The sequence below is a fragment of the Cyclopterus lumpus genome, chromosome 5 (genome assembly GCF_009769545.1).
Source record: "Cyclopterus lumpus isolate fCycLum1 chromosome 5, fCycLum1.pri, whole genome shotgun sequence".
Taxonomy (NCBI): domain Eukaryota; kingdom Metazoa; phylum Chordata; class Actinopteri; order Perciformes; family Cyclopteridae; genus Cyclopterus; species Cyclopterus lumpus.
Genome location: NC_046970.1, coordinates 8097870 through 8169958, shown reverse-complemented (window position 1 = coordinate 8169958; position 72089 = coordinate 8097870). Strand labels below are relative to the sequence as shown.

At 41.5% G+C, this 72089-nt stretch overlaps 1 protein-coding gene across 1 annotated transcript; it reads right to left on the bottom strand.

Annotated features, from left to right (window-relative positions):
- Positions 1-16850: 16850 nt before the first annotated feature.
- On the bottom strand, positions 16851-70463 carry fbln2 (fibulin 2). The gene is made up of 16 exons (XM_034533224.1): positions 68663-70463; positions 46472-46595; positions 45690-45816; positions 44584-44800; positions 40252-40461; positions 38986-39099; positions 36554-36655; positions 30443-30577; positions 28111-28248; positions 25724-25867; positions 25055-25183; positions 22873-22998; positions 21524-21640; positions 20828-20956; positions 20180-20303; positions 16851-17778 (listed from the first exon to the last, which is right to left on the bottom strand). Exons 1-16 carry the CDS (start codon positions 70461-70463, stop codon positions 17418-17420), a joined length of 4098 nt encoding a protein of 1365 aa, XP_034389115.1. The 3' UTR covers positions 16851-17417.
- Between the last annotated feature and the right edge of the window lie 1626 nt (positions 70464-72089).

Sequence of the window (72089 nt, the reverse complement as noted above, 5' to 3'; positions counted from 1 at the left end):
TGAAGAAACCATCTTTAAGAAATGTGTGAATGCTCACAACTTAGAATAATAGGAGTTTTATGTTCTTCCCATTCTGCACTTTGTAGACTATGAGAATATCATCATGGTACCACCCCCATTAATCACCATGTAATACAGCCAGCATGGTAATATGCTGACAATTTGCCAACATGATAGTGTAATATGATAGCATGTTATTTTAGCACCTACAGTACATTCATTATGTATCAAACATGAATTCTAACATTAATGCTAATGTTGATGGTAGCATTTATTGTTATTCTAACATTAGCATCTGGGCCTAGATAGGCAACAATCTCCGGTTCTGCCGAGTTAAGCCAATGCGTGACATAAAGCAGAGTATGCTTTAGGGCGGACTTACAGGGATTGCCATGTTGCTGCTGCTACCAGAGCCGTATACGATTACTACGTCCATGTATTATATAGAATCTATGGTACAGTTGCGGCTGACAAAGTTTGACTTTGACAAATCAAAGTACCTATGGTGACAATATAGACCTGAGCCGGACAAGTTTACAAGTGTCATAGTACAGGATTAAACCTTTTCAATTTAGATAGAAACGTCTTTCCTCCGGTGCCATCCACAGACCAAACATTTTTCTAAGTACAGTCAACTAACAAGCGGGTGACTTTATTGATGCAACCCTCCAGACATTTGAGGTTATATATTTTAAAATCAAATTAAGTTTATTTGCAACACATAACAGTTCCAAATTGCTTTTCCATGATAAATAGTTCCAAATCCTAGCGAGATCCTATTTCATACTGACACCAACATGCACAAGCACGAGTGCAGGCTGACATAAATCATCTTTCCTGAACCTTAAGATAGCGATCTACAGCAGTGAGTGCTTCACATCAACGCAACCATGAGCGCCGGGAATTCCCTTATGCTTCAGCACTGTGCCAAGCTTAGTATAAGAATCAACATCAAGCAAAGTTTCTCTTTGGTCTGCCGCTCAAAAACTGTTTATCACACAGCAGAGTTACTTTCACGATCTTGGTGTCTCAAGGCGACTCTCTTGTACAGTATTTCACAACCACTTAAGAATGCAGAATGATAACAAATCAGTCAGTTGGACGGAATCACCGACCTGATGAATTACCATTTTATTGGCTTTAACTGTTTGCACAAACTTGTGTTACAACGAAGGACATAACCATCCACCTTTCATCTCTTTGCTTGACATCTTTCAGACACAATGAACTGCTAGTACCAAACCTTTTTACTACCTGTAATTTATTCCTGCCTCACAAAAAAAGTGTGCCTTGCCAGAGTAAATCAATGCTTAAGCAGGGCTATTTGAGTGCTAGGGGAGAGTTCTGAGGGAAAGCATTACATTAAATAACATTCAAATCTGAACGTGAAATCAATGACTCAAGCTCTCAAATTGATGGCAAAAAAGCCCCATGCAAATTACTTTCTTTTTTTTTACAGGTTTGACTATGAACTCAAATACAGCAGGTTTCTTGCAAATGAAGTCTTTTTCCACATATTATAGATGGAGAAAAGGTGAGAGCTGGGACCCATATGTGCACACACTAATGCACACTCACACACATTCATGCCTGTTACACAACTCTATTCCAGACAAGTGAGAGAGATAAGATGTAATCGGCTGATACGAATGAGTGCACAACAAAAGCCAGAGGTAAAGTATCTGGATGTAATGTGTGCATTCCATGTATTTATTTTCAGTGTAAGGTAAATTGGCAACACACACCAGAATATCCTACGAACCTGTCTCCTGAGTTATGTTCAATGACAATGTATTTTCTAGTGCAGGAATTGTTTCAAATGCGCTGACATTTTAAATATCTCTGGCAAAAATCTCTCAAACTTTGAGATCTGGTATTTTAATGAGCTTCTTTCAGGTCTTGGTTTTGGTTTCCTGGCATACAGTACTGTTTTGGTTCAGTCTCACTCACATCAACTCGTTCCAGCCTAAGCACGCACACGGTTTCAGCAGTCGACCGCTGATAAATCCACAGTACACTTCCAAACAGCGGACATATACAGTCAGCTGGTGAACATAGTGAAGCATTTAGCAGCTGGATAGCCATCTATTGTTCTAAGAAGTTGGTGGAGACCAAAACAAAGAGACTGAATATTGGACTTATATTCATCTTGTGGACACAAACATGACTCCAAATTAATGATGATTATAGACCGTGTAGTCAATATGGCCGTCATCCATTTTTGAAGCCTCGAATTTGTCATTTTGGCCGTTGTCATCTTGTGTTTTTGGAACAGACGAAGACACGAGAGGGTGGAGTTAAGTACAATTGAACGCTGACCAAGTAATTTTTAGGCGGCTACAATGAAACTTTTATAAACTGGAAACACACTGTGAACAAGTTTAAAAACAAAGACAAATATTAAGACCGGACAACGCCGTGATAGCGACCTGTCAATCCCAAGGTAGCCAAGCCCTACTGCATACCCTGCTTTATGGTCTATTTAACTAAAAATAGAACCATCATTTATTAAATGAACATCATGTTGTATTAAAGAAGACTTGAAACTAAACTATTTTCCACCAGCGATAACCAACACATTTGCATCACAAATGCCAGCCTCTTTGAGGTGTCTCAATGCCAAGAACCAGGGAAACTCTATTATTAATCTGCCAACTAGATCAACTGAATAAACAATTCATCAGGCCTGGTCTGCACATAAAGCACTGTGGCATGACCGATAGAAAGCTGTCACTTTACTAAGCAGTATGTTAATGACCTGTCATTCTCAATTCTGTCAGGCATGCACCACATATTTACATACTGCTGCTCTGTTATTGATGGACATTTCTTGATATTTACACACCATAAGGACACAGACTAAATGGGTTCCTCAGCAAGAAAGAAAATAGTCTTGTGTCACAATCCAGTTTCTCCAACTGCTATGATGAATGATCTGTTAGTAGCATGCATGTTGTATTTGTAATCACTAACATCTGCACAGAACTTTTTTTGCATGCAACTTGTTGAAATTTGTTGCATGCAACTTGTTGACATTTGTTCCATGCAACTTGTTGTAATTTGTTGCATGCATCCGAAGTGTCGAATTTTTGGGTTTGGTTTTACCTCATGGACATTGTATAATTGTATTTTCATTGTAAGGTTTTGCATCTGTCCCAAGTAAGCGCCACCGGTGATAATCACGCGGAAACCTTGAAGGACTGACAAAGAGGTACAGATAAAGAAAATCCCTGCAGTTTTCGTCATGGCAAACTCATCATGTGCACGTCCTGTAAACTAAGAGCTTTTGGAAGGAGAGCAGAAGGAATTACCACAGAGCCTCGGGGGGCTGAGACAGAGCTGATAATAGCTGCACTGCACTCATCATGGCATGCAGTGAGTAATTAAAAAGCTACCTGTAGTTTCTTGCTGCCATGTCAAAAAAATGTGGCTGGCTCTGAAGGTCAAGGGAGGAACTATTTTTCCACCTTCCATCATAAAATCGAGCGCTGTAGATCGGTTACCTCATAACAGATAAATAAATGGAAAACTGCTATTTACAGAGGGGTTGCACAGCTCAGGCTTTGCAACTGAGATTAAAAGCCTTAAAGCAATGGATCAAATGACTTAGTGTAATTGTCATTCACAGGGACAAACCCCGGATATTTAACAGGCAACATTTCAGCTTTTGATAGCTCATTGTTTTGGTTGTACTTGAAATGAGTTGTTTCTCTGGAGAAGGCATAAATCATAAATCATCTTTATTTGGCAATAATATGTCCGAGGTGTGTTTTTCAGCTTATTATGGAATCCTTCTGCCCCCTCGTGGCCAGTAAACACAAATCCATGTGGAGTGAATGAATCGGTTAGGGACATCAAAAACGCTTTTCATACACAATTTTGCATAGTCATACATTTCAGATTTTGAAGGAGTAATATATTTTTACAGCCACCATGAATGAACTAAGGCATCCTCACATAAGAAAGCAGGGCGTTTTGCTTCTCTACGAGGCTTTGTATTGCCTGTATGTGTCACCCCTGAAATTTGTAGTGATCCTTATTCACCAGAACTCAAATGTATGAAATCTTGCAGGCTGTTCTCATACAGCGTTCGTAGATACGATGATGTATGCGGCGTAATTTACAGATTTCCCACAAAATCAATTTGAAGTATAAGGGCTAAAAAAAATGGGTTGAATAAAAAAAATATAGTAGTAGTAGTTTTGTTGCCTAAACTAAAGTTGTTTTAATACTTTACGCATGTAACGAGCATAACTTGACACAAGTTTCTGGACTCAAGTAGAAACCTTTTTCGTAAGATGTCATACAAACTGTTATATGAGGGTGAATAAAAAAAAAAAAGACAACTTCTTAGCAGATGTAGCGCCTCTGTTGTTCTACTGCGTCTTCGAGCTTCATAATCACAGCTCTGGATGTGACCCGCGGGGTGATTCAGCTGACCCGAGGATCAAAGCGGCGCTGCCTACCTGTGCGAGCATCCCTTGTGAAAGTACAAAGGCCCGTGCTGTCAGGCTGACCCTCAGTGTGGCTGACCTGCAGCACCCGAGCCGACTGAGACGTGAACCCACCCGGCCTCGACAGGACACACTGCTGGACAACTTCAAACGCTGGCACTTGACTCTGAACTTCATTACCTCACATGAAAGAGAGAGGTCCGTCTTCTCTTCTGAGGCAGACTCTTTTCCGTTTGATGCAATTCATTGACCTGTATGGGCACAGTGCAGGTTTGATTCTTGGCGGTCCGGCTCCGGTCTGTCACATTACATCACTACAGCGTGTGTACATTACGATAAAATCCAATAAGATCTGTATAAAAAGGCATTTCTCTTTCCAAGGGGATCTCTTTGGCTCTTACAATGATGTAGCTCTTTACAAAGTAATTTGACAAAGAAAATATCCTCATCGCAAACCACTGTCGACAGAAATCGGGGAGCTCACTTCCTAATGCTTCTTCTGCAGCAGCTCGTACGAGGCGGTTACTCTTCATTGAGCCTGGGAAGCAAAACATTTTAGAGTTGGAGGAAGGTGATTTTTCTCACTTAACCAAGGGGAGCAGCACAGGGCTGTGGAGGCTGCATGGGGGTTTGAATATCCCCGGTCAAGCCACTAAAATCAGTTTATTTTATATAGCCCAATATCACAAATTACAAATTTGCCTCAGAGGGCTTTACAATCTGTACACATACGACATCCCTGTCCCAGGACCTCACATCGGATCAGGAAAAACTCCCCAAAAATAACCTTTCAATTCATTGTTTATTTCTTTGGTATTTTTTATTTATGTGGTTAAAAGTCCCCCTTTTCTACTTTGTTTGTGTTTTATTTGAATTTCTGAATGTTTCAATACATTTGGATAACGTGTCATCAACTGTAAAATCCATTGAAGGAATATTTTACATTTTTAATTGTTTTTTCATTCATTATTTTTATTATTTTCCCCTACTGGACTCAAGAGGTAGTGTCTGACTTTGATGCCTAATGTGAATGTGCCTATCTGTAAATACTGGAAGTGAGTGGTTGTGAGTCTAATGCTTGTGTGTGGTCTGACCTAATGATACGGTCATTTTAAATGTATGATTTCATTTTCTAACCATTCTCTTCAATGATGCTGTTTTCTTGTGTGTTTAACTGCCTCTAGGTGTGTTGAGCCGTGACCTTGACTTCCATGTGCGGAAATGGAGAGAACATCTTAAAGTGTTACTGCTAATAGTTCCTTAAAAGTTAAGGAATTAAGCTTAATCCGACTCAAAACGTATTTAAAGCGCTGCAAATTAATGAGGCTAATGTTTGTGTTGTCATGAGGTGAAAATACACAATGTGGACAATAACGCATTAGAGGCAACGAATAAAGCACAGCTATAAAATTAAGAATTCAACCAGCCAACAACACAGAGATGTCAAACAGTTGAGTTCACTTGAGTTTAATAAGGGCCACTTAAATCACTTAAAAAAATGGTTTGAACCAATCTTAGTCTGGACTCTCTCCCAAGACCTGTTGCCATGGAAGACCCTACCAGGGGCAGATGCCCCGGACAACATAGCTCTCAGGATCACTGAGCCACTCAAACTCCTCCACCACGTTATGGTGGCGGTTCGCGGAGGAGAACATTCAGTAATTGAGTCCACTAAGCTAACAACTTGATTAAAAATGGCACTCCTTCGATGGGAAGCACCCCCATCTCTGCCGAGCTCTGACCGCTGGTCCCCTGGAGCTGTGAAACCAGGACATACAGCAGCACCGTGTCAGCTAGAAGCCCTTCACAGACACCCCATTTTGTGACATATGTATATGTAGCCAACAGTTGTATTAACGTCTGTATGTAGTCAACAACTGACTGTCAAATTAAATAAAGAAAGTTCAATTGAATAACATCTAAACAATATTTATTATTACAGATTTAAAATTTAACTAGATTAATTATAAATAATACATACTTTATCTTCTCTTATTTAAAGCAAAATAAAGGCTGGATTTAAAACAGAAAGCTTTTGAAAAATGTGACTTAAAATAAAGGTCTTCATTTTAGAAAAGATTATTTAACTGAATTGTCCTGCAGCTTTAAATTCTGTTTATTCAGGCGTCAAAGAGCCAAGATATTGTGTTCTTGTCATATAACTTTATCTGTGGTTATTAAACCACTTTCAGCTAATTTCTCTCTGTTAACATCATTGCTGGGCAGTTAATTCATGTGTTAGGATTCTGATCATTTTGGGATGCCAGTCAATACGTTTGCCCAAAAGATCTGAGCTTTGTCTCGTAGTGACGCTTCACATCGCTGCTTTTAATATCGCTGAACGTATCACTGGAACTGGTTGTGGGAATAATAAACATAAGAGTATTTCCATTCTTGGTTAAAGGCTCTGGTTAAACTGTCCACAGTTCTCTTTTTGGAGTGCCAAGTGAAATAACTTCTCTGACTCTTTTCCATCTATCAGGTCTCTCTCCTGTCGCTCCCGTGTGTGGGAATATTGCACTTGAGTCTTATTGGAATACACTTAACGGCCGAGTAGGATCTTGTGAGATGATTTACAATGCGTCTAATTGGTCGGTGTGTTTGCTTGACCGCTGAACGAGAGCCGTAAAGGCTATAAAAGCTGCAACGGTTAAATAGAAGAATGTAATAATTCTCAATTAGATTAGAAGCTGCTTTTCAAGAAAAATAAAACTACAAGCTTTCTAGTTGAGCTAAAGTAAGCCTCTGTTAATAAGCCTTAATAATCAAATGAAGCCCTGAATGAAACATTGGAATCATAATTAGGATTAAGATGTATATTCTACCTATTTAGAAGTTGTATTTGTTTCTCTTTTACAACACTGTATGAATCTATAGTTTTATGATAGACAGTCCCTTTCAACATGTACAGAAAAAAAGAAGAACCAAACTGCGTGTGTCAGTCAGGTTCCCTGAAGGCCGGAAACAAGAATGTTAAGGAATGATGAAGTGATCTTTCAAGTCTTTTGCCCTGTTTTTACTGTCAGTGCCGTAGGGAGAGTGAGGGCTTGGTATGTCAGAGAAAGTCTCCCTCTTCCTCTGGTCATATATCCATGTACATAACGTACTGGCACTCAGATCCTTTGAGTTTCACATGATAGCAAATCAGTTCACAGATAGAGTTTCACATGTTCGTCTTGTTTCAGCATGGGAAGTTCATGGAGCACAAAGCCTTAAAAAAATATGAATTTGGAAGCATTCTGTTACACTTTGTTGGCAAAAAGACTATCATTTGTAGGATTGCAGGACTTTTCAAGTGTTGCTGCTCTTTTCTCAATTTCTGCCATGATTCCAATCTTTGTGAACAGAATCTGTCACACCTTGGTGTCTGGAATCCAGTTGTACTAATAGGACAAATGATGATGCTAATGTTAGCGTGAAAGAAAACTGCCTAAACAATGACAAAATTGACTTTTTTATTTATTTAATTTTTTTATGTTTACCCAACAAGAACTCCTGTCATCTGTGTGAGTTATGACGGATTATAAACCAAGCTGCGCTTATCCCACGTGAAACCAAGAGACAACGGACATCACAAAAGAACATATACATTTACCTTTCTTACTTTTTTACATTTTTTAGCGAACGCTCCGAACTTCAGATAACTGTGTAAATGACCAGGGTAAACATGCTAAATGCTACCTGTGGGTTAACGAGCTCAAGGCAATTATAAATTAGCATAATTACGCCAGAGGGATTGTAATCATCTGTAAACTCATATATATATAAGCTACTATATTGTCTTTGTACAAGCCCTAAAGAAACAAGTCAAGTATCACATGTATTGTAAAGAAACAAAGGTTGAATAATCTGTAAACTATTTGATTTGTCTGCAAAATATTTACTCAAATGTAGATTTTTAAGACCTCCTGTTTCTAAAGCATCTACAAAAAGAATTGGTCTATGATCTCTAGCCATGTAAATAGTGTTTTTATCAGTGACCTTCTTGTGACAGTTACGTGATTGCGCATGCCAAGTTAAAAGAAATCAGGATTTCAACCTAAACCTAACCAAGTAGATTAACCTCAGTGATGCCAAAAGTTTTTGGTTTCAATGTATAACATTGAAGACGTGTTAGAAACTGCGACCACAATACACCAGAAAATAAGTTTCCTTTGGAATGTGACTGAGAATGCGGTTTAGTTGTATGGGCCCGTCATTTTGTAATAGACAGGGTTGCTCATTATACCTTTTCTTCACTTGTTAAAGAATATACCGTAACTTTAGCGTTCCATGCTGAAGCATGAATCAGCGTCCTATATTCAACCCGATGAATCTTCTCATCAGATTTTCTAACAAGTGAATATTCCACATGCAGCAGTTTGGTGTTTGCTTTTCAAACAGAAATGCAACTCTTATCTTCCGTGTTATTCTTTTTGTACTACTGCATTTTTCCGATCTGTGTACCTTTCCACACATACTGTATAATAAAGACAAGCAGTCAGAGCAATTATGAGAAATGTTCCATAATGGCGTCCAGCCAAGAAAAATATTCTATTGCCTGAAATAGCATTTCATCATGATTGTAGTTATGACAAAGACAAATGAATCAAAATGAGACACTGCATGTTACACCAAGGAAAAACACATTAAACCCGGGAAGATTCAGGTAAGTATGACTAATGGTGAGTGTACCGGCATTAGCAACGTCCTCAGGGTGGTGAACAAAACGAGGATCTCAAGCAAGTTTTTTGTTCGGTACACACAAGCCTCACAGGCTGGTACAGCACAGCAAAACAGGACTTGTGTGTCTCTGTGCTTTGGAAGAAACCCATCAATCCTATCCATGGAAAAGCTGACTAGTGATTTCACGCAGAGCCTGCACGATAACCACCCACCAATAGCTTGGACGGACCCATTATTGCGGTGGGAATGTGATCGAACACACAGCAGTGACATGGAATCAGTGGCGTGTTGGTGAGGAAGCCACCCCGCGAGAGAGGGATGGGAATGTGTCTGTGCTCACATGTGCTGGAATGGAAAATGTAGGCATGCATTTGATGTGCTGACGCTCAGACAGGTTACGCAAGCGTGTTGTGCAAGTGAACATTCTTTCAACAACATAGTGTGGCTGTTGGATTGGTACAGTCTGCTGCCCTCTGTTGTCAACCTGCGGCTCACTGAGGTTACCACAAGTGTATGAGGGTACCGATATTACCTGATTCCAGTCCAGGACTCTATTATTGTGCATGACGGCTACTGGTATGACACTTGGATGGAACAGTGCATCATTAAAGTGACAAAAGACAATTTTGTTGTAAATATTGAGTGCACCAATGTAATGGCCATATAATAATGATAACATCAGGGTTTAGAATGGTTCCCTATAAGCATGGCTTTCGCTATGCCATTCGGTCTGCCAACAGACAGGATCTCTTGGGGAAATGAAGGCTCTATTTACGGCACAAAGGAAGTGGACAGCGCTTAATAACATGAAGGCTCTATAGTCTGAACCAAGACGGCAAACTCCTTATTGATCCCACATTGTCAACAGTAATGGATGATTACATTATTTTTGTTCTTACATATACGTTGCGTCACTGCTTACCAGAGAGCCTTTCGCAAAGAGGTTTAGTAGCTCACACTAGCGATCCGCAGAGTAATGTTAATATTAACGTTAACTGTGGTGACTCTACCCGGCAGCTGTTCTTTCTTCGAAGCTAGATCAAAGCCTTCTTATTATTACTTACTAACGCATGTACACCTCTGCCCTTATCATACCACTGAAATCCGGGTTTCTAGTTCTCTTGCTTTGGAAAGTAGCCATGCTGCTAGCGGTATTCATGTTGCTAACCAAGTCAATCACTCTTCTTGTTCAGAAAGAAATCAACGGGCACGGATATTCAATATCTGCGTTGCGCAGTTTATTTGAAAATGAGGGTCCTGTTTTGTTGGTAACTCTGAGGGTAACGGAGAGCGATGCAGTTGAAATGCCGGGAGGGGAAAAGTTGAAAAGTCACTTGCCACTTTGCCTGCGTTATTTGCTTTTTGTTTAATTACCAATGAGGCAACCCTTTTCCTACGTAAAACCTTTGAACTCCCCAGTGGAACAGTCATTACAAACATATGCAGTGCATCCAAACATGGTTTCAAACCACAGAACGTTATAGGCTTATTTCAATTCTAGTGGAGATGGCAAAGTTTCTAAATATCTCAGGCTAATTTATGAAATGGATATAGAGTCATGCTCAGAGAGTTTGAATATATCACTGTACATCATATCGTATGATGTCAATGAACAAGCTACTATAATGCCCTCAGTTATATATCAGCCAACAGCAGTGTGGCTCGAGCTCTAGTCTTGTGAGAGGATTCAGTCTTACAGAACCAGCAAATGGGGAACACAGTTAGCACGTTGTCAGCAGCTCTGCACCGAGCCATGGAGGCACCAGACTGTGAAAGAGCATGATAACAACATGCTTCATTTAACATATAACCTTTTGTAACTAACATACTACCTTTTGAGGGCCATCCCATTATGTAGGACCAACTCCAGCAGGTATTGGTTAGCATACAGCCTGAAGAAGTGAAGCGTCTAGTTTGAGTGCATTTGGTTCTCGCAACCTGAAGCTTTTTGGAGTAAAGCCCGCCGAATATCTCCACAACACAGCGCTCAAGCCACAAACCTCTTCACCGACTAGTACTACTAGTAGGGGCCGGGCTCCACTTTCTTCATATCTCTATTTAAGATCAAAGCCGGTCAGCCTGAGTACTCAACGTCTGGGTCACTGATCACTTTCATTTCATTGTCTTGGCTCTGATGTGCCCAGATTGGAGTTTTACTGATTTACGCTTTTTTTAAGGCTGTCTTGATGAGTTTGCAATAAATAAACCAAATTAAATGTTTTTGCTTGTTATTCATGTGGAACTAATCTCTGTAAGCAGAATCTGTAGGCAACAGGACAATTTGAGCAATTCAAGAACGTAAAAAACGTGAGAATTCCACATTCAATGGTGGTAAATGGGGAATAGACCTCTTTCACAGGTCTATTTCCACTAGCAGGAGAAGCATAGTTAAAACAGATTTTGTTATCAAAGACTCAGTTCCATTAATTGTCCCAGTAACAGTGACAGGGATCCAGCACGAACAGTTCCAGAACCAAGGAAGTGTATGTGGTCCATTTGTAATTTATCCATATGAAATGTTGGCACACATGGAACCCCACATTTGACCAGTGGTCTAGAAGGCTTCTACAAAATGCAAGTAGCTTACATGATGTTGAAAGTATTGGCTGTTGAAGGTATGTGTCGATCTTACGAACAGATAAGCAATCAGCTGGCACGCCTGGTATTCATTACCCGTCGTTACCTGATACCTCTTTACTTGCTCCTGATGACAGTTACACCAAAAGCTTGAAACTGCAAGTGTGCCTCTTTCATTTTGGAGAAACTCTGCTCTTATACATTCATTATATACAGTATATCACTCCGGTGGCAAGAGTTTGTACTTCCCTGTACTTGCTAGTAATATCAGATGTGGTAAAAACCTGTTCACATTTAGGCGTGAGCACAATGATGTGAAGAGAGGTCTGGTTGTTGTCATGTTTTAGTAACATGGTGGGACCTCATCTCATGTATTTAGTTGTCTTGATAACCCTTTGAAGTTGAGACAGATAAGCAGAGATCACGCCCTAACATGTGTGGGATGCCATCTCAATAGCCGGATGTGTTTGGACTTCAGCAGAGAGGAAAGAGGCCACCCAGTGCAGACCAGTGTCACTTCTATACTGGCTTAGCGGTTTCCTGAACAAACTATGCAATCACATAAAACACAGTGGACCATTTTATTACATCTTGGGAGACCACATTAGAGCTAAAAGGAGAGTGGATGTTGAACCTACGTCTCCTACAAAATGTTGTCATAATACTAAACTGCATTCTCAATGACCACATATCAAGAGAAATGTATATTTTTATGTGGTTAACTTTGTAAATTTGAACAAAAAACTAATTGCAATACTTGGTTAGATTTTGTGAAACATTGTGTGTTGGTTGTAAATAAAAATTGACACGAACAGCAGTCTCCATCGTGAAAGTCTTGTGTTTGTTTCAGACTTTCTATAACAAGCATATTTCCTGAGTTGTTTGACTCTTGCTACTGTAATTTATTCTTAGTTAATGCACCACCATTGTTAGGGTCTACTCAAGCTGTTGGTTCTTACAGGTGCTGCACAGGTCACTGCTCAAGTCTGGGTCGGTGTTTAGTGCGCAGCTCAACTCTCTTAAGAATTGTTCTTTAACCTCCCTACGCAAATATGAAACTGCATGTGCTAAACCATCAGATGAGGAAAATCACAACTTTATTTTCATTAACTCATTTTATGTTCCCCACGGAACATTTCCCTTGTGCTTATATTACAACGTCCAGGCCAAGGACTGGTCCTGAGTGGGAGTCGGTGCGTATTCGTGCAAGGTAAAGTTTTTAGGTTTTAATTGGTCATTTTCTCAAAAATAGCACAAATCAAACTCTAGAGTGTCAGGGTCACATCAGTTTGTTTTCCGCCAATGCGGTTCACTGGTGCTGTGCTATCGTTTCCACTGTGTGTGATCAGCGAGCCAACATCTCCATCTATTGGTGAAAGTGTCACCAGAACAAGGCAATTTTATTTCCTTAGCACCTTTCAACAAAAAGCCAATTATATGTGCTTTAAATTAGACTAAAAGCGTGTATATATTGAGAATATATAAATATTAAAATCTATGAATACCCATTTATATTACTCTAGCATCATTTTATACATTGTTTTTCCTTCACAGTAAGAATGAGCGGTCCTTATCTTAACTGTTTTTATCACCTATTCTATTGCTACATTTAGTGTTACACCCTCCCAACATTCCCTCCCGGAAAGTGTGTGTGTGCTTCTCTACTTTCCAACAGATAGCCTTTCAAATGGAAAGTAGGGTGGATCTCTCACAGGTCATCAAATAAATAAACAATACAGTCTGACCGATACAAAGGGTTACAGATAAGAATAATCATACATATATTTAGGTTGGAAGTATTGGGTGGTGCTCCGTAAATTATTAGACAAACCAACACAAAGTGTTGTTTCATCACCATGAGCTTCCTGAGCAGCTTCAATACTTCTTAGATGCCTCATTTAGCATTTTGATGATGATGGTGGGGAGAGCTGATCGTGATCCTGATGTTTTTTTCTGACCTCAACCAAGCAGCTTTGTTGCTTAAACCTGACCAACTGTTTCACAACATGGCATTTCTGCAAGAGTGATTTTTTCACTCTGCATGACTTATTACTAAGAAACGTATGAGCACATAGTAACAACATCTTCTTTAAACACAATATTTAAAGTAGTGTTGCGGTGTGATTTTTTTGGGAAGAAACTTCGTTTTATAGATCTGTTGATTAAATTAATAAATTTGGTCGATTAGTCGATAAAATTGTACGAGTGTTAGTCGACTTTCTTTGGTCGAGGACGGATATCATGTAGCAATACCGCGCTACTCCCTACTGTGAGGTTTCAATAAAAATAGAAGTGGGCAAAGAACAGCACAGTGGCCCTTTCAGGGCTTTCTCAATATGTATTCTGATGCTCCGTAACTGCTGATCCATCACACATCAGAATTTACAGCCTAGAGTCAGAGCTTGATGTAGTATGCTGCTAAATTAGCACAGCTCAAGTCAAACAAAGGATGTGATGAAAACCTGCTCCAATAAATCACAGGGTGGCAGTAAAGACATACCAAAGAGACATTTTAATCTTGTGTGTCCATGGCTACCAATCCACTCGGGAACAAATGGTGTCTCACCAATGCTAAGCCAGGCCACATCCCGCCAAGTTAATAAGGCGTCTCTAGATAACATTGATAAGGCTCCTCCTGTAGGCTGAGTGGAGGGAGTGTGTGTGTGTGTGTGTGTGTGTCGTTTCTGTCCACTGGAGCGCAGAGCGGGGAGAAGCTGCAGAGACGGCCCCGGGAAGCACTGAGCTCATGAGAGCCATCTGACTCAGACTGAGTCATGTTCGGTTACCAGTGCAGCCTCCACAGCTGCCACAGGTTCCACAGCTAACGAGGCCCTTCTGTGGAGCAAAGTGCATTGCGAGGACACGGATGTACAGCGCTTCTCATTAGAGGTGCACGGGCAGAGAGGAACCAAGGGAGAACCTGGAGAGAAGTCACACTGGTACGAGTCTTAAAGAGGCAGCATGTCTGCTTTTAAAAGCCAAGGATGTTAATTTAACCTTAATACAGTTTATCTGTAAGCACGGACTATGTAAAGCAAAAGGCAACATTGGAGCAAAACCTCCAAAGGTGCCTTCAAATATTCAAAGCAATGCAAAACAAACAACATCCGAGCCACTAACCTGGGTGAAGCTGAAGTACACCAAGGCCGTCACTGTTGTTTGGACTCGCTGCTTTTCTGAACTTTGTTGAGTAGGTTTTAAAAGGGCAGTTTGGTCTGGTGAAGAGCTCCAATACGATTATACAATCAACACTTTATTTAACATATTCAATCATTGCTTTGCAAGCGCTGGGAGTCAGGACACTGCTCGTTGTCATGGTTATGAAGGCAGGTGGACCCACATGCAGAAGCAACAGAAAGGAGCACAACAGCAAAACAATCTGATACATTGACCACAAACTGAGAAGGAATAATGAGGAGAAACACAGGTATATAAATATATATTTATATATGTATAATCACAAGAACTATACCCAGCTTGAGTAGGGAGGGACTGGCATGGGGGGGGGGGGAAAACACCATGATTGGCTAACTGGAGACAACGTGGGTGTGGTATACACCAGGGCAGAGCCAGCGAGACTAACACAAGACATGTGTGCAGGGGGAAAATAAGGGAGACTCATACACAAGAGACTGTCTGGAATAAAAGCAGAGAAAACAAAGCACCCACAACTGATGCTTAGCTAAATTACGTTGTGAATAAGGTTTTAAATCTTTCCAGACATTACCTGCAAAGTGACTGCAGAAGGGCCGTTACCCGAAACACTTTCTAAAATGCAGTATCTTCTGGAAGAATACTGATCATCCCTCCAGTAGAAGTATCTACACCTCGCCGAGGTGTATTGCAGCTGCTCAGGAGGTAGAACAGGACACGTTGTGTGGTTTTGTCTGTTCATTTGTCAGCCAATAGCTTCAGCCCAAAAGCATCTGTGATTTATATTAACTTTTAAAACCTTTGTATCGGTGTTCACCCTCCCTACTTTCCATTTGAAAGGCTATCTGTTGGGTGTTAGCAAAGAGCACACACACTTTCCGGGTGGGAATGTTGGGAGGGTGTGACACTAAATGTTACTTGTGGAGCAGTGGAATCGGTGACAGAAACCGTGAAGGTATTATCTTTGTATTGCCTCGTAGTTGAGAGGCGCTTGAGTAAGAAACTTTCCTCTGTCCACTGACACTTTCACCAACAGATGGGGATGTTGGCTCACTGTTCACGATGGAAATAAACAGCAATGAGGTAGGTTTAAAAAAGTGACACTGACACTTTGGAATTTGATCTGTGCTGTTATTGAGCAAATGACAACAGTTTGATCATCATTTATTGATTGGTTTAGAGATACACATGTCGACTAGTTCCTGCAGGCTGAACAGATATGTGTCTAGTGTATACATGACTGCATGATATTAAACCTGAGATAATTATAACACAGTGATGCAGAGAGATACATCCAGTAATAAAGGGAACAATATGACACCTAACAATAAATCGATCAACAGTTATGCTACATTAATATCCTCAGTGCTAGAGTTTATGTTTTCTAATGTGGATTGCACCGAATTGCACTTCCATCTCATCCAGATTACATCTTTAAAAAATAATAATATACACCAAATGCTGAACAAACACTATTTGATGGATGTGCTACTTTTTTATAACCACATTAACACATTTGGTTGGTGGCTGCAGAGGCCCAAAAGTGACAAAAGTAAATAAAATATATAACTGAATGGATCAATAAATGATACGGTTTGTTGATTATTTTACATGTTGTGAAAAAACGAAATACAAAACCAATCAGTTGGTCAAATAAATAAAATTAAAACTTAATTTATTTAATTTGAAACAAATCTAAACTTAATTTAGTTGTATTTTTTACTGTACCCTGTATGTAGCACGCATACACCCACGCACAACATGAAATGTTGTGTGAGGTAAATGTAAAAAAATATAAATGATAAGAATGTCTGCCAAGAATAAAGAAATAGGAAAAGTACGGAGTTGAAAAATAGCGAGTGAATTAATAATTAAAAGTTTAAGTATTGTATAATATTGAAGTTTTAATTCATTATATCAATTGATTAGAGGTACAATTAGGAAACAAAAAAGGATTTAACTTTTTTTTACAAAAAAGAGGGAAAACATAATATACAAACATAATGTATTATTTGTTTTACGCTTCATTTTCAACTATATAATTTATTCAGGTTTGTTTATGACTCAAAAGTCAGTTTCTGGGCCGACAAGTGCCTTTATTCTAGTGCTGCAAAGGCTTAGTACTTTCTTCAGACTTTCATGAATAACTCTCATGATAATTAACATTTACATAAGGAGGCTGAAGAGCAACTCTTAAAGAGAGTAGAGCAGCGCACTTAACACCAACCCAGAGTTGTGCAGTGACCTGTGCAGCACCTTTCCACCGTCCGTAAGAACCAACCGCTTGAGTAGAACCTAACAATGGTGGTGCATTAATGCAAAATCACACTAGCAAGAGTCCATCTGAAAAACACTTTGGTAAATAAAAATACACGAATCTCGGGATAAATGTCATTGAAAATCTGAACAATGAAGATAACCTTCCGAAGACAAGACAAGTAAACAGTAAGGTCTTTGGCAACAATTGACGAGACTTTTGAATATGCTTGACAAAAAGTGTGGGCACATGTAGAAAATAAGCACCATAGGAAGTTTCCAGTCCATCTCCCTGGCTGTGTCTCTCCGGTCTTACAGAGTGCTGGATGTGATGAAGACATAGATCCTGGTGAGGAACGAGGTGATTGTCCCCTGCCTCAGCAGCTTCATCTCCACATCTATAAGGAAGTCTTTGGGCTCGCGGACTTGTTTCTGCAGGTAGACAGCGCCCGTGAAGCTGTTCAGCTTTCGGGTGCCAAAGTAGCCCTCCTCGTTGCCTTTGACGACGCCGATGACGATGTGGTCGCTGGAGTAAGCGGGGGCCGGTCCAATCCGGAAGATCTGGGCGGGGATGATGATGTTGGTCTGGAAGCTGAGCTGGTAGTATGTGATGCGGACGGGGGACTTCTGACAGTCTAAGGAGCTACTGGGACAGATGTTCCGCTCGCAGCGGCTGAGGATAGGTCAAGAAAAAGAGAGAGAGAAAGGAAAATGGTGGATAATGATGACAGTGTGTGGGGGCTTGGTTTGGGTGGAACATGAAATATGTTGTGTGTTTTATTGGTAAAACAAATATATTCGGTACTAGTGATACTCGTGAGTCCTAACTATGAGCACATTTCAATTATAAAAGATATAAACCAACTAATACCTCACATCAAATTTTGTTTGAGCACTGTCTGCTCTCTTCAGCCCAGAGGAGAGACCGAAGTACCGACACTCAAGTTTATCTGTGGAGCAGCTGATGAAATTATCATCAGCTGTAAGATAACGTCAACTAGCAGTAAAGAACTGCTTCTAATACTGTGCATATATCACCAGTACAATCTTAGTTTTGTGTCTATGAGTAAAATCTCTGCAGTGAACACAACTTTATTGAACTATTTATGGTTTATACCACAGGGACAGATACAGAATACTGTACACAGACAAACTGTAAAAAGCTCTCCGATGCGAGTATCAGAGCTCACTGGAGCAGTGGGGTAACCATGTTGACTGTCACACACCTTCTCCAGTCACTTCATCTTCATCTCCTGCACATATGGTTTGTGTAAATGAGCAACTAGTGGAAATAAAGCTAGTGACAGCTCTGGTACGATCACTCCATATCATCATTATCAGTCTGAATCATAGTGCCGAATAAATTGTGTTCAACTATCAAATTCCCTTTTTCTTTTGATGGTACCGCCGATTGGCACGATCATTTTGGAAGTAATCAGTCTGATTCTTGTAAACATATAAATACTACGGTGACACTTGTGATGTGTTATGTTGCACGATAAATACTCTGACACTATTGGGACTGTGGGGGCTGTGGGCACTGTGGGGACTCTGAGGACTTTAAGGACTGTGAGGACTGTGAGGAGGACTGTGTGGACTGTGGGGACTTTGAGGACTTTGTAAAAGGAAGAAATAGCAGTGAATGAGTGTTCCTCCTATCAAATTCCATTTTTCTTTTAATGATACTACCGATTGTCACGATAATTTTGGAAGCAATCAGTCTGATTCTTGTAAACATATAAATACTACGGTGACACTTGTTATGTTGCACGATAGATACTCTGACACTGTTGGGACTGTGAGGGCTGTGAGGACTTTGAGGACTTTGAGGACTGTGGGGACTGTGAGGGTTGTGGGGACTGTGAGGACTTTGAGGACTGTGGGGACTGTGAGGACTGTGAGAGCTGTGAGGACTTTGAGGACTGTTAGGACTGTGGGGACTGTGGGGACTGTGAGGACTGTGAGGACTGTGAGGGCTGTGGGGACTGTGAGGACTTTGAGGACTTTGAGGACTGTTAGGACTGTGAGGACTGTGAGGACTGTGAGGACTGTTGGGACTGTTGGGGCTGTGGAGACTGTGAGGACTTTGAGGACTGTTAGGACTGTGGGGACTGTGGGGACTTTGAGGACTTTGAGGACTGTTGGGACTGTGGGGACTGTGAGGACTTTGAGGACTGTGGGGACTGTGAGGACTGTGAGAGCTGTGAGGACTTTGAGGACTGTTAGGACTGTGGGGACTGTGGGGACTGTGAGGACTGTTAGGACTGTGAGGGCTGTGGGGACTGTGAGGACTTTGAGGACTTTGAGGACTGTGAGGACTGTGAGGACTGTTGGGACTGTTGGGACTGTGAGGGCTGTGGAGACTGTGAGGACTGTGAGGACTGTTAGGACTGTGGGGACTGTGGGGACTTTGAGGACTGTGGGGACTGTGGGGACTTTGAGGACTGTTGGGACTGTGGGGACTTTGAGGACTGTTAGGACTAAGGACTGTGTAAATAGAGGAAATAGCAGTGAATGAGTGTTCCTACTCTCGATAATCTCCGTGATTCACCATAAAGACCCACTGATCAGCAGCTCATCACTCATGAGGTGCTTTGCATTGATTCAATTCAATTCTGTTTATTTTGTATAGCCCAAGATCACAAATTACAAATTTGCCTGAGAGGGCTTTACGATCTGTACACATATAACATCCCTGTCCCAGGACCTCACATTGGATCAGGAAAAACTACCGAAAAAACCCTTTCACAGGGAAAAAAGGGAAGAAACCTTCAGGAGAGCAACAGAGGATCCCTCTCCCCGGATGGACAGAAGCAATATATGTCATGTGTACAGAATGAACAACATTACAGAGTTACAACACATTCAATGAATATGACAGAAATGATGAATAATGACTGATGATGAGCGTTTATGGTTCAATGTGGGTGTGTCGAGTGCGGGACGTGAGGCTGAACCAGCTGCGCACATTTACAGGTTGATTTGGGATTCATAAAAGGAAATAGCTCACTGGCAGGCGTACAAATGGGACATTTCAAGATTCTACAGATGGTGAGAAAAAAAACGTGACTCACGTGTCCGACACCTTCTTGTAGGTGTGAGGGCAGTCAAAGGAGAGGCATCTGAATCCTCCCTGGAGGTTATAGCAGGTCTGTCCGGATGAACAGTTATGGGTGCCAGTAGCGCATTCGTCGATGTCTGGAAAAGACAATAAATAAAAAGGGATAACCTCCCTGACTGAGTTTAGCAGTTTGATTTGACAGATAGCGGTTATGATTTATTTACAACTTTTAGGACTTCATCTCATGCTCACTTTGCTGAGAGTTAGAAGAGAAGATTGATAGCAATGGTATCGATCTTCTCACCTTAATGTATTTCCAATATGCTGAACTGGTCCATTACAGCTTACACATGTAATTTAACAGCCTGAACGCAAAAATAATGAAGTCATAATATTGGGGGAAGAAAAGTGATATTTCAAGAAAAATATTTTATTCTTAAAAATATAAAAATGTTGTTGCTTTTGTGAGTTCTTTCTGATTTATGAGTGATATAAATTCACCGGCAGTGTCTTTCTTTCATAGGTTATTACATTTGTTAAACTAATTAAATTTCCGTTGAATTAAAATTCCTTTCTTTGAATTAATCCCTTGCGTGTGCGTGCCTCCCTCGCTTGCTGTGATTTTAAAGCTGGACCAGGATACAGTTCACTGAGGCCTCACCTCTGCAGGTGCGTCCATTGGCAGACATGACGTATCCATGAGGAGGACAGGCACACTGGTAGCTGCCAGCAACGTTAACACACTGGAAGGCACAAAGGTTACCAATGCTCTGGGAGCACTCGTCAATGTCTGTTAAAAAAAAAGATGACACAGACACACATCTCATTAGTCAGATCAGAGCTATGTGTTGAAAGCTGGCGGCAACCTCTGGTTCTGTCAGTAAACTGTCAGGAATAAAAAGGGTGTGGCCGTTTTGAGTGACATGTTGCTACTATGGCGTTTGTTTCTTTTTTCTCCAGAATTCACATTTTGTTTAAGTCCTGTTTTTTGCCAGCCAAAATTAGCATACCAATTAATAGCACGGTTAAGGTGAATTACACTTCGCTAGCCAAGCTAACGTTAGCGTTAACTGCCAACGGTACATGGCCCTGCCATGCCTTCCTCTTCTACGGCTCCATCTTTTCATCCAAATATGGTCACTTATGGTTCCAAAAAACAGAGATGGCAACGGCCAAAATGCCACACTGCTACAAAACCACCAACAAGTCCACCAACAAAGGGATGACGTCCTGGTGACTACGTCCTCTTCTATGTTCAGTCTTTGGTAAATGAATACCTCTTCAACAATAATCATATAATTTGATGGCTGAGTTGTTGTATGTACAAGATTTATCCGCCACCTCGACCAGTCTCTACCTTCACAGGTGTGTCCATCCTCTTTCAGGTAGTAGCCTTGGCGACAGTAGCATTGGTATGAGCTGTAGATATTGGCGCATTCCTGGTTACAGGGGTTTTGGTCACACTCGTTTATATCTAAGCACGGAGAAAAAAAGACAAGATTAGAATTTGTCCTGTTTTTCACATTCATAAAGGATATGGCTGATCTTGTTCTGGGTTTTTCTTAATGTCAACTAATCCTAGGAAAATGATTCATTTTAAATTAAAAAGCCCTCCTTATACTCTCTGATTGCTCCGACCCCGTTGATTACAGAAGACGTAAATGACACACGCATGTTGAGTTTCATTTGTTTTAAATTCCCAAGTAATTTTACAAAACTCCAGGTCGCTGTAGTTTTTAGCAAATGTTACTCAGAAAGGAGAGAATTGTGAAATTTGTTTAGGACTATTTTCAGATATGGATTAATACACATAGTACAGGTAGCACAACGTTATACGCTATACAAGTACAGGACATTGTAGAGGGATTAAGCCAAAATAAATGACAGTGTGGCTCATTGATGTGTTTTTAACAGTTTTAGGGCAACAATGGAGCTCTGCAGCACAGAGGAAGATATATCCGGCTTTGATACACACAATAGTTGTTACTCGAAAGTATTAATCGTTGGTTTAAGGTCTTTTCGTGGGATTTGTTGGCTACAATGAAAATAAAAGCCTCATCCTTAGATGTAATAAATAAATAACATTTCAACAAGCAATTAAACAAGCACCACCTACAGAAGCTGCATCAGAAGGAAATTTAAGAATGCCCTTTGGTGATTCCTGGGGAGGTGCATTGTGGAATTACCACTTTGAAGGTTCATACAAGTGTTATTTTATTTTACTGCTTACCAAAGAAAGACTTCTAGTATCTGGAACGAATTAGTCTGAAAAGCACAATTTAAAATCGAATCATGTCGCTCGCACAAGCTTTAAAAATAAATAAATAAGAAAACCCTGATAAAAAACTTCACGGATACCTGAATAATGGCTGTGACAAGCTTAACGCAATGTGAACCACGCTCACAGTCAGCTACACACTTGACTGCAGTCCTTGAACCTGGAAACCATTATGTTAGGCACCTCAGCATCCCACGAGATGAGACTAAATTGAAGCCTGACAGAAAACAGTTTTCACTGATAACAGAGACTTTCAAAGGACTCATAAACAGTTCTCAATCAATAATCTCCAAAGTCTGTATTGGGCGTTCTCCCCAGAGGCTTCTACCTCCACGCCTCAACTTCTTCAAGGGAAATAAGACACAGTGGCATTTAAATTCTCCATATGTTAGAGAGAAAGAGAGAGAGAAAAAAACAATCTTGCTTACCTTCACAGTTCTTGCCATCAGATGCAAGGGAGAAGCCGGCTGTGCATGAGCAGTGGTAGGAGCCTCGGGTGTTTTCACAGGTCTGGGCGCACATCCTGCCGGGGTAGCGCCAGCACTCATTTACATCTGTCATGCAGGAGTATACCAGCTGTTAGGCAGCAGACAGATACCTCCGGGCCACTTAGAACTCAACGCCGGGTCTCCTTCAGACAGATGCCTCGGCAATGTGTATGGTGACTTTTCTCACATGAAACTCCTTCTCTTCAGTTCAGAGAAGCTCCATCACGCTAGTTTTGTTAGCTCTTACAGGCAGTGGGAAATTACAGAAGCATAATGTATTCACTTGAGAAATACAAATAAATTGCCTTGTTTTTGAAATTCTCAATGCATCATGACAGCAATCAATTAATCAATAAAAAGAAAAAGAAGTACCCGTGCACCCATTGCTCATCACAGGACTCTTCCACAGACTGCTAGCTTGACAGCTGTGGGTACTAACAGTAGCCGTGCTTGTTGTTTACGTTCACTCTGATCATTTTTGGGGAATGACTGTAGAGTGAAGTCTGAATGGAGGGGCTGCCAAGTGTTGCCGACTGGCTGGCTGGATCTAGCAACTTTTGAAGCTGGTGATGCTGGCTACTTCCATTAGAAGGCAGTTGTCCAAACTGGGAGTTTTTTGGATGGATACTTTTTCTAATCTAGTGTAACATTGCTGGTTTTCTCCGGTTTACCAATCATGCCTTTGATGACAAAATTGGCCTTGTAATTCGGAGAAAAAGGTTTCACGGTATTCTGTGTTTCTTCTGAACGAGAAACCTCAGAATACCAAGAGAAACTTTCATTTACTTAAAAGCTTGATTGCATGAAAGCCTGTGTCTCACCTGTTTAGTTTAATCTAGTTTTATTTAGGTTTTGGTAACAGTTCAGTCTTTCCCAGTCTAGTGATATGCCAGTGTTCATCCTCTTCAACATATGCAGACAGATTGTTTTAAAGCTGCTAAAGCTGCTTTTAAAGATCCACTTGGATATACACATTTAAAAAGAATTGAATGGCAGTATATCTTGTTGTAAAAAAAGAAATGTAGGAATTGAGAGCAAAATAGGTCTTTTTGTTGCTTTCAGACCATTTATTGTGTCCTGGGTGGGTCACTGGGGGGATGGATCTAAGTGAAACTCAACAAATTAAAGTTAGTACCTTAATTCATTCAAAGAGCCACATATTTGGCTGAATGCTAAAGCAGACCTGAATGAAAAAAATAGACGAAAGAGAAAGAATGAAATCTGATCCAAATGTAAACTTCAAATCCATTGCCTATGACTCTGGTCTTGAAACTACATCAGGTCATTTTTAAAGGAGCAATATACGACACCCACCCTCCGGTTCCCCCTCAGGTCACCAACTTGCTGTAGTTTGTGCTGTTGGTGGTATCAGATATTGCCATGTTAAGAGCCGTTGAGAGGCAATGCTCCCAATTTTGTATAATACACATTAAAGTAGTTCACCTGAAAAGCGATAAGTGAGGATTGACACTGATCTTTCCAAACCCTGTCCGTGCTCCATCATATCCTTAGTGTGTTCCCACCTTTCTCGGGCACCTGAACCGTGTCCAAAGTCCGAACCCACCATTTACTCATTCAGGACTACCTACACATCTAATCATCAGTGGTTAACTGCTCTTACCAGTAAATTGGGATCACAGACACCATTTTTGCTGTGTTCCAGTTTCTCTTCCTGTTCTTTTCCCCTGTATGCCTGTTCTTTTGTTCCTCTCCCTGCATGTCTGTTTTAGTTTATGTTGTTGTACCTGCATGCATACCTGTTCTTGTACCTGTTTCTGTACTGCTTCCCTGTTCCTGCTCTTTCTTCCTCTTATGGTTCCTGTTCTTGTTTCTGTTCCTGTTTTTGTTCCTGCACCTGCATATCTGTTCTTGTCCCTGTACTCATTATTGTACCTGCCTACCTGTACCTTTTCTGATTTTCATGCATGTTCATGTTCTTGTTCCTGTACCTGCCTGAGAGATTTGACATCTCATATTTTCCCAGAATCGTTGTTTTTTGTGTCGCTCTGTACAATGAGATCTAAATAATCCAGTGAAATTTTCTAGCTTCAAAAACAGTTTGGACGACCAAAACTCCACTCTGCTTGTCATCAACTCACAGACCTGACACAGCAAAACCTACCTATGCAGATTTTGAGGAGGCCGTCATACTTGTAGCCCGTCTGACAGTCACAGCGGTAGCTGCCAGGGAGGTTGTGACAGATCTGGTCCAGTCTGCAGCGGTGTGTCCCCATCTGACACTCATCAATGTCTAAACAGGCAGAGAGGGAGATAAAGTGTGTCAGCAATGACTCCCTATGCACCTGACTGGGGTCTAACTTAAAGCCAAACAGTTTTGATCTTTGGTTAATTGTGTGTGTCATTTATCAAACTGAATAGCTATTAGCCTTCGTGAAATATTTTGGGTTTAGCAAAACAAGCAATTTCAGTATTTCACCCAGGGCTGTGGGGAAATTGTGATGGATATTTTTTAACATTGTATCAACTAAACAATTAGTTGATCAATCCAAACATGACTAAGAGTCTACAGCGGCTCAGTGAGGCTGCACATCTGCGCTTTGAACCAACAGAGTTCTCTTCATTCTCTTCTCTCTCTCTCTCAGTTAATTTCGTAAAATGTTTGGCCTCCATATTTCTGACCTTAACTGGCTGGCGGTCTTCCCTATTATGGCACTCTGACAACAACGCACTTGAGCGCTTGTGTCTTGCAACGTCAATGCTGTCATTCACATGTTTCCATAGTAGCCAGCCTCCTTAATCAAGGCTGTTGTGTTTCAGAGGAAAATCTCACCGACACACGTGGCTCCATCGGGGCTGACGTGGTAGCCGTGGCTGCACATTATGACCTTCTGCTGGCACGAGTAGGACCCCACTGTGTTGATACAGTTAAAGCCTGAGCTGCACGGCTCACTCAGGCTGCTGCACTCATTTATGTCTGCAGAAACACACACACACACAGACAAAAATTAAATTGAAGACAGCTGCAAAATGAAATGATTGCTCAGAGGTTTGTTCCTGATTGACAGGTCGGTGATGTCTAATTCGAATTTGATCAGAACAATTATGTGGAAGTGTATTAACTTGGTGATGTTAATCATGTCTTCTTAATGCAATACTCGGGGAGCAGTGTTGATGGTGCAGGTTATGGATTGCAGATTCAATGCATGTAGTTAGGTGGAAGTAGGGGGCGGAAAAAATAATAGACAAGGAATAGAATTTTTTGACTGAATGAGTATCAAAAAGACAACCAAGCTGAATTGTAATTCGTCATGTCCGTTAGATGTGACTTGATAAAGTACCTCAAAGGGACCAACAAAGTCACAGGAATGATACATTGTGCTTGAATGGCAGGTGGACAAGCCACAGAATGTACAAAACTGTGAAAATCAGAGGAAGCCTGAAATATCCCAATAAACTGAGAGCTAAAGGAAGCATCCGAGCATCAATGATAGATCTGTAATTCATGTGCGATCATCTGCTGAAAGTCATTAGGCTTGATGATTACTTTGCTCTGCGGGTGTACGAGACACTTTTTATAACAGGAGCACTTAGGGGTAAACATTATGGCGACCTTGTGATATTCCCCCATTCCAAATTGATAAAGTTTCCCTACACACTGTAAAATGAATTAGCAAGTCGTTTAAAAGAGAGCAGGATTTCTTTGTTTGTACCATTTTACATATTTAAGAAGTGGAAATATTCAGCGTGACATCACCCATTGGTTTGTCGACTACCGTTTTGAAGCCCCAAGTTTGTTTGTTTTTTCCGTCGCCATCTTGTTTTTTGAACTTTTGCTATCTTGTTTTTTTGGAACCATATGTGACACAAGAGCTAAGTACAACTGCAGGCTGAATACGACATCAATGTTACATTTAACAGTGAAAAGGTTAAAGTACCAAGACAAAAACTTGAGAAAACTTCCAGACCGGTAGCGACCTGTCAATCACAAGGTAGCCCAGCCCTAAAGCATACCCTGCTTTATGGTCTATCTGACTCTAAATGGACCATAATTTAATAAATGAAGATCAAGATGTATGGAAACCAGAGATTGATACCATAAACTCATGTTTATAATGTTTACTGAAATCAAGTTAAAAAATAGTAATATTCTCATAGATTTCTATACAATCAGACTTCTTTTTGCAACCAAATGAGCCCATAAACCCTAATACAACCACGACTTGTAATTTGTCTTTTTTTTTCACACTGTTTTTAGTTCCCTCTTGCCTACTGTTTTCATGCTACGCTACGCTTCTCCTGACAATATCTTCATGTTAAACAGAAAGATATATCCGATGTCTCTCAAGAAGAAAGCAAGTAACTGTATTTCCCCAAATGTAAAATAATATGTTTTTTATTATTATAAATGTAAAACAAAAGTTAAAATATAGACTTTGTTAGTTAGCACTTCAACTATTAGGCAAGGAGGCCGCCTGGAAATATTGATTTAAAGTGGGAGTAGTTTATACTTTTTATAATAAAATTACATCAAATTATTATTTGTGACAATGGTCAAGGGCTCCCTCGTGGTGGGGTAGGGTAGAAATATTTTCTTCAGGAGCTATTTTAGATTAGAAGGTCTTCCATACATTTTCCTGGCATGCATAAGCAGGAGGCCACTTGACTATGCTCATTGAATAGAAATGTACACAAAAGTGAACCAAAAATGCAATTTCTTCTATTAAAACTATGTTTGTTTTTTTATGGTGTCATTATTCCAGATCATATGTTACAGTTAATAAATGTCTGAAATTACAATATATATCTTTTTACCTATTTAAATGTGATTAAAAGCTGTAAACAGAAATGACAGTAGCCGAGTTCTATGTAAGTCTATTCCAATAGGTTGAATGCACTTCCAGATTTGCATATAGTTGCCATAAGGCAACACATTTATTTTACCATTAATATCTTGTCTAAATATTGAACAATGAGTTTACTTTGGGAACCCTCAGATCCCGACCGTCTCAGTGTCACATATCCATGGAAAAAAGTGCAAACAGGATTTTTATGTTCATGTTGAGTGATCAATTATTTGTCTAATGAAAGTATAAGACCTCCAACTCTCAAAATAAACTGTAGAACATGGATTTTCATATACTGCCTTTCAATAAGACATCATTTCTGCCATATGTCAACACCAGCAGCAGAGAGCCGCCGCACTGAGGTGTCTCTTACCGACACAGTTGCCATAGGAGTCATGTGTGAAGCCGCTGATGCACTTGTGTGTGGGATTGCACAGGAAGGATCCCGCGGTGTTCTCGCAGGCAAAGCCCGTACCGCAGTTATGGGTCCGCAGAGCACATTCATCAGCGTCTGAAAGAAAGAGCAGACGAGATCCACACTTTATTTAAATGTTGAGAGTTTAAATGTGCCGGCAGCTCTCTCTCAGCTTGTCAACAGTACAGCAGGTGGCACTGTGGGCTTAAGCACAGACCAAACATGTGCAGCATCCCAGAAAAATCCTCCTATAAAAAATACTGTATCAAAACTCTGCAATTAGCAGAAGTTGAGCAAAACTTCTTAAATGACAGTTATTGATTCTCATGAGTGATGAACGGAGTTTAAATGGGAGATTTGTTCCTCTGCGCCGCAAGCCGGTTTCTCAGGAGCTCTGAGACTCGTCCCAAAGGCACGCAGGGTTTATTTGTTTTTTTCCCTCACCAGTCATCGTCAGAGAATGATATCTTTCCAACGCCGTTGCTTTCATGGAGCTAATTAGTTGTGTCCCCCCCCCCCCCGTTGGATGGCCGACTAAATATTACCCTTATTATGTAGCAACATTGATTAGTCCTCCCTGGTGCCAAGAACTGATGACACGAGTCACGGAGCTTCAATGCGCTTCCTCTCACAAACATCACCACTGGGGCCAAAACAACTGTTGCATAAATCTCAATGAAGCCCTGCTGACTATATCCGATTCATGATCACAGACATGCAATTGTCACAGTATGGTCTGAATGAAAATGATAAATAATCCACTAAACAGAGATGGGATGGGGGGGTGCGCGTGCACCTATTCATGTTACACTTCATACACCGCAGTCTATTCAGGGATGTGTGCACGGGACTCTTTAAGGACAAATTATGACTTTTCAGAGATACAATTAGAAAAAGCAGTAGAATCAGGCAGTGCCTCAGTATGAGTCAGGATTGTTGGACCTGCGTGCCGGTGGTTGTTTAAATTGCTGAGGCAACACAGAGTAACAAGCTCCAACTCAAACACAAGCACTCGGCCAAACTAAGTGCCAAGTTATGAAGTGGAAACACACTGAAAGGTAATGTAGAACCTCACAAAACGAGGGCCGTTACTATATAAATCAGTATTTGGGGTTTCATTAGTTATTAAAAAAGGACAACTGGCAGGGCATTATTATTATTATTATTATTTGGATATTTATATATGCAAAGCTCAACCAAACTGCTGAAATTCTGGTGTAGTCTTCACGTATGGCGCTGGCCTATAGTTTACCCCTTCTGTGTGTTTGTTGTGATGCTAATAGAGGGCTGTACGGTCCATATGCACTTTGATGTTTGTTTTTTTCAAATAGCAAAAAAGCAAGGTGGCAGAAACTAAAAAAATGTTGGCCTAGTTGCTAGAAATCCGCTCTCCTCCTGCTTCCACTTTGGATATAATCCAATAAACAAAGTTATCAAAAACGTCCTGTCATGTTGGACTGAGGACCTTTTCACATTCTGTTGATAATGTCAGTTCATTTTCTAAATTGCTGGCTGAATTTTACCCATTGCACCTTTAAACATACTGTAGTTGCACAGATAGTAAAGAGAGCTAGTATTTCTAGGAATAGTTTAACATTTTGGGAAATACCTTGGATTAGCAGATCAATACTACTCTCAGTTAGCTTAGTTTAGCACAAAGACTGGAAACAGGGGCAAACAGCTAGCCTGGAGCCCGTTTAACACAATCGACTTACAAGCACTGCTTACTCACAGATCGCTGATAGTGCCAGCATCCATTGTAATTTGTGATATTGGGCTATACAAATAAACTAAATCCCATCTCCCATATTTTCTACTCTCAAATTGCAGATATACATATGAGTGAAGATCTTTGCACTTCTTTTTGCATGCTCATGCATGGCTCAGATTGCTAATGTTTCATTTGATTTGTGTCAAAATTAACTTTTACAATACAATTATGTCAACCTGTCTCTTAAGCTCACTAATAACATGGCATCATCCCTGCAATGGTTGCCAGGCAACAGGCAGAGACTCCAGCAAGTAAATGTGCCAAGACATAGTCCAGCACAACAGGGCTCATAAAACCACATCTTACCCCTTGGGTTTTGTTTGGATTGAATCAATGAGATGTAACTTCTAAAATAGTGAACTTAAGACGTTCTTGCTAAGCTAGCTGCTGGTTCCAGCTTCATGTACAAAATAAATATGTGAGTAATATGAATCTTATTATAACTTCCCCAATATGTTGGACTATTCCTTGAAAAAAAAAAATTGGCTCAATGAAATGCATCAGGAACAATGAACTCACCCTCGCAAACATCGTTCCTCAGCTGGTAGCCCGCAGGACAGGTGACCTGCGGCTCGCATACAAATGAGCCCACCGTGTTCACACAGCGCTCGCCGTGCCGGCAACCGTGGGTGCTGGTCGCACACTCGTCCACGTCTGCAGAAGAAGAACGACAACAGTAACAGTGTGTGACGTGACGAGGTGGGGAGAGGGTGTATGATTGTGAGGCCGACTCTTAGAGGACCCTGATGGACAGGGCCTGTACATAATCACCCTCCACCCCACCTGCACCAGCTGACCCTGGCTGTGACCATGATGGAGCTCAATGAGTCAGCAGCAGACGGGCGTCAGCGAAATGCACTAACAAAGGAAGTCATTCTTATGTCTAGGAGTATGAGGCATACCAGGAAATTACATGTTCGCCTGCGTGGTAATCCCTCGCTGGGAAGCTGCCATGAGAGTGTCAGACTGAAACATTTGCTTTAACATTGAACTGAAAACACAAATGTATCTTCTTTCAGCTCATTTTGAATTTTTTTTGTTAGAACAACTTGAATGTTTCAGCCACCCTCCAAAGTGGCTAGTAGATTTCACTGCGTGACCGGCCACTGCCTAATTCCACCTGCATTTGTAAATTGTAAATCCCAAGAGCCATGTTGCTTGTTATGCTTGTACTTGTGAAATAAAAAACCCAATCGCAAAAACCTTTTGGATCTTTATCAGTAAAACTGCACCGCAGCCAACAAACAGACGCTGTTGATTTATGACACTGGCGGGCTCAAGTCGAGACGGCGGCCTGTCGCACCGCTGCGGCTCACAAACCGCCGCCTTCCCTTATCGCGCATCGCAGTGCACGGCCGATTGGCTGCGTGCACTGATAGCATTGGGCTGGGATTTATTGTGTGTGGTTTTATGCTTGTTTGCGGGGGAGTGTGGCAGTCATCCAGATTTGAAAATCAAACCCCCGAAATATGTTGCATTCCGCAGGGAACCTGGCAAAAATCTGTACAAATCTGCATGACGGAAGCCGGGGCTCGAACACAAAAGGCAGGAACAAGAGGGGGGACATATTCTCCCGTGTTGCCTGTGATCTGTTGGCAGCCCCTCGCTGAACGCCTTTGTCGACTTTCAAAGCTTTTGCCACGGGGGATGCAAATGAGCCCCTGCGCCTTGCAACACCTTTCCCATGGGGGAGCAGGAGGAGGAAAAATACTGATCTGAGGTTTCCAGCAGCTCTTTTCCCTTAAGGTTATCCATCCTTAGAAAAACTACACAAGCATCATCTCTCACACCACAGAACACATGGTTTACTGGATTACATGAAGCCTCTATGGAGCTGCAGCAAACGTATTCATCTTCACCCACTGAAATGAACAATTTCCTCTTTTGACATTATGAACTCTCTGTGGAGTCGACGGGACTTTCCAGGCAGAGCTGTGGCGACACACTCTTGTTTTTCGGGGCCTGTCTGCGCAAATGTTCCCAACCGGGACACATCTGTTGTCCCCCGTCGTCGGGAGGGTATTTCAGGGGCGAATCACACTGAGCGCCTGGTCCTCCGGGCCTCGTTCGCCTTCGGGGTTGGGTTGGACCGTTTCCAATGTTTGCGCATTGCCAGTGGTACTGAAAGTCGCCGTCTCCCTCAACTCTGGTGGCCAGCTTTATTTCCAGTGCGTCATTCAAAAGATGTGGGGAAATAAAAAGAAAAAAGTGCCTATTGCCTCAAGGTCCCTACCTTCCCCGACGGGTCCCCGAGGACAGCTACGTTACACAGTTGCGAGGGGTGAAGTGATCCAATAATACAAGGTGGAAAGAAAGACTATTTTCTTTAGAGAAACGCAAATGTTAAGTTGAACGTAGCGTCGGGATGGTAGTTTAAGAAGGATTCCATCAAGGGGCGAGACCAGAGGAGGCTGTGCAGAGGGAGATGTCTGAGAGGCAAGACTATTAAGAGGCACAGAGGCATACATACTTTTTTTTTTAAGAGTTCAACCTGAGGTGGATGAAGTCAGCCTTGGCTTGTTTGCAGATTTAGTTTGAGACAGGAGGGTTAGGGTTACACAAATGAAGATTGGTGGGAGTGTGAGGAGTTTGAGCTGTGTGCCTTGGTTTTCCCCAATCATCACACAAACAGCGAAGATAAACACGGACGTATTTGTGAGTATGGGTGTGTGTATATATTGTGTGTCGGTACGTGATACCTTTTACGGTATTGACTGAAATAATTGAGTGCCAAGTAGGGTTGAAACTTCTCCAGTCACACTATACCTGCGATTCTTTTTGTAACCAAAACTATTTGTATGCTTTATCGTATAACTGGATTGGGTATGTATGATAATAGGCAAGTCAGGTGTTGCATACAATTCTTTTAATTAAAAAACTATTCTGTACACATATACTTTTTTTGTTAAATTAATTTAAGTCGCAATTTAAGTCAAGCCTGATATTTTCCAACACAAAAGAACGATCCCATTTTCTTCCACACACTGGTATCAGATAGGTACTAGGTACCCATCCATTTTGAACATTGCCATCTTAGATTTTGGCCGTTGCCTTCTTGGTTTTAAGCAACCAGTAGAGGGAAGTAACTATATTTGAACTGCTGAGGAATGACCCTGTGGTAGAAACCCTGTATGCAGCTGTGATGGTGACCTGTCAATTACAAGGTAGCCCCGCCCTAAAGCATACCCTGCTTTATGGTCTATTTGACTCTTTTGCCATCATTTACTAAATGAACATCATGCACTATTGAAGAATACTTGAGACTAGAGATTGAGAACCATAAACTCATGTTTACAATGTTTACTGAGGTAATAAATCAAGAGTCATTTTCTCATAGACTTCTATACAGCCAGAGGAGTCGCCCCTGATGGACAGTAGAGAGAATGCAGGTTTAAGGCACTTCAGCATAGGCTTCACTTTTCAGAACCAAAATGTGTCGCTCATCCATAGTTAACATCCATATATTAACTGCTGCAGCCGTTTGAGGCAGTGAATTTGATAGAAGGTGCAAAGGTGGCAACCACATGTGTTGGAGCGAGAAACCACTATGGTGTCTGAATTTGGTTTGTCAGTGTGTTTGCCAGGAAACTTTAAGAACAGCGTGTGTCATCCTATCCACGTTGACACACCGCAAGGATCTCTATGGGAGCAACTGCAGCTGAACACACCATAGAGAGAGTTTAAAAAAAAGCTTTGTTTACCCTGTAAATGTGAATTAATATATTAATGTGTCACGATAGAAGTGCTTGCAGTCGCTAAACATACAGTACCAGTCAAAAGTTTGGACACACCTGGTATGGTGATGTTTTTTCTTTCCTTCAATGATGAGTATTTTAGAGACAAAAAGAGTATAATTAAGAAACTACATTTATTATTTACATTTCAGACTTGGAAATATTGCTGTCACATATCAAGTTGGCATTTAATAGAAGACAATTTAGCTTGTTCTCAGTTTAACCAATTTCTGGTGTGTTTAGAGATGAATATTTTCTGGTTTTAATACTAATGACATGATGCACATTTATCAGTATCAGAAATGTACCAGTTTTGTTTTACAGCAATACAAGTTAGAATACGTGTATGCAGCCAACACACATGTAATAGTTTTTGCCCCAAAAGAAGAATTACTTGAATACAACTTGTTTAGTCAAAATCCCCACAGTGCAGGGGAGAATACTGTTGCAACTACAAGCTCATTCTTGAAATTCAACAGGGGATTTGTGCTCTACATAATTTGGTCCCTCTGCAGTCTACTTAGTGGTGGGATTGAATTGTTTTATACTGTGATTTGTTTGTCCATATTTTGTCCATTTGATATGCATTTATCAAATTCCAATACCGCTAACCCTAGACTAACCTTCTATTTATATTGCGATGTTATAAGAATAGCCTATTCCATCTTTTTACAGTCATTTCTGTGCACTTGAAACAGGAACTTATTCCTTTTTAATCACACTTTTTGATGCTAAACTTCCAATTCATTTTACCAATGACTGGTGATTCCTTGTATTCTTATTCAACTGTTGCGCAGAGGGATCTTTTTCTCTTTCTGCCCTTTCAATTGTCAGTCTTGTCTACTTGTTGTCCAGCGTTTTGTTCTCCATGTACAAAACACTACTTTTTTCCCCAAACCCTTTCATACTAAATAACATCCTGCAGTGGCTGAGAGCAAAATAAGGCTGTAGTGGATCAAGCTTTTGTGATTGCACAAACATCCTCGGTGTTAATTCCTCACAGTGTTTCCACACTTAAACAAGTACCACATTGTACACATGGTTTACTTCCACAATTTACTGTCTCTCAGCTCGCGGTACTATTTGCTGTGTTCCATTCCACCCTAAATCAAAAGGTTGCCCACCCACATCTTCACCATATGGGAACAATTTTGTCCCTCACTCCGGTCGCTGAATGGAGTGATATCGGAGAGGGCAGCGCTCATGTGGTGCTCATACATCTAGAGGTACGGTCACATCTGCTGACTGACTGACAGATTAAATAAACTCTGCACTCTCACAGTATATATTCATCGTCACAAGTGCGGGGAAATCCAAGTTTCTATAGCAGGCCTTCAGTATTTAAGCAGCACACGATTTAAGAAAAATAGTATTCACGCAAACTATTTTCATGTAAATATTACTCACCTCCTACGTGTCCATATATCCTATCTTTTTATCAAAAAGGGAAATTGCTCTCAAGTTTTCACCCCCTTTGTAAATTCAGAGATCAACTCACTAACGACTGCAGTGCATGTAAGACCACACACGGAAACATATATATTCTCTTTAGGAGGGAGGTCTAATGTCCATAGCAGGCCTCTGGTTCTGCCGAGTGAAGCCAATGTAGAAGTGTCTTAAAACGTGCATTCTCTCTACTGATCGACAGGGGGCGGGTTTCCAGTTGGAAAAATAAGTCCAATTGTCTATGAGAAAATGACTTTTCTCTTGATTTATTCCCTCAGCAAACATTGTAAACATGAGTCTATGGTCTCAATCTCTATTTTCAAATCTTCTTCAATACAGCATAATGTTCATTTTGTAAAGGATGGTCCATTTACAGTCAAATAGACCATAAACCAGAATATCCTTTAGGGCGGGCTTACTGTGATGGACAGGTCGCTGCCACTACCAGATCCGCATACGACGTCTCTGCATCACTGCTTCTAAATATGGTACATTACCATTAAGATGACTTTCAAGATTAGTAATGCTGTTTGAGCAAAATTGGAGAACGATTATATACGATTCTTTTAGGATAATTAATTTCTCTGCAACTTTCACGTGTTTCCCAAATATTCAAGGAATTCTATCACAGTGTTGAGCAAGTTACTTTAAAAATGTAGATGTAATTTATGACATATTAGAAGTTACTTTCGTTGTAAAGTAACAAAATTAACTTTACAATATTACCATCTGTGTAGAGTAATGGGTTACTCATTACTCACCCAAATAACCACAGAAGTACAGCTAGGCATTAATAATTGGAAGAGGGGAATGGTGTTTCAGAGTGTGGAATCAACGCACAGAGGATCAGTGTTGAAAGAGTAGTGTCGGTCATTTGGAGAATAGAATGAGAAGATATTAAAACAAATAATTGTGTTACTATGTGTTTCTTGTGCTGCGGAAAGAGCACGCTGGATTTTCTGTCATTTAAACTACAACAAATTGCAGCTGTGAATTCTGACCCTCACCTCCTCAAGTATTCATGCAGAACGTTGTGAATTGAAGGTTTGTAGGTAAACAAATGCTATGTGTAGCTGCTACAGAGTAATTGCCCATGGTTGAATAATGCTCCAAGGAAAAGGTCTTCCACCACCAGGATGTGGGAGTCCAGTCAGTCGATGCATTGTTTAGAATCACAGTAACTGCATTCTCCTCCTTCATCTGGGACTGCGTCCTATTAAAAAGTGTCTGAACAAACTGCTCAATTGCCCCTTTTGTCCTGCTGTCATGGCCGTACGGGTCCTTCATTCACACAACAGTGAGAGGTGTTGTTCACGGTGTTGGGTTTGTTTGCTCCACCCCTCAAGCAGGATTCGCACAAGGTAGCAAACAACAGCTCAAGGGACACACACACGCAAGCGTTGTTGAATCGCTGAGCGGAGCCAGGACGAGACGGAGTGGCAACCATTACCTTCACACGTATGTCTGTCCGTCTTCAGCGAGAACCCTGGGAAGCAGGAGCAGCGGGCCCGGCCTGCCTCCGCCGTGCACTGATGCCTGCAGGGCCCGTTTTCTGCAAGACACAAGGGGAAAAAATGCGAGCTGCATGATTCTGCTGCAGTCATCTCTCTGGGTTACGCGCGGGACTGTCGTTCAGCTCATGTCGAGCTGTTTCGCTGCCGTCTTTGTAACTCGTTGTGCTGATGTCTTGGTCCCTCGAGGTTCCCACAGACCCAACATTCACACCCTCGTCCCTCATTGAAGGAATCTCAGTTCAACACAAACGGAATCAATTCTCACTCTTTAACAGCCCGATAGTCCTAAAAGGCGGTGGCGAGGAACCGTTTCCCAATGATTTCTCACGACACATTCCCTGCTTAGCAGTCAGAAGGCCGTTTGTTACATTGACGAGCGTCTTCTAAAACTAACAACCAGAGACACTTTGAAGGAGAAGCAGGGCTTTTCGTTGGGAGTCCGGAGCAGACACTCTAGGATTTTCCCCCGCTGATCTCCTCCAGACTCGATCAAGATTCGGCTCGCAAAGATGCAGTGGCATGGACGCGTCAGATCAACTGTGACTGAGTACTTTACCAGTGATGCATAAGTGGTGTATGCAGCGAGGCAAGTGGCCCCGTTATTTGTACTTCTGTTCATGAGGGAGTTATTGGCCTCGGGGAGTAAAACGGGGGGAAACGGAGGCAACACTTGAGACACACGTCAGCCCGTCTCGTTGATTTAATAAAAAGCAGGGCTGATTCGTTGAGCAGATGCCTCCTGCTCACTTGGCTCTGGACATGAGGTTAGAGGCTGGAGACACCAGCGACTGCATGAGCACTTCACTGCCTCATATGAAACACTCTCCGAAGCCAGACTGAATAAAAAGATCGAGTATAGTTTTAGATGTGTTCCTGAACGTCGGCTTGTACTGCTACTACACTGCTACTATGGCTCTGTTTATTCCTGTGAAATGGAAAGATGGGACACTTTTTTTTCATATTAATAAACTTTCTTTCAAACAAAAGTTCAAACGACTTCCACAAATAGGCCAACTAATCAAAGCAAATAATTCAAATTAGATTAAAATAATCAAAATACTGTCTTATAAAAGTGTCTTTTAAGAATGTGTGATAAATCTAATCGTTTTATAAGATAATGAGCAGCTAATATCAGTGACGGTGACATTTTTTTGCATTATACTTTGCTCAACCACATCATGTTTGCTACGTCATCACACTTGAGATGACATTCAATAACCAGGGATTCACATTATAGAGCGCTGTAACCGATCCCAGCTGACATTGGGCGGTGGCAGGGTTCACCCTGGACAGGCCACCATTCCATCACAGGGCACATATAGAGACAGACAACCATTCATGCTCATGTTCTCCCATTAACCTGAGCTACATGTCTTTGCGCAGTGAGAGGAAGCCGGAGAACCCGGAGGGAACGCTGCCACAGGGAGAACGTGCAAACTCCACACAGAAGGACCACCCGGGATTGGGCGACGATACAAATTTCTACCTGTTATTCTCTATGACAGTCCATCAATTTCAGTGAAAATGATCAAGTCTCGCCCCAAATCCAGAAACTAGAGTGCTGAAAGAGATTTAAATGTGAGTCATACTGAGAGCACCCATGGGGGAACGTTCTGTGTATACAGCAACCTTTTCTGTTTTGAAACACTACAGAACATATTTCATTTGGATGTAAAAAATTAGACAAAGTCTGTTTCTCATTCATTGTCTAGGAAGCAGCTCCTTGTTTGAGACTTACTTCACCGGTTTCTGGCTCAGAGAGAGAGTATCTCATGTCCAGAGAAATTGATTTGATTTGCTAGGCCATGGAAATATCATACTGTATATATAGGTAGTGTTCTCCTTTAAGAGGCCCTCCTCTGCTGTGTACAAAGTTTATTTGTTTCATATATGGATAGTGCCTTTGCGTTTTTCTAAGTTAACTATAATATCTGGAGTGGTAACTTTAGCCAAGTAGTATAGTATAGGTATATTGTGGTATAGATGTATACGTTAGTAAAGGCGGGCAACAAATTAAGTAAATCATTTACATACTACATATAATTGGGTAATATTTCACACAAGATGTTTTTTTATCATTGTTGATTGATTTGAGCAGCATGACGAGACTGTTGCAATCAACGACGCATAGTGGTTTCAGACAGAAATAAAGTTTTACTGATCAAAGCCATATACATATCATGGCCTTTTTTTTATAAAGCAGGAGCATCTAACGTCACCATGAAGTCAGGCAAAATAAGAGGATTCATCCAAAAACATCAGGCGTTTTTTTATCTGAAAACACAACATGCTGCATACCATGGCAGCAGAGAATGCAGGACGCCCATCGTCTCGCTGAAATGACTCAATTGTGTGATGTTGCCTTTACCTGCACATGGGTCGAGGTGGGCGGGGTCGGGCGTGGTCCCACCGGATGTGACAGCTTGCGTTGGGACCACAGCGGGAGCGTACTCTTGGACTCCGTTGTCCTCGTCAGGACTCACTGCACATGGAAACAGAGACCGGGCAGAACACCCAAGGGTTAAACTACAAAAAGGAAATTCATTTGTGCCTTCAAATTAATTGAATTGTGGAATGAATAAAGACTTACACATTCGTGATACACAAAAACAACTTTTAAAAGGGTAATATTGATATCTATTTCCTATTGACAGGACATAAATTGGCCCAGGCTGTACGTCTTTGCCATTAAACTCTTTTATAGAGCACGGAGAGGTCTGCAAATGAATTATCTTCTATTTGAGGTCTTGGGGAATTTTGACGACCCTGTTTAAGCGGCTTTTGCTCAAGTGCCATAAGTATGATGAGGAGATCTGTTGTTGGTTTAACCACGACGTAATCACATTAATAACGACCGTAGATACACATACCAGTAAAGTTCAGAGTCCTGTTTTTAAGCTTTTAATGGAAGTAAAATACGTCAGTTTTTATTGTTCATTCCCTCATCGTCATCTATGGATTCCAGTCAGATTTTAATACGATACACACACGTGCCTAAGGAACACGAGGCAACATGAACAGCACGTTAAAAAGTGAGTATAATATGGTACAAACACAACTCTAACAGACCAACAGTGTTTGTTTACTAGAAATGTCTTATTTTGCTTGGATGTATAAAGAGAACCGGATACAGTGTTGGAGGGGCGGGCGGGGCGGAGAAAGCCGAAAGGGTTTGTAGGCTACTTTTTGAGTAACTCCTGAGGAGCTTTGACCAGTCTGAGGAAATAACACTGGTCATCATGGTTTTGGGTTATATTGCCTGGGAGTTTTGAGACACATGGGCGTATAACAGGCAAGAAGCGTTTAATGAAAGATTCTATTGAGTTTCATTAAGGGAAATGTAGCATGCAGGGTTTTTGAATGAGGATATCTCTACTGCTTCCATTTTATATAATTGTCTCTTGGGAGTCTCCCATACATCTCTGGGGTAACCTTAAATGATTCATTAGTGAAACATTTCAAATATGCAGCCATCTGGACTCATTTCATGCAGAATCCCATCAATAAGACAACAGTGGAGATGAGTACTGCTCTGCTTTTATTGTAAGTCGCTTTGGATAAAAGCGTCAGCTAATTGACATGTAATGTAATGCTTTTCACGTGTGAGTCAAGCTTTCCAGGTGAGTTACGGCACCTGGTGCGCAGGAGTGTCCGTCCTGCTGCAGGACGTAGCCCCGGTTGCAGCCACAGCGGTAGGAGCCCCAGCTGTTGGTGCATGTGTGCTGGCACAGCTGGCCCGGGTGGAGCCGACACTCGTCCACGTCCTCCTGCTCCTGCACTGCATTAGCAGCTTCATCCGTGGTGCCGATGGAGAAGGCCTCCTTGGGGAACTTTCTGTCTGAGACTGGAAGGAGTAGAAGGAGTGAACAGTTTAATCCCACGCACTTGACCTCATGAAACTGAATCACCTACTCCTCCTTTAGAATGTTTCAATTCCTACATTCCTAACATTACAAGAAACCACTAGAAACAAGCTCAAAAGTCAGTGGTCAAGTTTTCGCCTTCGTAAGTACTTTCTCCTTTGCTGAGGGACTACACAGAGTCCCTTAAAAGGTTTCCTTAGTTTAAGGAAACACTTCAAGACACTTACTGTGAGGCCCCTGGTACTCTTGGTCCGGAACTTTAGCCCATGTAAGAGCAAGTGGGCGCAACCTGGATAAAAAGTGTCACTACTGCTCAGACTCTGACTCCGAAGCGCAAGATGGCAGCTCTGGTTTATTGTCGCTTCCATTTTGTACCATGGGAGGAAGTGAAGGCCATCTCTACAAACTACAAAACTACCGACAGTAGTTGATCTGACCTTACTTCTAAAGACAAGCGGTATGTCATTAGTTAACTGTCTTATTATGTGGAAGTATAGGTTAAGTTAGAAGAAGAGCTGTTCAGGGCTTGAAACTTCTGTGTGTTTAGACCAGGCGGCAACCTCTGTTTCTAAAAAGGGAAGCCATGCAGAAGTGCTTTAAGCTGCATTCTCTCGAATGGCCATCAGGGGGGACTTCTCTGATTACAAAGAATAATTCTGATTGTATAGAAGTCTGAGAAAGCATCTCTACTTCTCACTTGATTTATTCCCTCAGTAAACATTGTAAATATGAGTTTATGGTTTCAATCTGTAGTTTCAGTCCCACAACCAAGGGGTGACATCACTACAACTCCGTCCACTTCCCTATACACAGCCTATGGTTTAGATTGGGACATCTAACTTAGCCTCATGAAACGACCTAAAAAGACAAAACAACACCTACTCCTACATTCAGACTGATGCTTTCAGCTTCAATGCCTAAACCACCAGTTATAGTGGAAAGGTGATCTTAGTGCCTTAACTATACTGCGCCAAGAACCAACAGTGCTGTGCACGCATCTAGATTCATCATAGACACCCACATCAAGAGCTAAGGGGAAAAAGTGTTTACTGCAGCAGTGATGGACCCAGATTTGGGGGTTTTTCAGTCAACATTTCTCACAGTCATTATCTGGGGTTTAAATCGCTTCCTGTTTTAATTAAAAGGCAGTGAGTCATAAGTCTGAAAACATATCCCCCACGGAAATAATTACAGTGCATCTCATCCATATTTTCATCCCTATAATACTCGCAAAGTAAAGGCATTCAGAGAGTGTGTGTGTGAGAGAGCTATACACACACACTGACAGAGCGTTAAGAGTTTCTGCTGCTCCTAAACCTCTCACAGCTTTCAGCGGGTTATTTGATTCCCACTTCAGAATGACATCATTCACATTTACCTTTAAATTAGCTGCAGTCGCTAGTTAGAGGCGGGGCCCATTAAAGGCCGGGATGAGGAGGAATTCCATTGATGTTGTGAATGAAATCACAGGCGTAGGCGATGAGGAGAGAAGACTGACCTCACCATCACACAACTATTCTCGTTAAAAGGACAGCCACAGAGGCTGACTAATAATGAACCGCATGCTGCGTGTCTGGTCCCAATATGTAAACTAAACAGCTGCACAAAGCTCTCAGCTCTGAGACCTTTCTAAGATAATCTAATGGCACAGTACGAGTACGGACCGACAAACAGATGTGTGTTCTCATCCTGTAATCTTTCTAAACCCTCATTTCACCCATCACACCTTGCATGTCATTGATAAAAAACATGCAAATTCCTTCCAATAGTTCCCACGGCTGACTCATATTCAGAGGCCAGAGCACTGAACAGAAGCAGAAGCGCTCACTAATCAACAACGCTTTTGTGGATAGATACAGATACTAATGGGTGTTGGGGTACGTTTGCACTAAGGCATGTTTATTCTGCTTGAAAACTCATTGATGTAAATGTCACTGGCGTTACGTGCTTGATGCATCGGCAAAAGAGGACAACTTTGCTGGCTCAAGTAGAGAGACAACAGCCTGTGCTGCGATTGTTCCTGATTCAACGCAGCTTGGACACATCTATTCCCAGAGCATCCAGGCCTTTTTTGGGAGATCAAACTTAGCCATAGTCTACATCTGAAGTTAACTTCAATGAGGATGAAATAGCGATGGCTCAAGTATTAAATGCAACTAGTTCTCACTCCCAACTCGTCATACACCACCACTTGGTCAGTGGCCCTCTGCGACTGATACCAATGTGCCAAGGCGCCGTTTAGCATCTGTATGAGACGCACCGGCGATTTCAGCTAATTCCAATGTTAACCTACCTGTGTCATTAAGAGCAACTGATGTTGTATAAAGAGAAAAGTCCAAAGGTTGGAACAGTTGAATAGCACAGGACTATCACCCACGAGACCGTTGTTTATGTCCCATGTGAAACCACATGTCAACTGATTTATTTTACCATAGTTTTTGTGTTGATTCTTTTTGTTGCCTACATCTAACTAAGTATTTTTGTTGATGAAGTAAACCTAAAAACAAAGTAAACCTATGTTGGACGAGGAGAAACTGACGTGCTTTCCCTGACACGTCCAAAACTGACAATGGAGGGGAACGTTATAGTTTGAAGAGCTGGGCCATTGACCAAGGGTATGTATATGACGACTTGGGAGTGAGAATGTGTTGTAAATAATCAAAAGAAGTGGTATGACCAGGGTCCAAATCAAGATGGCTTTTAGGATCTTGGAAATAAAGCAGCCTGTCTATTCTGAAGACTCTTTGTTTTTTTCCCAATCCAGACTACACAGTAATTATAAACAGGATTTGGGTTTTCTGTTGCAATCTAAAACTAAAAGTCTCAAAGTCTAAATTAGGTATAGTCAAAATAACTATATGAAATGCATGAAGGAAATGGAAAAGCTATTTACAGCTGCAAACCATTAAACAAATTGCCAATTGTAGTAAACATTTTTGTAAAAGCTTCAGAAGGAAACAGAGGAAAACTGTATTACATCTTTTCCTGTTTATGGTTTTAATTTAAGGAGATTTTACTTTCTTGTTCTCTGATTTGCAGTAGCATGCCAAAGTCCCCGTTGGACTGACATCCATCGATGTATGGCATCATTGCCAATTGTAAATAATATATTTTTGCTGGAGATGAGCCAGGACTGTGCCGAATCAATCATTGGCAAAGGCAGCGCAATACATGGCGGAACGATTTCTGTTTGACTTGTTCCAAACATGTTGATTAAAACAATGACAGCATCACAAGATCAAGTCGTTTTAATCTGCTCTCTACCAGAGAATGTATCAGAAGTGGACGTAGTCACAGTGAAGTCATTTTGGCCATTGTCATCTTGGTTTCTGGCCATCACCATGTTGGCTTTAAGCAACCAGAAGTGACACGACAGGGTGGAGCTAAGTACAACCGAACATTTAATAAGTAATGTATAGGTTTGTTACAATTAAGTTTCATTAAATAAAAACCCAGTTTGAAAGGGGGTAGGTCTAACGGGAAAAAACAGACAACTCCCGGACCAAACAAGCCCGTGGTAGCGACCTCACAACCACAAGGTAGCCCGCCCTAAAATATACCCTCCATTATGGTGTATTTGACTCTAAATGTATCATAATTTACTAAATGAACATCATGCTACATTTTTTTTTGTGGATGTTTTGCGTCGACTTGAAACTAGAGATTGTGACCATAAACAATGTTTACTGAGGAAATTAATCAAGTGAGAAGTAGTCATTTTCTCATAGATTTCTTTACAATCTGACTTTTTGCACGCCCCCTACTGGCCGTTTGTGATAATGCAAGTCACTTCAACATTGGCCTCACATTTCAGAACTGGATGTCGAGATTCATTCACAAGTCTTCTTTCATCGTGGAATTATATTCTTTTGAAAGAGTGAATTTGATGAATGAATTTAAAATATTCCAGATGTAATAAGAGACCTGATATCTAATTATTGTAACTATTCTAAAGCATGTGTTATTAGTTTCTTCTTCACTTGCCTCTTCTACTAGAGCACCTCTGACTACAAGGGGCTGTTTGTAACATATAATACCAATGTGCACGAGGATTTGTGCTTTCCATGTTGGTAAAACACTGCTGTGCGGTGGGTAACAGGTACCTTTTCTAGGCCGAGACGTCGGCCTGGGCTTCTGCTTCCTTGTCAGTGGAATCTGCCTCGGACCGGCCTGCTCCTCCTCCACCTCCTCCACCTCCTCCGCCTCCTCGCAGCAGGTGAGGAAGACGTGCCCGCACGGGTAGCCCAGATATTGGTGGGCATCACAACCCCGTCCTTCACTGCGCACGCGCAAGCCGAGGGCACAGCAGCTGCAGCACACCTGCCCATCCGGACACAGGCAGCAGAGCCCATTAGCGTGCCACCGGGATGCCGTTCACATCTCTAATTACTGCCTCTCTTTATGTCGCCTCCGCCATTAGACCTGCTTTCGTAACCAGCCGGAGGGGCAGACGCAACGGGCCAAACAGGCCAGCAGGCTGGTTCATCCCTGTGGACTTAAGGGCTTCAGCCGCTGTCTCAACTGAACCACGTGTCATGCAAAGAAAACCAGACTTCCACCTTTTTTATTATACTTTCCTCAAAAACAATGACCTGGCTCGGCTGCCTCAACAGCTGGCTTAAGGGGCCAAACTGCTGGGTTTCCTCTTGGAGGAACGGGGAATGCTGTCGGTGCTGACTCGGAGCAAAGGCACGACTCCCATTTTTCATATGGAAGTATTCACGAGGCTCGCTGGAGGACGCATGCAGAAACGGGAGGTTTTGGCAGTTCTCTATCAATATATCTGACCTTTTACAAAAGCGTCTCTGCTAAAACACTTTGTAATTTAAATCTTAATCGGGCAAAAACAATGGTGCATTCCAGGGGATGTTGAAATAAGTTTAAGCTCAATATTCACCCATTTATTGTGGCAGTTCCAAGGAATTCCGTAATTTATCGCCGCCTACTATATAACTATAACTCGGTCCAGTGTTGTCATCCTGAGCTGTTTGAAATATTCAGTCATAACATACAGGACTCCCAAAATAGCAAATATTTCTATTCTAATCAATTCAGTGTTTGTTTTATGGAGAATCTGGGTGTCTAGGAAACGTGTGCGCCGTCCACCCATAACAGTGCGTCTTTCAGTCACGCCTCAACAATCTTCCTCTTTTTTTTCCTCTCTTTTCACTATCCATTTAGAGGGTGTGATGGTGTGATGGTTATGTACCTGGTAGGAGTCATCTGTGCACTGGTCCTCCTCCACTTCACAGGTATCCCCTCCTCTGGCTGAAGTCATGCCCGATTCACACTGGCTCTCCTTTACAGAGCTGAGGCAGCACTGCTTCCACACCACACTTGACACAACAAACACACACACACACACACACACACACAGACATAGTCATTAACTACACTTAATGAGAGTTGTGTTGAGACAAAATTATGCAGACAACAGGGTGATTTCTTTGGTCCTGAAAACCGTCCAGACTGGCTCATTTGAACTCGAGAGGTGGAGACAAACAACCAGAGTTTTCTGAGAGCATGGTAGTCAACTGGTAATCATTGAATTGGCGGCACTGCTGCCAGTCAAGTTGCAGTTAACAACATTCATTAATCATTGCATCCCATTGTCACAATTAGCATGTGCATTGTTGAGTTGTGGCCAAAAATCAGTTTTATGAGCTCACAGTGACCTTTGATCTTTGACCACCAAATTCTAATCAGAGTCCAACTGGGCATTTGAGCCAAATTTGAAGACATTTGCGCTTATGAGAACGGAACCTGATAACATAATAAATACCCGAAAAAATAAAAACGACAACTGTTGCTAAGTATGAAATGTGTATAAAGATTGGTGTGGAATCCCTTTTAAAAAGTTGTAACCTTTTTAAAGCTGTAAATAAAGAGGCTTATCACAGCTACAAACTAGACTTGTGGTTTTGTGGTTCGGAAAAAAATGTAATCACATGAGCAGCTTCAAAAAAACGTGAAGCTAACACAGTAACTTACCTGCATATGGAGTGCCTGTCATTGTTCAGGAGTCGCATGTGGTTGCAGTGGAGGTTGTCTGTGGCCCATTTCTGGCCAGCAGCGCAGCAGCTCTGCAGCAGTTCTTCAGCAGAGGCTCCTGGACCTGCAGCACGGAGACATGCGGATATGCAGACTACATCAGTAGCGCACAGAAGACTGATGGAATAAAAAGTAGTTGAGCAGTAAATCCCGCCGGTGTCTACACAGCTAGACTGAATGGAACTGGCAGAAGCCCCGAGGAGGGAAGTGAATATGGCGAGCAGTCTCACAGAAACATATGGTAGACTGCACGGGCCTCAAAGGCGCCATTAATATTTCTACAGCTGACTAAAGAGGAGAGGTCACGTTAGCAGAACACAGTAGCCCCATTTTATAATTGGAAACCTCGCTCAGGTCTGAAGAAAGTTACAGTTTGTTCAATAAATATTTTTCAGAAGTAGAGCGGCAGTCCATACGTCGGGTTGGAAGATTGGCAAAGAGTCAGCATTTCTTTTACCCAGAGGCTGCCACAAGCGACCAGGAGGCAGAGTCCAGTTTGTTTTCGGCTGGTGTCTGGTGAGTAATCCAAGATGACAACGATGGAATAGCCAAACACAAGGCTTTCGAAAACCGTCCACAAATCAATGGGTGATGTCACGATGACTACGTCCACTTCTTATAAACAGTCTGTGGTTAAGCCGGTTTAATACTTACCATGGTCGCCATCTTAGTTTAGCATGCAAATATTTACTAAGTAACACTCAACCAAAAGGTGCAGCGAGTCTTAATTTTGTTGCAGAATTTTCCAAACTCTAATTACTATTACAGAGGGATTACTACAGTTGTTACAGTTGATTCTGAGCCAGGTGTGAATGTTGTTTTGTGCCAGTTCATTTATTAGATATGGTGTTTCACTGGAAACATTTAAAAAAATGTACTTTGAGCTGCTGCTTGATAAAAAAGTGAAATCTGAATGAACACATGTTATAAAAGCAAAAATAGCTTGTGAAATAACAAAGTGGGTTTTTTTCTGCAGTGTCGTGTCTTAATAAGGCTTACATTGAAAATAATTATCAATTGCTCTGTAATTTCAATCAGCCGTCCTTGTTAACTGGCCATTTATGTCATTCAGTGAAGGAAAACCTAAAATATAATGCCAGAAACGGCACTTCAAAACCGTCTCCACTTTGCCACCCACTTAATCCGGAGAAATGGCATCGTTTCAATGTCATCAACTGAGGGGAACGAGCGTAAAACACATGTTCAACTAGGAATCCATTAAATCCCCATAATTGAATGAATGCATTTCATATTTCTGAACCTTGCATTTCTGCTGATGCTTAACCCCCCCCCCCCCCACCCAAAAAAGTCTGCCCTCAAATATCTTGCTTCCAACTAGCTGTAACTGCATCAATAGGCATCCGCCACAGTGCCCCCCCCCCCCCCAGCTGCTTTCATCCACACATTAACTCAACCGCACATTCATTCACACACCTTCACACACCACTTCACTCTGTGCCCCTTCTTAAAAAATAAACACATTAAGAAAGAGCTTTGGTTTTTCCTTTCAATTAACCTTTGCTTCGCTACTGTACAGAACAATTTGCATAGTCTTCATACGCATACTGCCGTGAAATTAAGTTTTGTAACTTTAAAGACATGAACTTGATTTATGTCTACAAAAAAATATATAATAATTTAGACACACACATAGCAGAGTTCATCGCACTTCATTGTGAAAATTCCTGTTAAGCATGAAGCTTATTAATAGCAATTAAAAACAGCTACATCAGAGGATTGGCCCGCAGGGGGCCGAATAAAGCACTGTGATCAGATTAAGCTGTTTCCTGCATGTAATATCCATTGTGTTCACCTACAAGTATAATACGTCTCAACTATGCTAATCCTGTACTGCACTGTACATTCAGATACAAAATAAAAAGTACCATAGAGCTGGGAATGCCTTAAATAGCTCCGCTTTGAGCTTCACTTTGAAAGTTCTTTCATTTTCGCTGCATTGGGTTTCATCTCAGTCCCGGCTCCTTTTAGAACTCAGCAAACAATCGTTTAAAGCAAAGGCTGTCTGTGCATAATTCAAAAGCACCGTCTTCGGGAAATAGTGTCAAGTCGACATGAGAGAAGAAAGCAAAGGCAGCTTCTTATTTTAACCGGCAAAAACATTGGTGTTTCACTCCTTAAAAATGTGTAAATTCTGGAAGACTTTCATTCATCTCAGACACAGTAATGTGTGAGCCTGATGAGTCTGTGGCATCTGTCTTTCAGCTTTGCTGAGAAACACATCAAGGTATGTGTCCTTTCATTTTGACGGCCCGCTCTGAGGACGGATGAATGAAGACGACAGGGAACGATTGCTCACACAGCTACCGGTCTGCTCTTCATAGATCTTCTGCATCTTGTCAAGGAGTAAAAACATAATCTCTGTTCGTTTTCTCTTTTTTTACCTCCAGAGGAAAAAAAAAAGCAAACTGCGTTTTTTAAGTCACAACCTGCGCAGGTTCATTATTTCACACTACATGGGAAAGCTGGAAACAGTGTGATAACCCACCGTTACGCGAAGCAAAAATTCCAGGAGAGCTCGCACCAAAGGGCCGAACACGAGGTGCAGCCATAAGGGGGTCAGCTTAACACCCACGAGCAGCCGACTAATTACCTGAGAAACAATGGAAACGGGCACCTGTATTTATAATATACACTTTTTGTGTAGCTATTGTTTAAAAGAATCGACATGTTGGCAGCGCCTGCCAGGCCCCTGTTATGTAGCATCACTGGGAGACATCCGTCCACTTAAGGAGCTCCCATGGGGTTTGTGTGGACTGGCCAGCCCGGCCTCACACTGCTCGCTTCGTCATTACTCTGTCTGGACAAACACAGACCTGTCTCACGCCACGCTGAGACACATGTCAGACACATCTGCGCTGCCTGAGAGCGCACAACAACGACAGACTGCAGCACACGACACAGCGAGACGTTAGCAGCCACTAATGACTAATAATATGAATGCTTATGAACTGACAACATTGATTGGTTGATTCTTAACGCTCATACAGAAGTACGAGACAATTAGTGTTGACCATTGCTGATATGATGGAGGTTCTTCTCTGTTTTTCTAATATTAAAGCTGTACAATATCAATATTATCAATATTTCTTATTTTAACAATATAATGTAAAAAGAGCTGTTCGTAGTGACAAACTCACGTATAATTGGCCCATGTAAAAGCGATGCAAGTCACAAACAGCTGTTTCTATAGGCTAAAAACAGCTGTTTCTAAACGCTACAAACAGCTGTTTGTATGCGGCACAAAGTATTAGTGCTACGTTCTTATGTGAGTGCACTGATTAATAAAATATAATATATTGTTTGATTGTGAAATAGTAGCCGTACGTTGTTGTTATTTAGCCTTCATTGGACTATCGCATGGTTAAATCAATGAACTTTATGAGAATTCTTTTTTACTTTCAGCCAGTCGACAATTATTAGCATTTATTTAGAGTAATGTTTCTCTCCAACTGATTATTATTCCCTCTTCGTTTAGTTTTCACAAACTCCTGAGAAAACAGTATCTTTCTCGTTTGTAAACCCAGACTAATATAAAAATATGGATTGGTGCAGCTTTAAACCTTTAATCTGCAAACCCTACAGAACATCATATGTTTGATTTTAGGGCACAGTTCTAGTGTCCAAAGTTAAAGGTAAAATTCAGAAATACAAACTTCTGGGGGAGACAACAACAAACAACTTGGAACAACATAGAGAGACGTAACATTTGCGAGATGAGGTTGGAGTACACGTTGTTACAACCCTGGCAAACATACCAGCCGAGCTTTTCCCAGACGTAGAACATGATGTATGTGGGTGCTCCCTGTTTCCATGTGTATATTTGTGCAGCCAGTATGAATGGACTAACGAGGCATTTAAGGCATTCGGGGAGTGTCGTAACAATACGAACAGGCGGGGGAGAGTAATGACTTGCGAGGATGCTGACCGCCTCGGCTCGGCTGCTCCGGGCACGGTCGCCCAGCTTTTCTCTCGCCCACACACAGAAATGCAGCCGTTCATCAAGATGCTTCCTGAACAGATAAACCAGGTGGAGCGGTGCCGAGTAGCTCGCTCTCCACTGCTACAGGAGGAGGCTGTCGAAATGATACGCCGCTTACAACGCAGCTCAAAAGTCAGTGGAATGTTAGAGCTCATGTCTCGCGACTTGTAGTACAGGATGAAGAGCAAAGTAGTTTACCTTTTTCCGCCCGGTATTACCACACATGAGTTCTAGAGCCCCTCCTGAGTGGCTCAGCTCAACACGAAGTAACCAAATGTCATTTCAGTTTATTACAGCGAAGTTGAAACTTGTTTCCTATTTCAATCTTTGCTCTGGTAAAGCTCTGCAATAAAATACTAATCAAAGCGTAAAGGACCAGCATTTTTTCCGCTCATTGAAGACATTGTTCCATAATAAATCTGCCACGTGAAAATAAAATGTCAATTCAGTCACATGAATGGCCAAAATGTCAATTCAGTCACATGAATGGCCAAAATGTTTCTCATGCATTGTTTAAATTATAGAAATCTTCTAATTAGTTTCATGGTAAGGAGGCGAAAGCTGTCTTGGACAGTCAAAAGCATGTTTAAAATAGTAATAATGGTCAATATATACAATGATATTGTTATATTTGTTATACTTCTATATAACTGTAGAGAAGAAGTTGATATATTCAATGTGACTTTACCCACTGGTGTGTGGACTGCTGTTTTGAAGGCTCAAGTTCAGCATTTTGGTTGTCCCCATTTAGTTTTTTTGTCGTGACACAAGCGGGTGAAGCAAATTACAACCAAACTTAAGGCACCAAAATGTAATAATCATGAAGTTAAAACAAACTGTGTAAGGGTTAAAGTCCTAAAACTAAAACGCGGATAACTTCCAGACCAAACTACGGTGTTGTAGCGACCTGTCAATCACAAGCATACTCTATTTGAGGGCGGGCTTACTGTGTTTATTTGACTCTAAATGGACCATAATTTACTAAATGGACTCATGCTGTATTGAAGAAGACTTGAAACTAGAGATTGAGACCATAAACTCATGTTTACAATGTGTTAGTGAGTAACCCTAATCAAGAGAGAAGTAGAGTCATTTGCTCATAGCCTTCTATACAACCAGAGGAGTCGCCCCCTGCTGGTTAGTAGAGAGAATGCAAGTTAAAGACCCTTGATCATTGGCTTCCTTTTACACAACCAGAGGTTGTTCCTTGAAACAGAATAATTTAAACATTTTAGCTTTAAGCCCCAGACCTCCACCAACTATAGCACCACACTTGATTACCAGCTGTATAAAAACCTCACAAAAAAAAGAAAATGTTTAAAAGAATACAATAAAAGAACTTTGAGAAAACATCCAAATCCTGTTCTATACACTTGGATTTTGGCATTTAACATCAATTTAATTATCGGCCAATAACTGCTTGGAGGTAGGCAGGGCTCAGTTAGAAAAAAGGAGAGCGTACATATCTATGGATCAATCAGGATTTATCGACATCTGAATGAGTTCTCACATTCCTAAAACAGCATATTAGTTGGGTGTTATTTAGTCATATTTCATATTATAGAGCAGTACTTAATATTTTAAAAACATCTTTGAAGGCTTTAACACATTTCTGTCTGTCACTCTGTTTGTAACTTTAGTAGAAGTCCATTCATGTCATGCATTGCAAATAAGAGTGTAGCCAATGCTTTGCTTTAGCCTGGGGTGCTAATAGTTGGCCATGGATAACATAGAGCATGAATGCAATTTGAATGTTTTTCTTTATCCCAAAGACCACAAGACTAAATAAATGCAGCTGTATGTTCACACACAACATGTATTTCCCTCTGTAACTTTTAATTTGCGGTTGCCTGTGCGTGGAAAACAGTTCCAGCTGGAGATCACACCCATTGCTACTATATCAAGTTTTTAATTCAGGCCGGACAGACAGGTGTATTTTCAAATGAAGATCTTCAAATATCCAGTCGATGAGTGCATTGTTGTCTCAGGTGGAAATTCCATTCTCTACAATGTCACCTAGTGAACAGCCTTGTTTTTAGTCACACTTTTTAAGGTCAGTCCATCCGAATACATACAACGTTTTCACACGAGCACAGCGGTATGCGAGTGACATCGTCTCTGCCTTTTTTCCTCATTGAGGCCCCCGGCGTCTCATCTGTAAAGCAGATGGCCACATAATGGACTGTGGGCTTGAAAGCACTTTCCTTACCCTGAGCCCAGGGCCGTCCCCTGGAATATGTTATTCCATTAAAATAAAGAAAGGCCTGTACAGTACAGTGCTGGCTTCTCTTTGTCTCACGCTCTGCGTTCATCAGCGGCAAAGCCAGAACTACCGTGTGCTCCACTCTCACTCATTGCCCAGCATGCCCATCCGGCCTCCCACTACCAATCAGCCCCTTTTCATGGCTGGCAATCTATCTGACGTAGAGAGCCGTCAACAGCAGCCGGTCCACAGCGGAGCACTTGGCCCGGCTCCAGCTGCCTCGTGGGAAGTGTTGGCTGCTGTTTCTTTCCAAATATCAGACAGCAGGGTGGCAAAAACACAACATCTGAGTCGAAGTTCAACATTTGTCAGCCAAACTTTATTAAAGGTTTATAAGTTCTGCACCTGGTCTAGCTTTAACTAACGCGTTCATAAACACATTGGAATGGCTCCTAAAAACTGAACTTATTCACACCAAAAGAGAGCAAATTAGTTATTTCCTTGATATTCTGGGACATCCTCTCTCTGCCAGTTTGTTACGCTCAATGCTGCCAACATCAGGCTGGATCATCCTAGTATCCAGCAGCAGCAGTCTGGATTCGATCTGAGCTGTGGACCAGACATGGCATGAAAGCAGAGTTTGAAAGAGCTGCCCTCCAGGCAACGAAAAAGCAAGACTCTTTCAAATCAACCCCTCACATCTGCCAGTGAGAGCAGCCCCACTATCGAGAAGTTTGGTTCCAATGTTGAAAAAATAAAATAATAAAAAATAAAATAAAATTCTAGCAAGACTCTACTCCTAATATCCTATTCTCAAACAGGTAATAGTGTCTACCTTTAGTACCTTTTAAAGGAGGTGAGAAAAAAGAATACACGATGAAATGAGAGACTTGTTTGGGGAAACTGCATGCTACCAAGCCACATAAAGTCAATGCAATAACTTAAAATAAATGTTAAGCTATTAATATAAATTACAAAAGGAAACATCAACAACTATCCACAAAGTTGAAATACATCCTTTTGTTATCTATGCTAGTTATGTTCTGTCCAACTATTGTAAAGTTCACAAGGAAACCATAAACGAAGAAAGTAGAAATGGTGTTAAGTAGAAATGGTGTTAAGTAGAAATGGTGTTAAATCGCTGTTAAACCGCAGCCTCAATATAGTGGAATATTGTGGAGTGAATAGAAGGCGTTTAGAAAATCCACAGACTACCTTGTTGTGAATCGTTCCCATTGTAACTAGGTTATACTAAATAAATACTCACTCTAAACTTGTCACTGGATTAGTCAGAATAACGTGAACACAGTTTCTGCAGAGAAGAAACAAATCCAAAGCTACTTGCATGAATACATACCACTAGATGTCCTTTTGTATGCATATTTTGTTAATTTGGGTGAATTGACCCTTTAAAGATGCAATATAAAACAGGATGTCTTACACAAACGTGCTCTCACGTCAATACATGAAATGACAAAAACCTCTGAGCAATTTATCATATGAAAACAATTTAACGTTAGGCTTAGGGGGAAAATCATGGTTTGGGTTAAAAGAACTATGTTTATAACGTCTTTCAAAGCAAAAAGCACATAACATTTGTGTCTTGCATCAAACATGATAGGTTTGAGAGACAAACTATTGACACTGCAATAAAAATAAAAAAAAGAGCAAACAAAAGCTTTTGTTTCAGAAGAATACATTTAAAATCACAAATGAATCTGACTCGCAAAAAAAACATTATTTGATTGCAATGTCAATAGTTTTGCTCTCAAACATATTATGTTTAACTATTAATAATAATTGATTTACTTTACTTTGGCATTCCGTGCCACCACATTACGTAATGCATCGTTAACAGGCCATGGTAATTTCACATATGTCTGTGAGATCAGGCTGCTCATATTGGTTCCCTCTTCAGTTCTTTGGCAGCACAATTGCTCCAAATGCTCCGCATCGCAAAACTAGCCTTGATTATTTTCTGTTCCCCTGAGTAGCATCAATGTTTGTTGCCTCTGCCTTTTCTACAAACAAAATAAAAAACAAATGCAGTTTTTGCACGATCATAGCTGCTTGATGTTCCACTTTACGGCTGGCGACGTGACTGGCGAGCCAGCCGTTTGCTCCGCGTTCAGAGACACGGAGTACGTGGCAGATGATGGACCCCGCTCGACATCATCATCCACTTTATGCATGCGCTTCGCCTCCCGCCGACGTGCCCCGCGAGCAGAATTGCCTCGTCACTGTCCGAGAACAAAGCAGGAGATAACGTGCCGAGTGGCGAGAGTTTTCAGAGATCCACTTAAGATATGTAAAAAAGAAAGCCATCAAGCTGAGTTATATAAAAGAAATATAACAGGAGATGGGAATCAATATCATCCATTATTCACAATATCTATGCCAGTTGCTCTCAATGCTGACATCTTAAAGGACACTCTGGGAATAACAATAACCATAAAAAAAACTATCTGTGATTTTTCAACCAGGGCTGAGCTTTATTCCATGAAGAGCTGAAGAAAAATGACAATGGAAGTAAAGGAAACATGTGTGTTTATTAGATTGTGCTCAGACAATTTGATACAATGATACAAAATGGGATAAATTCAGAATCAGTGTTGTTGTTTTTCTGGGCCACTATGACAACATTGGCACAACCTTTTGGCTCGTGCACCGAGCACCTGCATCCTGCGATTTTGGTGGTCCACATATATATTGGTAGTCAAATGTGCAGTCAATATGCTTAGCTGCAGGAGCATTGTTTTGGTGGCTGGGGTCGGGGGTCAAACGGTGGGTCGGGATGAACCAGAGACAGCGGGTGGCAGGAGGTGTTGTGGCTCGAGGGGTTAGTACTGACTCCCCGAGGCAATAACACAACCCTCCCATCCATCACATGTAACGTTGCTTTCACACAGACTTCAAATAAGAAAAAAGCAAAAAAGACCTCAGGGCACTTGGAGAAGTTAATTTGGGGGATTGTAGCTGGCGCGGATGCAGGACACCTGAGGGTCGTCCATCTTCGAGCCGATAATGAGACGGAGCTTCCACTGACATCGTAAATAACTGGGATTGTGTCCCTTTGGTCCGTTTAACTCGGTCAAGTCAATACTGTCGGCAACACTAATAGAGAGCCTGATGATTTGTGCCCGCTGCTGAGTCTGGCTGACTTCATTTGAAGGTGTTCCTTTTCACCTCAATATCTGGCTATGGTCAATAAGTAAAGTAAAAAGTAGACCCCGCGGCAGCTGATATGTGTCAGGATCCCTGTCTGACCCATTGTGTGTTTACCTCTGTTCTCCCAAGTCTCCTTACGTCATGTGTCTGTCATCCCCTGTTTGTGTTGTTTTTGCCATGTGCTTGTTGTGTGTGTGGGTGTGTACCTCCAGACGCTGCCCGTGGCCACACCCCCGAGCGGTGCACAGCTGTGGCCTGTTGAATCATCACCAGCTCCATATCAACCCTGGTCCAGCAGGCCTGGGTTGTCAGTCTGTTACGTCTTCTGCCCCGGTAGTCGCCACTGCCGCGCCATGAGATTCTCCACTGGCTTGTTACTTCCTCTCTCCTTGTTCGTAGAGTACCTGCTCCGTTCTGCCTGCCTCCGGTGTTGTGCCTCGGGACTCACACTGTGATCTGCTGTGCCTGCCTCCGACGTCGATCCTCGGGACTCATGCCGCGACCCGCCTGCCTTCGGTGTTGTGCCTCGGGACTCACACCAAGGACCGCTTGCCTCCGACGTCGATCCTCGGGACTCATGTCGTGAACTGCCCGCTTCTTTTACGGAATAAAACTCCTTACCCTGATTCTGTCTCCTGTGGTCTGCTATTGGGTCCTAACCCTGTTCTCCCGTGACAGTATGGAGTCCTCTTGAACGACAACAGCGTACTGTTACTTAGAAGTGGCAACTCAGAATCAAGAACCCCAAAATCATTGAAAACTTCCAGGTGTTTCAGAAGCAGGAACTCATTTTAAAGCACACTGATTTTTACAATGATGTACATTTCTTATAATCCAAAACTACAACCTTAATCACAGTATGTAATGTGGTTCATTCCTTTTGTCTAGAGGGGGATGATAAACATTTACCATTTCTCTTTTTAGCAGCCTATTGAACTTGTTTTTTGGATGGGTGAAATGGATGGATAGGTGAGGCCTTTCACCACTCTTTGTTTAGTGATGCTGTAACCTACCGGAAAACCATGATGCTCCCAAAACAATAGATCGTAATGACATCGGAGGCTCTTCCAGCTCTGGTTTCTCATTTGCCATAATGACAACACTACACCCAGGGTTAACCTGACTAACACGGTCTTGTTCACGTACCAAACATATAGAACAGAACCTCTATTGAACAGTTTGGTTTGAAGAGACGTATTGTTGGACCTGTAATGCACGGTAAAGCCCTCTAGTACTTTTCTAAAACACTGATAAAAGTTACTAGGTCAGATGGGATGTCAGGATTTCAGCTTTCTATGATTACGTGTTTGCATTGAATTTGATTTAATTGATTTCTTAAACCCATGACTTTGTGGAGCATCCTCAACCTCAACAAGCACACAATCCTGCAACTGAAAACCACTGACTGTGGGTCAGTGGTTAGTAGGTCGTCTTTCAATCAGCGGGTTGGCGGTTCAATCCCCACCCTAGTCGATGTGTCCTCGAGCAAGACACTTAACCCTGAATTATTCCCTGTAGCTGTGTCTACAGTGTATGAATGTAACATGATTGTAAGTCGCTTTGGATAAAAGAGTCAGCTAAATGACATGTAATGTAATGTAATGTAATGTAAAAGATACATAGATCCAATTAGGTTGAAAACAAGAAAACTGCCTCGCTTGAAAGTGCTGAATGGTCAAAAAGTGCAAAACAAAATGCTGCATTGGAATCAGTTCACATAAAGAGAGACAATTACAAGACCATCTGGAAGTAACTGATGGTGTGTTTGTTTTTTGGATGGGCCGGCCACGTTGTGTTTTAAGTGACTATTCTTGGTATGTATCACTGCGACAGGCAGACACCGCTGTTTTACAAAATATGCAGTCAGTTTTCTATGTTGGCTCCCACACAGAGTTTCAATATACTTAATTTACCTATGTATTCCCTTATTCCCCGTTCTGTTATTGGGTCCCTTTATTGAGAATAAAGTTCTGGGTAAAAATGTTGTTCTTTGATTGTAAGCTTTGAATGATGAATACTGACCCTGACAAATCCATGTCTGTCGTACTTGAATCCTTGAGACCTGAAGCTAACCTGACTATAAACCTCACCGCAACCTCAGATGAGAAGATGTCCTCTTCAAAAAATGTTGTCTGGCAAGTTAATTTTAAACATTTTGGGGGACACAAAGTACCGACCACCTTAAAACCAACCGAAATTAAGCCATGTGCCAACACACACGCACACACACACATAAGGTCAATAAATGTAACACCACCAACTCTTTGACTTAATAGTCAAATAGTATAAATGTCATCACCTTCTGTGTGATAGAAGCTCAGTCCAAGAAGTTCAGAATAGAAAACATTGGTTGAATCACGATTGTTTTACATGAATAATGATAGAAATTAGAGAAAACTGACCTAGCGGTATAGAGAAAAAAATGCTTTAATTGAGTCTGAATAAACTATTAAAATACTGTCCCTGTACCAAAATTACCATTCTCCCTTTCAACCTTCAACTCTAATTAATTTTCCATTTTGAGGAAGACATTATAAATAATCAAATGTGAAGGCCCCTAATCAGCACTGGTGTTGAAGGAAGCATTTGGGTGATAAAAGCAGCTTTGGCTTTAATCGCAGGCAGCAGAGCGAAGGACAAACAGCAAACAGCTTTATTTTTGTAATGTAAAAATAGTCCTTTGCAGGATTTTAAAGGGTGACCTTCATGTGATAATTAGGATCTCTATATCATTAGAAAACTGGATCGGAGGAGCACAGATCCAGGTGGCGGGTCCGTGCTGGGACTGGAGAGTTATAGACGGGATGAGTTTGTCTTGATGACATGGAGCTGAGCCAAAAAACAATCAGTGTCTATAAAATCGATCAAGCTGATTAACTGTTAACTTTAGTTTCACCGTGTCAAATTAGTTTGTGTGCAGAGATGAAGCACAGCTTAAGGAACTCTGATAAACAACCCACATACAATACATAAAATGTATGGCATTTACCGCCTGACATCCTGGTTCAACGCCATACGAGTCGTTATGTATTCGCCTCGAGTTGAACTTTGTCATACGTTTCTTTGATGCTGTTCGGTGGACACGGGACGTCCCGGAAGACCTGCGAGCCGAGCTGCCGCTAACGTTTACTCAACATGCTTCTCTGATAACTTAAGATATGAATGGCTCATTCTAAGCGATTGGAAATACAACGATTCATATTTTCAAGGGAGTTATACACTGAAGAAAACATACTTAGCAACAATTTAATTGGTAATCTTAATTCCTGCCAATATGTTACACACTGTTGCTTTAACGTGTGAGACAAGGGCCTTAACATGACACAACTGGGAGTAAGATAAAAGGAAATCCACACGCAGTCACTTCAGCATATGTAAGTCGTAGCTCAGTTTGAACTGTATGTATGGTAATGTTGAGTTGTAGTGGATTTTATATACACTTGCACATGTAGATAAGAGAGGTTACGTTTTAAATTAATACATAAAGAAAGTTATGCTAATTAATTTGAGGAATATTCTGAGGAATGTATGTAACATAAGAGAGGATCACTGTTTTATTATTCTGTTTGTTAATGACAAATGTAATGATTCATTGTATGATGCATGAGAATGAATGATGTTTTATTGTTTAAACAAAAGTTAAAAGGGATGCCGATTGAAACCTGAGATGTTGCTTTTATTCTGAAGGCAGGATAATAGGGTTTTATTCTGAAGGGGAACTTCCTGTCCTTCACCGGAAGTGTGAGCTTTGACCCCGCTAGCTTATCGATTGGAGGCATTCTTTGAAGTGGCCAATGGAACTAACCCTCAGGTGTGAACCTTATGTCTTATTCGCTGGTCAGCGTAGCATGCTGTGTCTCTGAAAGGTATTTGCATGAATACCTCCACTAACCAATTGGAGCTTAGCTCAGCGAATGGACTGCGAATAAAACTAATTGTACACGAATTCGGTCTCTTACGGGATGACGCCAGACAGAAACGGCTGGCTAAGTCAGTAGACTGTGGAAGTGAAATCACGTGAGCGCGTCCGGGCCTGGACTGTATGTATACTGATGACTCTTGTTTGTTTTGATTAAATAATGATTATTATATATCTCTGGCTTCGGAGCTTCTTCTTCCATGCACCAGGCAGCTCGAGATTCTCTGAACTTTTACAGTAATTCTTTAGAAGCGTTAAATCATCCCAGCCACTAATCCAGACATAAAGACATGTGTCTTTTAAGCATTGTGGACATACTCTCCTTTTTGGACACATTCCAGATTCCTGATCAAAGTGTATGCTATTGTATATCCCAGAGGAAGCAGTGTGATTATAGGTGAACAGATGGAAACTTTTGTCTCGTGTGCACGGCGCCTCGCCTCTACACAGAGACTCTGCTAGATTAGCTTCGTTCAAAGAGCTGAGAGAGATTCGGTCGGAATGATGTGAGAGACGTTTTTTCTTTTCGTCTCTTTGAGGGCGCAGCAGTGCGGCCAGCCACGAGCCGTCCAGATTGTGCAAGGCATATCCCGTGACCATCCTATCTGTCGAGGCCCGGGAGTGTGACTGGCATTTTGATTGCAGTTATTTTCTCGAGAGGGACTGTCTGGGGCCTTGATTCTGGATCAAACACGACGGGAACACCGGATCCAGCGAGGAGGGAGGAGTAGACACATGTTTTCTGCTATTGAAAATTACAGACGGTTATTTTTTTACTCTTCTAGGTGCAATAACTATAATGTTTTACAGCTCTGGAGCAGACGGCCAGGATAAATCGGAGGGCTGTTGACTGGGTTTTTATTGATACCACTAGTGACCTTACAATTACTTCAGTCCTTTTTACACACTTTCCATGCTGCACTGTGTATTGAATAAATAGTCCCAAGCTATAAATGTCTCAAAACGCTCCCAGCAGCTACCCATTTTGCAAAACCTTTCTGAAAGGATGCGGGGGGTAATATATCTATCTTTTTATTTGACTATTTATGGTCTTATACTTGTATGCATTGTACGAAATGCATTATCCATCAACAGCAATGCATTTCATACAAATGTATGGAGGGTGGTGACTTTCCATATCCAATGACATACGTTTAAGGACTAGAAGATCAACTGGTGTTCTATGATTGGAGGATTTAGGGTCAGGCTTTTGGGCAAATAATGTACGATTTGGGCTGCTTGTTTTCTTTTTCTGGAGATTTAAGTCATTTTATTTTTCTATTGTTGCGAGAGCAACATGGTAGTGGACGGCCGAGTATTTGAATGTCACTTGTACACAAGCAACCTTTGGTGAAACGCAGATCAGAGGTGAGGAGAAAAACTAGCATGACAGTAAATTACAGAAAAAAACGAGTTAAAACTCTTTGACTGAGCTGATATTAAAAAAGTGTGCATAGATTACGGAAATAAAAATCTTTTGTTTTTGTCTTTTCGGGCAGACTCCAAACACACTGTGTACTGATTTAGAGTTAGGCATTTGGACGAATACATAGGATTTTGGCGACTTGGCTGAATATGTCGCTGCTTGTTTTTTTGGGCAGACCTCAAAAGAAGGCGCTATTAACCAATTTATAGAGCTAGCAACATTTACCTAGCCAAAGCTGATCAAATCTGGTGGTGACAACTGTCATTTCAGCCATAAATATTAAAGGTCTATAAGAGCTGGCCTTTGTATACCTCCTGTGTTGAACAATGTTTGAGTGATAAATCTGCCACCATTATCACTGTATATGCAGCGCTGGATTGGCAAGCGTATTAAGTGTACTCTCATTATTTGATGTGCCAGATATTTTTTTCAAGTAAATGCAATCAACACAGCAATTGTTTTCTTTTGTAAAATTGGCTATCAAACAAATTCCAAAAGCAGGGAGATGTAACAGATGGAAATCTAAGTCTCATACTCAGGCAGCTGTTGTCATCATGCCTGATTTATTGTGTCAGTCACCTTTGAAAAGCCACTTCACATCTGACTCACCTGAGTCCCAGGACAGAAAGTGTGAGACAGCTTACTGGCAAATAAATCATCCTCATTTGATTGACCAGCCACTCTGTCACCTTGACACACTCTTCAAAATATCTGACTGGCTGAGCGTTGTTATATAACTTTGAGGCAGGAGACTTCACTTCAAAGTAAAGAAATACCCTTCAACGAACAAGTGAAATATTTGGTAATCTAGAGAAAATTGGTGAGAAGCTTTAGATTCACAATAAAAGGTTGAGTACTGGGAATTTAGATTCCTTGTTTTCTACATTCTTGTCTGCATACTGAAGACTAAACGTGCTGCCACATAGCTGAGAATTGAACCCTGCAGCCTGTTAATAGATTTGATTTACCGATATGTTGTATTTAGTCAGCATGGAGGAAAAAAGACACTACTAAACAGAAAAGTGGTAAGAGAGCTGTACCAGAGTGTTGTATTAAAAAAGTGAGCATAATCCTAAACATAGGACACAGGTGTCCGCTGTCTGTGTCCCGCGTGAAACAACGGTGACTTAAGCTGTACTCACCTGGAATCTGGTAGACTGGAGACGGCAAACCGGGTATCGTGTTAGTGGACAAGAGCAGGATGGTAAAATAAGGTGAGCCCGGCAGAAAATGCCAACAACGGTAATGGTAGACGTCTGTTTGCAGTCTACTATCTGCCTGATTCCATGTGAATGCAGTAGTAGACTATTTTACCGTAGTTTTGTTATGTAATTTATACAACCACAGTTATTTTAAGTAACAAAAATGTAGTTATTTTAACTCAAATTAAATCTTTTCCTCAACCAACCTAAGTAGTTATATTGTGTAAGTAAACCTACAAACAAAGGTAAAATTATTTTTGAAAAGACATTACGAGTGGAAACTGTACTTTTCCTGTGAACATGGAAGATTATTTTGAAAAGACACCATGCATGGAAAGAGCTGAAACCGTACGTTTCCGGAGAACACAGCATTTTATTTTGAAAATACACTAATGAAAACTGACACATCGTTTGAAGTGTAGGGCCTCTGACCAAGCGTCGGTATTTTTAGCAAGTTTTTGACAAACTCAGGAAAGCTCAGGACTTCCTGTTTTTAAAAACAAGCTGTGAGCTTTGTTGTGCATGAACCCCTTACATATTGCTTCCTTAATTTGATACATGAAACAAAGGTACGGTAGGGCTCCAAATAACCTAATAATCAGAAAACTAATCAGTATAATGGAAGATGAGGAAAGTATCCCATCTGAGAAGCTGGAACTGTCAAATGGTTGGCGCTTTTGCCTAAAATATTACTTTAACAATGAACTGCAAATCAAAATAGTTGCCCATTAATTGACTAATCATCCCAGCTTTAGTTGAAATCAATTTGATATCACTCAGGCAGAGAAACTGAGAGGTGGAATGGGGGTGTCTAGTTTAACTGGGACTTGTAGAGTTCTAATTTGCATCCATGTCAGCACTAATGATTTCCCAGTTTACAATGTTAAAATAATTACATTTTGATTGATGTCAAAGAGCATGCCAAAACATAACCAGATGTATTTCTAGCAGATAATGTTTGAGACAAACCATTCCTAATCTTCAAACAGATTACCATAATATATATATAGTACTACATTATCACCAGCCTGGAGTGAGGCCCTTACTGGCCCTCCCCTCTATCTCCACTCTAAGATAGTGAGGAGCCACCTGTCGGCACTCTACGCTATCTAGAGAAAAAGCAGCACCCTGCCACCGCAACAGATAACTCAGCTTATCATCCTGCATATGTTGCAGATTTCTTAGGAAAGAAACTTTGGGATCAGGGGCAACATTACAGAAAAATATCCCAACTACTACTAAATTTAAGTTTTAAAGATAGATACAATAATGTCTTCCTATTACAGAGGCAATTCCTGAATCTCAGACCTCCTATTGTATCTTAACACATTTGTGCCCGTAACCACAATTTATAATTGTCTTTGTGTTCTCTGTGTTTGCCTCAGCACAAATCTGAAGACATTTTTGGTTGAAAAGTTTTTCTGATCATTTGGGCACATTGGAAAGCTTTTTCCATATATGTTCATGATATTCTAAGAAAAAGCAGTTTCATCATTAAAAATAAATCCTAACTTGATTTTTCCTATCATCTAAAATAGTTGTAGTATTGGATACTTGCTCAAAGTATGTCTGTACCAGATTTTAAGACTTTAGACCAATCCGATCAAATGTTGTGACCTGTTCCTTATCATACATGCAGTTATCAAGCTCCTCTTTTATGGAACCAGCTTCCACTTTCAGTCCGGGAGGCAGACACAGTCACCTCATTTAAGAATAGACTTAAGACTTTCCTCTTTAATAGTGCTTATAGTTAGGGCTGAATCAGGTCTGCCCTGGTCCAGCTCCTAGATATGCTGCTATAGGCTTATAGGCTGCTGGGGGATGTTTTAGGATACACTGAGCACCTATCTCTTCTTCTCTCTCTACTTATGATGCATTTACATCTCTCCATTGCACATTACTAACTCTACTTCCTCCCCGGAGTCTTTGTGACTTCACCCTGCCTCCTGCCATGGCCTTGCTGATGCGCCCCGCCCCCCTCTCCTCTCTTTCTCTTTCTGTTTCATGGATTGTGGAAAACTGGATCGTGGTCCATGCCTACTCATTATTCATACATTTCTTTCATATTCATTGAATGTGTTGTAACGCTGTTCATCTGTACACATGACATCTATTGCTTCTGTCCATCCGGGGAGAGGGATCCTCCTCTGTTGCTCTCCTGAAGGTAATTTTAAAGTGCATCAAGACTTTTTCCCATAGATTTACATTGGAAAACAGAAGTCAGATCTCATTGGAGGATTTCTTTTTTGGGGTTAAATTAACTTATCAGTTCGAACACATTAATAGCACTTGTTAAAATTATAGTGTCCTAAAAATTGTAAAAATGCACTAATAGTCCAAAGTTGATTCTCCCTCCTCCATGTGAATGAAAACGAAACTCGGAAGTTTAACTTTTTTTGCCTCATGCACCACTGAGCAATTTTCATAGGATATACCATTTCTCTATAAACATCCATGGTATAGTTAGCTTTGGTGACCTCTGTGGGGTTACTTGAGACACGAGGATGTGATGTTAAAGACAGATCTACAAGTCAGAAAGTCACCCGTAGCAACAACAAAAAACAGCCCCATGCAAACGCAGTGCGTCGATCAAATTAAAAATTAATCATCTAGACAGTCAATATACACAATTAATTACATGGACCTGGAAATTTAAAGCGTCATTATATAGTTTGAGCAGACTTTTCAATCAGTGTATTACAGTGTTCATGATGTTCCCCATCTTCCTTGTCATTGTCATTCAGACCTAACAACAGTCCTGCTGGCAGTTATTACAGGGTCTATGCCATCCTAACATTGGATTCCTAACTTGGAAACATACTAATTTAGTACGGTTCTGTAATAGTCAAATCCTGTCTGAGTATAAGATAGGATTTCTTTCTGTATGCAGTTGGGAAACATGTTGATGTAATACATAAAATATGACATCCTGAACTGAAAAAATAGGATTTTAGACTTCGGAGGTTTCTGTAATGAGGCCCCAAGTCATAAGCCTCCAGCCAGTCCAATGGCCTCCTTTTTACTATGAATCAATGTGCAAATGGCCTAACGTGACACAATGTGATTATATAATTACATGATCTCATCAAAAGATTAATCAATTAATACCAGCCCACTAATGGATGAAGAAATGTATCATTATATCATCTACGTGTTCTATTTAAAGAGCGGTTTGATTAATAAATGTGTTGAGTGTATCACATGATGTCATTTAAATTGAGAGCTTTACACAGTGTAAAGCAACAGCTGTATAATCGAGTGCAATATAGTGCAACAGTCTTGCAATACATCCTCCTTGTGTTAAGCTGACATTCTCGGCTTTGGCAAGAGCATAGATAATGGCCTAAGTTCCCCATTGGGAACAAAGATTGTTTAGCTGTCTCATGGCAAAGTAAACCGGCTTATGCATTCTAAATATAGTGTACACTGATATATATATTTTTAGGTCAGCTTTTCTTTTAGGTGTCTAAAGTAAGTTTAGCTGTTGTTCCAAAACTGGGGGTGTTATAGGTAATACACTGTGGATAAGTGCCTCATACAATTCCACTTCCAAAGACGGGAACTATCCCTTTAAGTAATTGTTTGGATCGCACAGAGGATGCAACTCCGTAGTCACTTTTATACATCCCTCCGGCAACCAGTCAAGTTGCAATTCACATCCAAGTGTCATCACCTCTTCATTGTAACGTGTTTTGTGAGGTAACAGTGACATCTGAGCACTAAATTCTAATCAGTTCATCCTTGAGTCCATGTGGATGTTTGCGGCAAACTTGAGGAAATTCCCACCTGAGATATCAGGTTTGCGAGACTGGACCGGACGGAGAGACAACCTGATAAATAGGCCTCAATGGTCATGTGCACAGGGGCATAAAATATGAAATGGAGCAAAGCAGAAAATACTCATATCTAAAACTGGAACAGATGTGTACATTCAAGAATTCATTTAAAAGTTATAATATTTTCTGGTGGTTTTCAAATCAATTAATCAACAAATTATTTCCACTATGAAAACACCTTTAAAAATATACCCTCCCCCCCTCCTCCAAAAAAACCCCAACAACAACTAGAGTTTGAAAGGAAATATCTATAAAATATATACATGTACATATGCAGTGGTTGAATGATTGTTGTACTGCATCACTTCCTACTGTACAGGTATTGCTGTCATTGTGCCTGGTGTTTTAGTCTACATTGTAGAGTCTACCTCTGTACATACACCCTCCAGGGCACCAACATCTGGATCTGCTACAGCCTTGTGTTGCCCACTAAGCTTTTTAAAAGCCATTTCATACGCATCAGAAATGGATCAAATAACTCAGCTATCCCATATCAAGTGCAATGACCAAACGTTTAAATAGCAGTCCATGACGTTTTCAACTGAATAAACGTCCTTTATGTTCCACTTTAGCATCAGTTTAACACATCTGCAAGTCTGAATGCGCAGGAACAGATGTGTTTCCCTTTTCCACCGTCTTTGAAGTAAATAGAAGAACTGTGTGTTTGGCATGAGCAGGGACGGCTCCTATACCTATGGCTGACAAAAAAGGAGGCACCTATGGAAACTGGAGTTTATTTTTCGCAACAGAGTCCAAGAAGCAGACGTCAGGGTACCGCCCACAGCGTTTAATGGACACCTCAGACGTCGGGATGCGAGCAGACAGTAGTTTCAAAATCTCTCAAATGAAAATGTTTAACTTCTGAAATAAAACCATCTAAAAGGCCAGAGAGGATTTATAACTGAATCCTGATCCTCAAGGTCTGTCTCCTCGGGGGAGGGTTGAGGCAATGTGCAGTAAAACAGCAGCGTGTGTGCTGAGTGAGGGATGGTGGTGACTGGAATGAGACTGCTGTGAGAGGACGTTTGCCGCGGGAGGAGACGTTTGACTCCCTGCTCCAGGCAGACCCTGGCCTTGCTATTTATGTTCCGGGTCAGATACCTGGAGACCACTTCCTATGCGTACATGACATATAGCCCGGCATTGTATTTAGAACCTGGACAGAGAAAGGGAGCATTGTTCTGTGAGCAGAATTATGTATGGCTAAACATACGCTAAAAAACGTGGAGGACCACGTTTTAAATGATTTATGTAGGATTCAAAAAAGGAGTCTTGGAAATATAACTAAGATTAATTAAGTGCTAAAGCATCCACACAAGTATGTGCTGTTTTTAGAGACCTGTTTAAAACATTTTTACAATCCCAATATTATAGCAGTAACCATTACTTATATTGCAATGGGTGCTTGTAGCAGCAAACTAAATTACAAGCAAAAAGAAAACCAAATAGATGCACCAATAGATTGTCCGGCTGTCAGCTAATCGGCCATGACCGTGCTGCTATAATCCACAAAGTTTCTTGTATGCGGGTCGAGTTCGGTGGTTGATTAATGTATACTTTTGCAGGTTGGTGTGGTCCAGACTGGCTCTCATAAGGGGTTGGCTGGGTGCGGGTATTACAAAATCCTGACCCTCCCAGTGTGGAAGTTTAGATGTACAGTAATTTACATTATCTGTGTTGTTAAAAAGATACGTTGCACCTGTTTTCTTCTAGGAGAGTAACACTTTTGAATTCCAATTATCCATGAAAGAAAAGTAACAAAAATGTGTGTGTATGCTGTCAATTATAGTTTTATGAAAAAAGAAATGGCATTTCATCTTCTCAGCATCACCTAACTGGACATACTACCTGCCCAGGTAAGGAAAGGGAGAGCTAAACGGAGCAAGCATCCAAATTCACACAAAATAATTAACAAACCAGAAATGGAAGATCTCTAAGTTACTGGTGACATCTCTATCTATCTATGGGCACCCATTCATACCAATGAGCACACCAAATATTTTTGAACGTCATTTACTGCAGAACTACCTTACCTATCTTCCTACATCTTAACAACCCAGCTCCTCTCTGCCAAAAAGACATAATGAGGCATCCCAGGCAGAACAGAAACTATAAAACATATCCTTACCAGCAATCATAATCATATTAACCCATTTTTATTGTGACCAAGATATGTAGTGAGTGGAATAATATTGTTATTCCTAATTTTTTGGGCAGAAGCAGGTACTGTAATGTAGAGGTATATTTAAAAAAATGTCTTTTGATATGCTAATGGTAAATTGACAATGTACTAACAAATCTGTAGTCAGTTCATGTAAGTAACTTATATGGATTACATTCGGAAAAAAAAATCAGTCTTCAAAAAAAATGTACTTACCTTCATCAGGTTTGACGAGCAAAACAGGTCGGTCATTCCTCTCCTCCTCTGTCACCTCCACCTGGTCTTCACTGCGGTGGTTAAACAGCTTCTGAACTGGCTTTCTGCTGGGCTCGCTCTCATTCAGCTTGACCCTCGTTGGCGACTGGGAAGTGGTAATGTCATAGACCATGGGGTTTGTTAGGTGCTCCGGCCTCGTGGGGGAACTAGTGCTGGGCTGGCGTGTGGTCTTTTGGTAGCTGCTAGTTGGATTGCTGCTCTCTAACTCTGCATGGCTTCTCTCCTGTTGTGCTGACTTTGTCCTGTAGAAAACCTCTCTTCCTTCGGGCCCAGTGACGCCATGAAATGTTACGATATCTTCCTCCTCCTCTTCCGTCACTTCTGACTCCATCCCTTCCTCACTGTCCACTGCGACCGTCCCCTGTAAATCTCTTTGACCGTTTGAACTTGTCTGGGGATGGATTGGGCTCTCTGGGCTTTTCGGCATGTACAGAGAAAAATTTACTGTATCTGTATGATTGGTTTGACTGTCCGTACCTCTCACTGGTTGAATAAAGTTGATCTGACTCTTTGAACCGCTGAGTTTCACACTATCTGATGCATTTCGGTGGTGTATCTTCGTCTCAAAGCTTCTCTGATGATGAACTGCGCTCTGTGGACTTGTATGTGGATACTCTGGGTGTTTTTCACTCCCCGATCCTCGATTCAGAGTAAATATCGTACTATCTGAACTCTTGAGTGCGTGCAAGGGATTCTCCAAATCTGTCTGTGTTGTCAGATCCCTGAACGACGTACTTTGCACACTTGTTGGACCCTGCGAGGGCTGCCAAGAAGTAGTGGCGTCCATGTGCACATGTGGTCTGATGGTACTCTGCTCTGCTCTCAGGGGGCTTTCTGTCACTTCCTGTCCGTCAGCAGGATGGACCTGAACTCCGTGTCGTTCTCTTAGCTCCAGCTTGCTTTGTCTGTCGAAGTTCTGGAGGGCTGAGGTTCGGTCAGGTCTGTCAGAGCCTCGGGACACAGAGATGACATTGACGGGGGACAAATGGGTGGGGAAAACTAGAGATTGAGGTGAGTCTGTCGGACCGTAATCATACTCTTCTGACTCGTCCTTATCCAAAGGGAATGGTTTGAAGAGAGGAAGATTCCCATTGGGAGGAAGATGTGGCGGTGGGGTGAATTGATCCAATTGGTCAAAGCTGGAGGGGTAACTGTTGCGCCTGCTGGCTATGTCCTCCCCTGTTGGTGCTGCTAACATTGGTTTATGGACCTGTTGCGGGTCACAGTCTGGCACAGGGTAGCACATTAGCTTCCCTCCCATGCTAGGGCAGTGGCAGACCCGGCAGGGGTCAATGTGGAAGGAGTGCCCGGCCTCATACTTTTGCTCGTCATGGACGCACCCGAAACGCTCGCACTGCATGCAACCGTCCATCGGCTCCGAAACCTCAATGCAGTTTGGCGACATTTCGGGGCAGCTGATGAAGTGGCAGATGATCCGACCCCCTCCTACGGGGCAGGAGCACTCCGTGCTGCCGTAGTCGACAAAATATGACTCCCCCTCGGCCACCTTGCCGTTCTTAAATCCTGCGTTGACGCAATCGTAGTACTGGTAACCTTCGCATGTGCAGCCCTTGTGTAGGCACGAGGCGCAACAGCCGCCACTCTCCAGCACTTCTTCGATGCAGTTGTCCAGTTGGGGACAGTCTGCCCCGGTGCAGTCGCGTTGGCACAGGCAGACTCTGGCGTAGAGAAAGAGGAATGCACACCTCAGCAGCGTTACTTCAGCTTTTAGACCAGACATGGCACCAGGTGTACGAACAAAAATCCAAAGAGATCAGGTATCGCCCAAGGCCTTTAGATTATCTTCAAGGATTCTGGCGCAATCCGCACCAGTGAACCATCTCTACTCTGCAGGAAACAGTAGAAGAAGAGACAGACAGAGACTTATTTCACAAAATGAAAGCAGACCGCCATCTGGCTCGGTAGTTGAGCTCACGAGAGTCCCATTATTACGGCATACTAGTTGTCCTAACATAAAGACTATGCACTCCTCATTAACACCAGCTGCAGTACAGTGTTTTAAATCATTATACAGGCCGTCAACTTGGAACCTGCCCAAGTACTTTCATTTCTACCGCGTCCATGATTATCTCCATAGGGACGATTGCCCCAACAATCAAGGTTGCGATCTACCTTACAGTGTAACTCCTGAACACTTCATGATGCTGAAGCAGTTGAGTTTGTAAGTAAAGACCAAAGAGCACAGCCTCATTTGACTAATGATTCTTGTTCCAAATGATGTGTCAAATAAGAGTTGCAGCTGCAAACTCAAAGTGAGGGGTTTCACACAGCTTCGACCACTGGAGCTTCGCTTCGTTAGTGCATTTCTGTAAAATACAGAAATCAAAGCTTATTATAAGAAATCCTGATCTCGTGAAATAGAATCAACAAAGAAAACAAAGTCCCGGAAATCTGACACAAAAAAAACTTATTATTCTCTTTGGCAAAATGTTTTTTAAGGCAGATCAAATATATCATCAAAGACACTTTGCATACTTTCCCATGGCAATTGATGCTGGCGAGCCTGTGGGCCATCTCCACAAGTAAACACACACCCCCACTACAAACTCAAGAGTTAAAGAGTCAGAGTTAATCTGCTCTGAATAAGCATATCGTCGTCTGTGATCCGAGTCATGAGCGAGTGAAGAGGGAACCACCCGATTAAGCTTGGGAACAGTACGCACGTTTCACTCAGAAGTATTTAAAACTGCTTTTGTTAGTTTGGACAAGGTTTATGTAACACAGAGAGATTCAAACACATGAATGACTCAACACCAGAGAACATTGTGACACAGTGGAAGTGAGGCTCGATAGTGATGTAGCTTTTACTTTTATTTTAAAGCATGGCTTTGTTTGCTGTCAGTCTTTTCATGTACTAGGTTCTTAAAAGCAGCAAACTGGACTGTAAAACAATTGAGTTCAGCCATTAAAGGAAACCTTCACCCCCAAGATGACCACTTCAGTTACTCTCCCCAAGTTACCTTGAATTCCTGAAGAAAACGTTGTTTGTCTCGCGTGCCTGTGAGGAGAACAAAGACAAAGAAAAGTGTTGTAAATGTGTAACAACAGAAAAAACGTTATCGAAATATCCAGGTAACGGAAGGATGCATGTGTTTGGGAAGTAGTGGATATACCACTGGATAAATGAGTAAACAGATGTTTTGATATAGTTTTGCTGTTGTTTAACGCGGCCCCCATTTACTTCAATTCATCAAGAGTTTTTTGATTCTTCGCACCCCAGCCCGTCCACTAGGGCCTTCTGTCGCCAAACTGAGGCCGAGAAGTGAGGATCACTGCAGTCCCGCTAGTGGAAGTGACATGGCACGTTACTGTACCAGACAGAATAGGAGTTGGCAAGGCTGCAAGA

Excerpts from the sequence above, each read along its gene's own strand:
- fbln2 (XM_034533224.1), bottom strand. The coding sequence starts at position 70,463 with ATGTCTGGTCTAAAAGCTGAAGTAACGCTGCTGAGGTGTGCATTCCTC. Across the intron at positions 44,801-45,689 it reads GCACAGATGACTCCTACCAG|GTGTGCTGCAGCTGCTGTGC; the intron begins GTACATAACCAT and ends CCGGATGGGCAG. Across the intron at positions 30,578-36,553 it reads GGACAGACATACGTGTGAAG|ACGTGGACGAGTGTGCGACC; the intron begins GTAATGGTTGCC and ends CTTCTTCTGCAG.